The 64,003-nt window shown below is 40.6% G+C and overlaps 1 protein-coding gene across 1 annotated transcript; it reads right to left on the bottom strand.

The window, feature by feature from the left end:
- Positions 1 to 17,663: 17,663 nt before the first annotated feature.
- LOC122761318 (WD repeat-containing protein 7) lies at positions 17,664 to 63,579 on the bottom strand. Its single transcript, XM_044016510.1, has 11 exons — positions 62,984 to 63,579; positions 62,161 to 62,284; positions 56,770 to 56,883; positions 43,233 to 43,460; positions 33,452 to 33,638; positions 29,393 to 29,510; positions 28,661 to 28,810; positions 28,466 to 28,548; positions 28,159 to 28,258; positions 21,790 to 21,894; positions 17,664 to 19,776 (listed from the first exon to the last, which is right to left on the bottom strand). Exons 1-11 carry the CDS (start codon positions 63,080 to 63,082, stop codon positions 19,573 to 19,575), a joined length of 1,512 nt encoding a protein of 503 aa, XP_043872445.1. The 5' UTR covers positions 63,083 to 63,579; the 3' UTR covers positions 17,664 to 19,572.
- Positions 63,580 to 64,003: the final 424 nt, after the last annotated feature.

Here is a 64,003-nt window from a genome sequence, read left to right as displayed (position 1 = left end):
AGATGGAATCATTCTCTCAGATTTACCTCAGAGGCACAAATTGACCGAGCAAGGCAGCAGTGAACCAGCAGCTCCTGTGTCTGCACGTGCTTAAATGACCACTTTTCTCTATGGAGTTTGGTTAGCAGGCTACACATTCAGTTATAAACATGTTTTTAAGATATTGTAAAGGGGTTAGGGTTGACCCCGCCCCCTTTTCTGACCGGGATAAAAATGTAAACTATCCCTTTAACAGGTGAGCAGCATGTCAAAGGTCTTAGACTGCAGATGTTAAAATGGAGACGTGACGGAGGAGAAAAACAAACAAAAACCTGGAATAATAGTGTGTGCGTGTGCGCGTGTGTGTGTGTGTGCGCCGCAGCGCAGGCGGCAGCGCGGTGCGTGTGAGTGTGTAGATGATTGAAAACAACAATGAATCAATAAGCTTACTGTGGCCTCCCAGGCCAGTGGCTCTAACACTCTGCTCCTGTGTGTGTGTGTGTGTGTGTGTGTGTCTCACTCTCTCTCTCTCTCTCATCAATGCTTCCATATCTCGGGCCTGAGGCCCCCCTGCTCCTGGCCCCCCCACAGTGATCACATTTATTTATAGAGCGTTCCTCTGCAGGGTGTTTTCTGCTGCGTGTGTTTGTTGTTGTTGTTGTTGTTGTTGTTGTGTGCAGTCGCGGACAGACGTGCGCGTCCGTCTGTCCACAGGTTCACGGTCAGATGAACGACGACCTCACACAAACTCTAAATCCACCATCACTGTGTTTTCTTTTAAAGACATGGACTCAGTCTCTGAGGAACAACGGAAACGTCCCACTTGTTTCAGAAAAATAACAACCTTCGAGTACTAAACAAGCTTTTCTATGGATTAGAATAGAAATGTTAAATGCACAGATTAATGTAATTAATTATGAATCCAAAACAAAGTACTGAATAATAGAGATACAAAACAAAATCCATTTCAAATGACTGAAATAAAGCAAATGTTTAAACAGCAGGAGTTTACACTTTATTCAAACAAAAATGAACTCTCCCTCTCTTACACACACACACACACACACACACACACACAGTTTCACCCCAGTGGCTCAGGATATTACCTCTCAACTGGAGCTTGATTAATTAGTCCTAATTGGTTGTCATGTCACTGACCACTGGTGACAGAACCCCGGGCTGGGTGAGACAGAGGACACCAGAGAGGGAGAGAGGGAGAGAGGGAGGGAGAGGGAGAGAGAGAGAGAGAGAGGGTAAATGATCATTAACACATCACAGTAAAACACACACTCTGTTTTCATTAATTAACAGTGTCTTGACTCGGTGAATTATCCTCAGTCTCTTTAATGTGATTAATGTTCTCATCAGTGGTTTTCATTAGTGCCGGGTGTTCATGGTGTCATTCCATCAAAACTAAATCCACTATCAGGTCGGCTCATCATCTCATCCAAAGCTTTTATTGATTTATTTATTCATCAGATTTGAAATTGTTGTTAGTTTGAAATGACTTACTTTAATTTAATTTAAAGTTATAAAGCGGTAGATGATGACTGACTGACTGACTGACTGCCATGATCTTGCTATTTTTTTTTTTTTATTTGTTTTACAAAAAGTAAGACTGGTAGTAGTGATATGTGGTCTGAGTTCTGTATTGTGGCCCCTAGTGAATTGCTCTGTGACATGTGTCCGGGGCCGGCTCCTCACTTGGACAACAATCGAGAGTCTTACCTCCATGAAACAAGGTTTTTAAATAGATGAGGTAAAGGGAAAATTAAAGTGTTATAATAGTTGTATTTCTGCTCCTGGTCTCTCGCTTTTGTCTCTACCTCACCTCTCACCTCTCTTCTCTCCCCCATGTTTCCTTTCACCACAACCTGTCTTGGCAGATGTTGCCGCACATCTTCTGTCTGTCTGCTTCTCTCCACTGATGGTTTCTCTTCTCTCTGTAATATTGTAAAGGTTTCTGTCTGACTATGTACAGACTTGCATGTTGAATTTAATTGAAATGAATTGAATAATTATTGCAGTTAAAGTTTGCTGTTTCACGACGTTTCCCTCAAACTGTTTTTTAACAGATTTATTTAGGTCACATTATTAGACTGTTTTTTATTTATTTATTTATTTTTTTTAATATTGGTTATGATGAAAAGTTTTAGTTTTACAGTTAAAGTTAAACTTTAGTGTAGTCTGCTGGTGAGACGCCCAAGTTGAACAGGTTGAGCAATAGAGGCCTGACTCTGAAGAAGAAGAGTCTGGGGGGGAAACACTGTTAAAAAATGTGTGTGTCTGTAAATTTAAACTTGCAAGTGTGTGCAAATGTCCCTTGAGTTTCACTTGAACCAGAATAAATTGACTTGTCGAGGTGTCGACAGCTGTGTTAGCTCACAGAGACTCATCACAATGTCTGCACCTGCATAAAAAACATGTTAGAAAAGCTCCATGTGCACATTTTGAGCAGAAATATTACATTTTTGAATGTGAATCGGAAGAAAATAGCTGAAAACCACACACAGGCAGCTGGTTACAGCCTTGAAACACAGCGGTGTTTCCGGCAGCGCGTCTCTGAGCGCTCTATCCCCAAACTGCTCGTTCACATCCATATTATTGTGTAAATAAACACCACGCGGCTGAGAGCAGGCAGGTAAACCATGTTTGCCGTGCAGGCGGAATTCATGAGAGTCATGTCTATTTTTTGTCTTTAATCAGTGTTTTTATGCCTGTAATGAAAATGGCCCTTCAGGGAGACATAACGTCCACTGAACTGAATTGAATTGTTCTTCTCTGCGATCTCTGGCTACCAGACACAGACAGGCCGTTAATAAAAAGGCTATTTGTCAGTCTGTCAGTGCACACTCCTTCAATCAATGAAGACTCAGCGAGTCTGTAAACACGACTGTGGGAGAACACAACCAGGAGCCCACGACACAAAGGCCAGGGAGACGGAGAAAGGTCTGGAGCAAATCAGGTGACGGGGGCCAAGGTTAAGCCCCGCCCTCAAACACACATGGACCAGTTACAGCAAGATTCTGCTTCTATGTACTGTAGACCTTATTTTGGGCAGCATGAAGAAAGCAGGTGCCTGTTATTATTTTTGTGCCAGTCTTCAGGTTTCTGGTCAGTAGCTTCATGCAGGACAACAACTTTGAACCATAACATATAGAAAAACAGGTATTTTCTGTGCACTTTGTGTTTGATATAACAGTCTCACAGGCCGCATGAACTTCAAGTGTGGTCAAGAGGAGAAAGGTCATATGAAATAAAGTCGAGCTGTGTGCGGAAGAACCTTTGTTCAGATGGGTTTGGGCGTTTTTCAAATTAAATGTTTTTGTTTTGATACAGAATGACGTATAATTCAAAATAAAAGACATTTATGATGCAGAAGGAATCTATAATGATCAAAAACAGACGTTTAATTAATGTATCCCGCAGGCCACAAGTTTGAGACTTCTGCTTTAATGGAACAGGAGCATTTTGATCATCAGCCGGAAACAAGACAAGAATGTGGATTTCAAATGCCGTATAAACTTTATTCCCCTCCAAGGAACGAGGAAATGTTTCGATTGTGGCTAAAAGCCTTAAATTTAAGGGTAGTAATTGGCCAGATTGTACCTTTAGTGTCATAGGTAATTGCCTTTTTGTCTTAATTGTCTACTTGTCAATTAGTTTTCTTATGTATTCTATACTGTGTCATGTTCTTATGCTGTCCTGATTGTTATTTGCTTGTCCAGGGACTGCAGATGCTACTTAGCTATTAGCTTACTCTGGAACAATTGTTATAAAAGAGTTAAATAAACGTCACGTTCAGACCGCTACGTCCATGTCTGCTAAACACAACACAGCTATTACACCATGCTAACTGAGCACAAAGCCCACGCTAGCTTCATGCTAACAACATGATCTTAGCTCTAAATTGACTAAATGTCACAAACCAGCAGCTGAAGCAAAAACAGTGACTTCAAACACTGATGAACATAAATCATGATGTTTTATCACGTTTTCATCTAAAACTCACGCTAACGTAACTGTTTGATCAAATTAGCTAAGGGGGTGGGGCCTAAGCACAGGTCAATTGAAGCATAAAACCTTTTTATGGCAACGAACAAGAGATTTAGATGAATTTCATGTGAACCTGAAAAACAAACGTGCGATATCTGAGCTTTAAAATGGAGGGAAGAGCAGATGGACACAGGCAGCGGGGGGAGGTGAAGGGGTGAGGGTGGGGTGAGGGTGGGGTGAGGAGGGTGAGGTTGGTGTCGGGAGAACAAAATGAGAGCTAGCGAGGGATCCCGGGAAGACTTTCTCTCATAATTAATAAATGAAAGATGTTGTTAGTGCATCTGATCAATAGAGTTGTTAGGGAGAAGAAGCGATTGATTGGGCGACAGGATGAAGGATGGAGGGATGAGGGATGGAGGTGTGGGGCGAGGAGGGAGGGGAGGTTACGCTTTTCGCTCGTGTGGCTGTTTTGAATTTTCACCCTCATTGAGAACAAAGGAGTCTCCTGAGCCTCATCACCACTGATAGACACTTAGCACCATCCTGACCTTAATAGGAGGGAGGGAGGGAGGTAGAGAGAGAGAGGGAGGGAGGGAGAGGAGGAGAGGTGGAGAGGGAGGGTGAAGGTAGAGAGAGATAAAGTAAGAAAAGTAGAGGGAAACAAGAGAATAAAGGAGAGAAGGGGAAAATGAGAATATAAGAAAATAAGAAAGAGAAACGAAGGAAATGAGGAGAAGATAAAACATGTGGGGGAAAAGGTAGAATTATAGGAGGAGAAGAAGGGAAAGAAAGAGGGAAACATGAAAGAGAAGAGGAAAAGCTTTCTAAGGGAATGAAAAGATGAGGAGTTAGCAAGGAAGTAGTGAAGGAAGAAGGAAGATTATAGGAGGAATAGAAGAAATGAAGTGCAAACAAACGGAGGAGAGAGAGAGAGGAGACGAGGGAAGGAAGGAGGGAAAAGTGAGAGAAAGAAAGGAGAAGAAAATGAGAGAGAGACGAGGAAAAAGGAAGGGAGTGTGGGAGAGGAGTGAAGGAGAGGACGGAGGGAGAAAAAGTTAAGAGAAAGAAAGAAAGAAATGGAAAAGTCTTGGGAAGTGAGGAAAGAACCTTGAACCTTGAGACGGGTGAGGAAGAACGGAAAGATGAGGGAGCAGAATTATGGGAGGAGCAAGAGGAAAAGAGTGAAAGAAAACAAGGAGAAGGAGGTAAGGAAAGGTAAGGAGGACAGGTAAGTGAAAGGAAGGACGTGGAAGACAAGAGAGGGAGAAAGTGGACGAGAGTGAAGACAAAACAAGGAGATAAAGTGAAGGAGAAGAACGTTTTCTTCAAACACCAAGGAAAAGGCGGCCATTTTGTGTTTTGCTGCCAACATGTGTCGTCAAGTCATGTGATCGTTTGATTGACAGGTTTGATTTATAAAGATCGTCCGTATAAAAACAAGAATCCAGAGTAAATTTGGAACTGCGTAGAAAATGGCCGCCCTCATAGATAACGTGAAGAAGTTACTTTGGACACAAAATGGCCGCCATTTCCTGTGTTCTTCAACTGAATAATCAGACATGTGTTTTTACTAATGCTAATAAGTCGGATTCAAACGCACTCTGTGTGTGTGCGCGTGTGTGTGTGTGTGTATGTGTGTGTGTGTGCGCAGTGAGTAAGTGTGTGTGTGTGTGTGTGAGTAAGTGTGTGTGTGTGTGTGAGAGAGAGAAAGCCGACAATGCGTGTTTGTCCATTAACAGCTAATAGCAGCTCTGTTTCCCCATTATCACTAATGGATGGAACTCTCTGACACACACACACACACACATACACACACACACAGCACACATACACACACACACACACACACGCACACACACACAGAGCTCTCTAAACGTCTCAGTGGACAGGAAGTGAGGGCGTTAGGGCAAACGAGGAAGTGTTTCCGTGTCTGGTCCGTCTGTATCATGTCACCTTAAACATGTTTGTGTGTGTGTGTGCGTGCGTGTGTGTGTGTGTGTGCGGGTGTGTGTGTGTGTGTGTGTGTGTGTGTGTGCGTGTGTGTGTGTGTTGTAATGATGAGATGTAGTCAGGGGAATCCAAAGTGCCTGTTGACTGTTTTAATTGTCTTCTCACCTCCCCTTCCTCCCTCATTCCTCCATCATCCCTCCTTTCTCCCCCTGCCCCCACCCTCCCATTCTTCTACCACTCTATCTTACCTCCCTCATCTCTCCATCTACTCTCTCTCTCTTCAGGCCTCATGTCCCTTCCTTTTCTTCTTTCCTTGGCATCAATCCTAGCTTCTGTCCTCCCTTCCTCCCTCACATCCATCCTTTCTTTACTCTTCACAATATTTAAAAACCAAGTTGACCACTTTATCTCACTGTTACAGTCTTTTCACCACTTGGTAAACCGCTCACTCTGCCTGCACCAAAGTCCATTCAGATATTAACCCCACAGCACACAGGAGTCTCTGATCGTTAAGTGAGTTCAAATGTGCAGGTTTTGTGTTGTTTTTGTGACTTAAAAAAACCTTTGTTCAGATTCACCGCAGTGGCATAAACTTACCACACGAGGCAGCAGTAGACCGGCGGCTCCTGGGTTCCAGAGAGCGGCTCACAAACATCACTTTCCTGTTGGAGAAGAGCAGAAATAAAGCAACAAACACGTTAATATGAAACTGTACACCTGGCCTGCAGTACCTCATACAACCACACGTCAGAAAAAAAACAAAAACAAACATGAAAGATCATATTTCAGTTTAGTTTTTCTTAGGGTTTTTTCCCTCACTCTTCATTCCTCGCGTCACATGATCATGACCCGCCGATAAAAGCAGTTCCTGTTGCCTAGCAACAGCGTTGACGTTCTCGTGACCTTAACATTTGAACGTCAAACATGTCGTGTTCAAACTTCACAAGTGAGTTTACGACGAGTCACGTGTTTGACGGCAGCATTCTGTCACCGTCCAGACGTCCAGATGTCCAGATGTCCAGACGTCCAGATGTCCAGATGTCTGTCTTCTTCTTCTTCTCCTGTCTCTCCTCCTCTTTTCTGACCCTACACACACACACACACACAGAGAGAGAGAGAGAGAGAGAGAGAGTCATGGTTCTTCCAGTTCACTGCTTCTCTGTCCAATCAATGCAATATTAATGAGCCACAGCCCGACTGGCTACACTGGGCACTCTGTGTGTGTGTGTGTGTGTGTGTGTGTGTGTTCCCCCTTAGCTAAAGGACAGGCCTGAGGCTAAAGCTCTGTCAGTGTCAAGGTCACTCACTCACTCACTCACTCACACTGTGTGCACCTGCAGTGTATTTGCTTGATGGTGTTAAAGGGAAACTGAAGTTGGTGTCGCTTCGTAAACCGCTCCCTCACCTGCACCAAACCCCATAGAGAAAACCAGCGATTTTAACACCACGGCTCACAGCAGGTGTGGATCCACTGCCGCCTCCATCAGTGAAGTTCAAATGTGTTATTATGTGAGTTCGGTGTTTGAAATCCTTCATTCAGATTTAGCTCAGTGACACAAACTTACCAAACAAGGCAGAATTACAACAGCAGCTCCTGTGACCCAGTGGGCTTAAATCACTGATTTTCTCTGTGGAGTTTGGTGTGGGAGAGTGATTGATGGCTGAGGAAGCTTTTCTCTGACCTCAGACAGATGTGACGTGATGTCGTGACACAATCAGCCTCTGAACAACGTATATGTTATTTTATTGTATGATATTCTGACGTTTAGCTTGATTACGTTAACATTTAAAGACACAAACCGCAGATTTTGGCTCAAAATAAAAGCGTGTCAATCACCGAGCTCACGAAACACAACAATCGTAACAACCTGTGAACATATTGACAAACAATTAATGAGGAATCAATATTTCTTTCAGTGCATTCTGACTCTGGCATCAGTTCTTTAAAGTCACTTCTTCATGTTTACAGCTTAAAGGTGAAAAATAAAGATGAAAAACGTCCCGCTGTGTTTTTCTCTTGTCTCATTTTGTCCCCCCCTCGTCTTCCTCTCTGTGCTGTAATCATACCTCTCCCGTCTCTCTCTCTGTCTCTGAGTGTCCAGCGCTGCGTCCAGGCTCCGGGCGCATCGATCCGTCCGCTCTCACCAATCTTCAGCCTTAACCAGTCGATGCTGCTGCCGGTCACATCCTGGCTCGCCGCCGTCTCTGCTGCTCGGCTTCCGTCTTTAATGGAGCTGAGGAATCTGCCGTGGAGGCGATTTACTGCCGTCACTCCGCGGCCTCGCGTCTCCACGCTGTGTCTCTGCAGACGAGCGCTTTGTTATCTCCTGTTCTTTTCTTGTCTTTGTTGTTGTTGTTGCTGTTTTCTGAGTTTGTGTTCAGAGGCTTCACAGAATTGACATTTGCCATTTAGCAGAGGGGAGAAAATAAATCTCCCCTCTTCCGCCCGCGCGGCGCTTCACGTTTGTTTTTTGTCAGTTTGGAGATGGACTGCAGACGAGCGGCGACACGTTTTCAACTAAAGTTTATGTTATTAACCTGGAACAGAAGGAACTTTCACAGGTGACTGGATGAACCGCTTGTTAGCACGTCGCTCGTGGTCGTTTCCTTCAGTGTCAGATTTACTACAGAATATTGTACCATTTGTCTGTTGATGAACACTTTCATATTAACGTTGTCACACAGTTGGACATCAAAATGGAGTTGCAGTTGTATTTTAAAACTTTCTAAAACCCTTAAACTTTCATTCAAACTGACGTCTTTTTTCCAACCAGCAAAGTCGCCCCCTAGTGGCTGTTTAATACACTTACTTCCTGGTTAGCTTCAACCAACAAACTAGACGATTGTGTCCACTTTTCATTCAGGATTTGTGTGTTCACACAGATTGTTTGCGTTTAAAGCCTGCTGGAATTTGATTGGTTGTGAAGTAGACGTGACAACCAGATGAAACCAGCTTTGAAATCGAAAAAGACGTGACTTTATCTCACTGTGAGACCGACTTTAACAACACTTGTGTAAACGTGTCACCCTCCTGCACCAAATCCACAATTTAACATCACAGTGCACAGGAGTCGTTCATCCATCCAGGATGTTCTGTGTGGACTTTGGTGCAGACGAGTAAGCAGTTTACAAACTCAAGTGTCTTTTTGGAAAATAAAGTAGTATTTCTTTCCTTTTGTCTCTGGAAGTCTTGTTTTCTCTGCCTGTTTTCTTGACAACACACTCTGGGGTCACAAGCTAACGTTGTTCTGCTAAATCAAAGAATTCAAGTGGGTTCTTGTGTACGGGGGGCCCTCTCAGCTTCGGTGGGGCCCCCCTGTTGTGGCGCCCCTGCTCTGATGAATAAAAGCCTGTTTATGTGCCAGCTGTCAATCACCTGAGCCGTGATTATGAGCAGCGTCTCCGGAAGCTTCGCCACAAAAACCAATTCACCTCCGTCAGCCGCTCATAAACAGTCCGTCAATATCTGGCGTGTCCAGAACCCGATCACAACAACTCACGCCGCTGTTAGGGAGTCGCTTATCGACTGTAAATATGAAATATTTATCATCACGCAGCTCTCGCTTTGAAGACCTGATCAATGGCTTTAGCCTCCGGTGAACAAATCAGGGCGGTTAAGAGCGGAATTGTGCCGACGCCCTGTTCACACACATCAAACGCAACAAGGTATCGACCTCGTTTATTTTCAAACGCGGCGTAAAAACCGATGTGGACACGAGTTTCCTGCTGATTGAAGGAGGAGGGGGCGGGGCGGGGGTGGGTCAAGCGCGATTAGCAGGTCAGAGGTCAGGGGAGAAGAAGAGGGCGGTGGTGCTTTGCTCGTGAGCACTGGAGCGGGGGGGGCGGAGCCTAATCTCAGAGAGTAGAAAACAAAAATATGTTCTGATGTGAAGATTCAATCCTGAGCTCCTTCATCATCGTCTTCATTACTCTGTCAAAGATGAAGGTGAGAGATCATGTGACCAGAGGTCATGTGACCACCTGAAGGAGATTGTAGCAGAAATATTCACATTTAATGCATCACAAGCCTCAGTTTGACTTTCAAACGACGAGCAAACGTGTCGTGATTGAAAAGAAAGAAGAGAAAAGACGTTAATGTAATAAAGTTAAGTAATGAAAGATAAAAACAACATTTCAACACATAGTCATGTGGGGGGAATTTACCTGTTTGTGTATTTTTTATATTTATTCATTTACTCCGTTACATATATTTTATTTTTAACAAAAATTTCAAAAGTATGCATTCATACTTCTAGCAACACATAAAGAAATGCAGAATTGAGCACAAATAATTCTAATAATGTAATAGAAATGCAGGGATATCTGTCCTAATTGCAGAACTGTATATTATTTTAATTTATTAATGAAATTATTTGTTAATTTTTTTGGTTTTATTTATTCCAATATTTCAGTATTGATCGATTTATCAGCAGCAGTTAAATACATAAGTACAAATAAATGTATGAATATATTAATATATATACACTGTAAATGAATGGAGCATTATTTTCATTTATTCACATACTGATGTGTTCATGTATAAATTTGTTTGTCACGTTTGGTTTTCCGTACATTTACTTTTCCACTGAAACCTTTCAAAATAAAGGCATTAAGCAGTTTCTTTGGAGCCAGTGTGATCCTATTTCTTCCTCCCCCCGCCTCCCTCCTCCCCCGTCTCCCCCCTCCTCTCTAAGTTGAACAGTCTTGTCAGAGCTAAACACACACATTGTCCTGGTTTTGATCTCCACTTCTCTCAGCATTAACATCGACTTTCCTTCCTCTTCTGTCTTTAAGCGTGGACACTGGACGACTTTGTCCCACGTTTAAGTATGCGCACATACTGTGTGAGGATTAAAGCCACGAGAGCAGCTTCAAGGCTCTGATGATGCTGCTGACAGGAAGCTCTGAGAGAGAGAGACAGGGGGAGAGACAGAGACAGAGGGGGAAATAAAAGCCCGCGGATAAACGCATGACTTTAAACTGTTTGTAGAGGATAAAGATGAGAGTGAGTGCGAATCTGAATTCAGAGTGTGTGACGTTAATTAAAAACCACTGAAGGACGAGTTCAAAGTGAGATTAAAGGGCAATGCCACAGTTTTAAAGTCAAGTGGTGATGTTTGCTCAAGGTCAGCAGCAGAAAAAACGCATGTTCACATCTTTATCTCACTGTTTTCAGACTTTTCCAACAGTAAAACTGCAGTTTGTAAACCACTCGCTCTCCCACACCAAACTCCATAGAGAAAATCAGCGATTTAAGCGCACAGGGACACAGGAGCTGCTGTTTAACTGCTGCCTCGTGTGGTCACTTTGTGTCACTTTATGTCACTGAGGTAAATCTGAATGAAGGTTTTTAAACACCGAAGTCACAGAATGATAGATTTGAACTTTACTGACGGAGGCAGCAGTGGATCGACAACTCCTGCGCACTGTGATTGTAAAATTAACGATTTTCTCTATGGGGTTTGGTGTGGGAGAACAAGGGGTTTGAAAACTTGATTTAAAATGATGGCGTGTCTGGTGTCCCTCCTGTCCACCATCATCGGTTTGTCAGGACGGAGACAATACATATACACACACACACATACATATATATATATATATATACATATATATATATATATATAATTACTTGAAAAAAAACCCTAAAAAAACTAAAGTGGCCCTTTAATGTTGCTACAGTGTCACTTCAGGTCTCACGAGGACAGACGTGACACTCATGTCCTCAAAGGAACAGATGGGTGGTTTACACACACACACACACACACACACACACACAGATAGATAGATGTGGTAACACTGTGACGAGCAGCGCAGGGGTCAGAGGTCATAGTCCCAGAGGGTCGGCAGACACGTGTGGAGGCGGGACAGTCTAAATAGACAGCAGTGTGTGTGTGTGTGTGATCATGATCAATTCAAACTTGCTTGTTTTAAATGCTGTTGTTGTTTAAAATTATCATTTCCTACTTTCATCTGTACAGTTTTGTGTATTTTTTGTGTTTTTCTCTGGGACGAACTTTGATGCACTTTTATATTTTTATACTATCAAAAGCCTTAACGTATAAGAAACATTATTAAACTTAAATAACTGAAGAAATATCTGAAAAAGTTATAGTTTAGGGTTTGTGACGTGTACAGAGTTGACTGTACGTGGTGAACAATGACATGGTGAAAGAAGTGGTAAACATGTACATAAGATGTCATAGACTGAAGATGATGAAGATTGTATCAGGTGTTTTATTTTGTTAAGTAGATTAAATCTGTTTGTCTTGATGTCCCAGCCAAGTTCTACCTGACAGGAGAAATGAAAGAGTGAAGACAGTGACGTGGTGAAACATCTGCAGGAGAAATGAAAGAGTGAAGACAGTGACGTGGTGAAACATCTGCAGCAGAAATGAAAGAGTGAAGTGGTGAAACATCTGCAGGAGAAATGAAAGAGTGAAGAGAGTGAAGATGAACTGAAGAACGAGGTCAGTCGTCAGGAGGTTTGAGAGAAAAACGCTCGATGAAGAAAAAGCCTTCGCTGCTCCTGATGAAAGGAATTAAAGACAAGCAGCAGCAGGGAGAGTGAGCGAGTGAACGAGTGAACGAGTGAACGAGTGAAAGTGAAATCACTGCATAATTAATTATCAGTCAATACGTAACATTAGAATGTTCAGAGCCTCGGGGGAAGATCATCTGTGGAGATTTTCATATCAAGGTTTTAGGAGGAAAGTGAACGAGTCTGTGAGGAGTTAAGTTAAGTCAAGTCAAGTCAAGTCAAGTCAAGTCAAGTCAAGTTAAGTTAAGTTAAGTTAAGTTAAGTTAAGTTAAGTTAAGTTAAGTTAAGTTAAGTTAAGTTAAGTTAAGTTAAGTTGAGTCGAGTCGAGTCGAGTCAAGTTAAGTTACATTAAGTTAAGGGGGTTTCATTCAATTTACTTTGCAAAGAATGGACGGCCGATGGTGTAGTGGAGAGGGAACATGGCTTGGAGGGTTGCTGGTTCAAATCCAGACAGGTTAAGGGCCAGGGTTCCTACGGTGGCCTGGAAGTGCAAACTGTTTTACAAACTGTGAAACCAGGACTTAGAGGGAGTCTGGTTTGGAGGTTCACTGAGTGGTTCACGGCCGAGTGTTCATGTGCTCATGTCCTCATGTCTCTATATGTTCATGTGTCACGTTTATATCTTCATGTGTTCATGTCTCATGTCTTCATGTGTTCATGTGTTCATGTATTCATGTGCTCATGTACTCATGTGCTAAGGTCCTCATGTGCTCATGTCTCTATGTGTTCATGTCTTCATGTTTTCATGTCTTCATGTGTGTTCATGTGTCTTCGTGTCTTCGTATTTCATGTGTTGTTCATGTTTTCATGTGTTCATGTCTTTATGTTTTCATGTGTTCATGTGTTCACTTGTTCATGTGTTCATGTCTTTATGTGTTCATGTGTTCATGTCTTTATGTTTTCATGTGTTCATGTGTTCATGTGTGTTCACGTCTCTGATCTCTTGGCCTCGTTAATCTCAAACCTCGGCGTGTTAGTGAGCGTCAGTGACGTTAATCCAGCGCTGAGCTGCAGGAGGACCCTCGCTGACTAGATCATTGAAAATTAATTAATTTCTGGACGGCGTTGTGGAAGTTAAGGGGGCGGAGCCTCAGGAGCCTCAGACTCCCGCAGGTGGATGTGAGAAACGCGAGTGAATCTAAGCTCATGTTCTTTTTTTAAATCCCACCTGAGGGAGAAGCGGACGATTCTCTGACTCCATGTCGATACTTTCTCTCTCCAGCTGAGCGTGCGCGCACACACACACACACACACACACACGCACGCACGCACGCACACACACACACACACACTCCCCCACAATCCTGAACTGAATTATTTGTTTAAGTAATTTTGTCACGTTTGGTTTTCCGTACATTTACTTTTCCACTGAAACCTTTCAAAATAAAGGCATTAAAATGCAGTTTCTTTGGAGCCAGTGTGATCCTATTTCTTCCTCCCCCCGCTGCCCTCCTCCTCCCCCGTCTCCCCCCTCCTCTCTAAGTTGAACAGTCTTGTCAGAGCTAAACACACACATTGTCCTGGTTTTGATCTCCACTTCTCTCAGCATTAACATCGACTTTCCTTCCACTTCTGTCTTTAAGCGTGGACACTGGTCGACTTTGTCCCACGTTTAAGTATGCGCACATACTGTGTGAGGATTAAAGCCACGAGAGCAGCTTCAAGGCTCTGATGATGCTGCTGACAGGAAGCTCTGAGAGAGAGAGACAGAGAGAGAGAGACAGGGAGAGAGACAGAGACAGAGACAGAGAGAGAGAGAGAGAGAGAGAGGGGAAAACAAACGTCTGCAGATGACTTTAAACTGTTTGTAGAGGATAAAGATGAGAGTGAGCGTCAAGTTTAAACGATTTTAAGCGTAAGTGAGAACTAAGACGAGTGTTAGAGGAAATAGAGACAAAATATTACGAGAAAAAAGTCAGTTTTATAAGAAAAAAATCCAAATTTTACAAGAAAAAAGTTAAATTTTTAACGAGAAAAAGGTCATAATTTTTTACGAGAATAAAATCATAATTGTAAGACAATAAAGTCATAATTTTTTTGAGAAAAAAGTACATTTTATAAGAAAAAGTCATAATTTAACAAGAATAAAATTGTAATTTTAGGAGAAAAAGTCAAATTTATGAGAGAAAAATTCAATTTTATAAGAAAAAGTCATAATTTAAAAAGAATAAAATTGTAATCTTACAAGAAAAAGTCAATTAAATAAAAAATAATAATTTAACGGGAATAAAATTGTAAATTTTATGAGACAAAAGTTGTAATTTTACAAGAAAAAATCAAATAATTTTAGAGAACCCATTTTACCCATCAGGACCAGACAACAATCATTTCAGAATTCACGTATCGATGCTTTAGTGTAAACAGAAGAGTCTGCCCCCTGGTGGTGACGGATAATCCTGAATTAATAATCATTACTGGTCTCAGTAAAAAACAGTAAACATTCTTACCTTCAGGTATGAATGAATGGATGGATGAAGGAGTGAGCGTGAAACCATGAAGATCCTGATGACATCACAGTTTAAACAAAAACAAACAGAGCGTCCTCTTCCTGCTGACAGATGCAGATGCAGATGTTAACTTTCAGTCGTTTTCTCTCCTCAGACGAATGAAGATCTCATAGATCACACTCACATTCTGTGCGACACAGTTATTTATTCATTTACATCAAAACCACGCAACTCAAACGGAGGAAACAACACATTCAAATGAAACTTTTACACGTTTTTTATTTAAAGAGTTCAAATGAAATGATTTTTCATTAAAGTCTGAGGAGAAAACTACACCTGCTTTTAATCCCTGATGAAATGCTTTTTTATTTGGGTTTTTTTCCCCCTCAAACTTTCTCCCACTCCCACTGTGAGATCGTATCGATTAGAAACAAGCGCAGATCTTTTGATAATCTTTTTATCTTGTGGAGAGAAAAGGAAAAAAAAAAAAAAAGCCCTCGCAGCTGAAACACAAGAACTTTTGGGAACATCAATAACAAATAAATACACAAACACGACGGCGAGAGCTGCACAAAACTTTCACCAGAGAAACTTCACACACACACACTCACACACCTCAGATTCTGATTAATTTCACAATAAAAGCAGGAAAGAAGAAGAAAATGGGAAATGTTTGGTGATGGATGCAAACGAGTTCAGCTCAAAAAAACTGATAAATATGAAGAAAAACAGGGGGATTCGTGTCTTTTAGGGAGGAACGAACGGACGGAGGAGAAGACAAATGAGAGAGAAAGATGTGAGAGGACAGCAGCTATTGATCAGAGCTGGCATTAAAGGGACAGTTCAGCTGTTTTTGAAGTGTTACTCGCAGAGTGCTGAGCAACCCTAAAAAATACAAGCAAAACAAAAAGTAAACCGTTCGTCATCAGACGTCTACGATCATCATAAGAACGCCTTCACGTCCCTTTCTCCCTGTTCAACACACTTTTAATTAAAACCACTCACTCTCCCACACCAAACCCCATAGAGAAAAGGTGCGTTTTTGGCTCACGCGGCCACAGGAGCTGCTGGTTCGCTGCTGCCCCGTGTGGTCACTTTGTGTCACCGAGGTGAATCCGAAAAAGGATTTCAAACCCCCGAAATCACAAAATAACACATTTGAACTGAGTGGTGGAGGCAGCAGTGGATCAACAACTCGTGTGTCACTGTGATGGTAAATAGTTGATTTTCTCTATGGGGTTTGGTGTGAGAGAGCGAGGACATAAATAAAGACGTCTCACAGTGAAAATGAGGGTTTTTGTCAAAGGAGATAAAAATTATCTCTTAGCCTCAACAACTCGATTGATGTTCAGACAAACCAAAAAAATCCCAACTACCCCCCTCTTAATAATAGATGGACTCTTCCAAATCACCATGAGACGTTTGAACTTTTCTCATCAGAATCAACATCGATCTTTTTTTCTTTTCATCTCTTTAACCTGTTTTTTTTAATCGTGTGAACTGAACTTCTTCATGTTTCCAAAATTAAAGACATTAAAGGGAAAACTTTTATTATAATTATTATAATAATTATAACTCAGAGGTGAGCTGAGTTCACTCACTCATTCACTTTCAACTTCAGAGGGAAAATAATTAAAACTTTATCTAGCTTTAACTTTAACTAATCTCACTTAATCATTCTAAAATGTCCCGAAGACGCCGTCTACTTATGCTTAAGTGTATAGTTCATTAAACACAGTTTTCTTTTGTTTTAATCTAAAAAAACTCTGTTTTACTTTTTTTCTTTTTTTAAATTCCAGGTCTGACGACTAAAAGCAGGATTTTTTAAGTTTGCATCATATAAAAACAGCATTTAAACGTCCTCTTCTGTTAACTCCAAAAATATAAACTGAAAAAAAAGTCTCATGAGTAGAAGTCAACGTCCAAATTACATCTGTGGGACCAAGAATGAGGGAGAGACACAGAGGGACAAGGACTCTCGTTCAGGGCTAACAAGAGACATCAAATAAGCAGATTATATATAAAATACAATAAAATGATTTAAGAGTGTTAGGGCCAAACTGGAGATAAAAAAATATTTCAAAAAACTCAATTTTATAACAAAATTTTACGAAATCTTACAAATTTTACAAAAAAGTCCTAATTTTACGAAGTCTATAATTTTATGAAAAGTCTATAATTTTACAAGAAAATAGTTTCATTATTTTAAAAGAAAACGTTGTAATTTTACAAAAAGTCATAATTTTACGTGAAAGTCATAATTTCACGAGAAAATTCAATTTATGAGAAAAAGCCATCATTTTAAGAAAATCATGATTTTACTAGTGTCATAATTTTACGAAAAAGTACATTTTACAAAAAATCGTAATTTTACGGAAAAGTACATCATTACAAGAAAAAAGTCATAATTTCATGAGAAAAGTCATAATTTAACGAGAAAAGTCATAATTTTATGAGAATAAAGTCATAATTTTATGAGAAAAAGCTGTAATTCTAAAGAAAAAAGTCATCATTTTACGAGAAAAGTCATCATTTTATGAGAAAAAAGCTGGAATTCTAAAGAAAAAAGTCATAATTTTACGAGAAAAAAACTATTTTACGATATATAATTTATTTTGGATATAAAAAATAAATACATTATTTATGTGACTTTGACAATTTTATCCCAAACTTTCATCTTTAAGTATAAAATATTGTTTAGATTTTTCATTTAAGATGAAGAATAAAGAAAGACGTATGTTTGACACCCGACGTCTGTCTCATGTTTATCTTTATTGGACACAAACACCAACAACAACACATTTTCATGTTGTTTATGACACACAATAGATTTAATCTGCTCTGTTACACCAAGGGAAGCCTGTATACATGCACTACACACACACACACACACACACACACATACTTAAATATCATTGCCACTCTGTTTCTCTATACAATAAATATTTAATCACATCAAAGTCTAAATTAATATGAAAAAGAAAAAATAATCCGTTTACATTAAGAATGAATATTTCTGTTGTTTTTTCCTGTAGAAACACAGAATGAAATATATGAATAGATAAATGAGTGAATGATTAAACCTTTTTTAAAAGACCTAATTATGTTCATTCAGTCATTTATTTCTACATTTGTTGATGGTGGTGTTGTTTTTTTCCCTCTTTATTCATGTGTAATTGTGACACTGTTGGTTTTCCATACAACTCTGACTTTTAAAAGAGAAGTTAAACAAACGTTTAATAAATGGTAAAAACTAAATAAAAAATAAAGGAAGTCCATTTAAACTAAAGTTACATGAGGTTTGGTTCCGTAGGAATGAACTTTAATTTAGTTTTTACTGTTTGAAGACTTATTTAAACGTTTGTCAACTGTTTTTGTTTTACAGTGTTTTTAAAGTGTGAGAAACTAAAGGTGCTTCACGTCCAAGAAGAGAAAGAAAGAAGAGGAAGAAGAGAAAGAAAGAAGAGGGAAAAGATAAAACCTAAAATTCTTCTTTTTTGTTTGATTAAAAGCAGAAAAGCTACAATATTTTCTCTGTTTTCTGGCTGAACAAACTCATCTTCCTCTTCCTCACTGCTTATTTACTCCTCCTCCTCCCTCTCTTCTCACCCTCTCCTCCTCTCGTCTCCTGAGACTCGGCAAAAAAACACATTTTACCAAAACTGTGAAGAGCTGAAGAGAAAAATGTCAAACTAAGACGACAATGTGTGAAAAGCTGTGAAAGAGGAGAGTTTACAGGTGAGGAGAGGAGAGGAGAGGAGGAAGAGGAGAAGTAAAAGAGGAGAGAAAGAAGAGGAAAATACTGAGGTAAAGTAAGAAAAGTGAGTTTAAAAAAAATACTTACTTTATAAACTTTATCAATGATCGTCTGAAATGAAACTTTTAAATAAAGTTAAAGGTTCAGAGACACGTGTGTTTCTTCACATGATGACATCACAGAGACAAAGTCACATGACCTCATGCCTCTGTCCACATAAAGACACATCGTCAAACATGTGATCAAGTGTAGTTTTTCTGGAAATGTTTGAGCCGAGACAATTTACGATCTTTCCACTCATTAAAGAACTTTGAGGTTTGAAATGATCCGATTCTTTTAATTTTCACGTTAAAACTTTCACTAAAAAAAGTATACGACCTGCGAAAAATTATTTAGGTGTGTAACGATCACGTCAAACTTTCAACGTACGCGAGTCGGCAAAACCCCATATGACGTAAACATCTTCACCCACTTACAGTTTATGCTAACCCAAAAAATCGTAAACCCTCGGACTGCAAACTCTGACGCTAACCAAACTTTATGAAAGAACAGAACAGTGGGTGTGTTTACACAAGCATGCGTGCACTTTCCTGGAGACACGATTACGATTGTCGCGATGTTACCTTAAATTATTTTTGGTCAGGATAATCACGAACATCGCAATCACGTCGTCCAACAGCCGAACTGGGACTCAAAATGGCCGCCACTGCATAGGAGGAAACGGCAAATAAATAGGAATGACGACTAAAAAAACAAAGTTTAAAATGTAAACGAGCCTCTGATCGTACAAACATCGCAAAAAACCACTGTGAAACTACGAGACTGAAGAAGAAGAAGGTGCAGGTGTGTCACACGCACGAGGCCGGGTTTGAGGGGCAAAGGGGCGGAGCTACAGGGGATTCTTTTTAGACCATGAAGCGGTGCTCTTTGCCATCGTGTGCCATCAGGATGACGTTACGGTTGGACGTCCAGATGAGGCGAGCGAGCTTCAGATGGTTCTGGGAGCCCGGAGACGCCGGCTGCACCGGAGGAACCTGGTACGTCTTAATGCAGCGGAGCTGAGGAGCAGAGTTCAGCATCCCGATACTGCCGAGCAGACCGATGTTCATCTGAGGAGCACAAACACACACACACACACACACACGTGAGAGAAGCTCTCAAACCACAAGGTTTTCCCACTCTATACTCCGTTTGATATGGTTTTCCATGACGTCATAACTCCTCCTTAACGTGGGCGGGGTCATCGTAGCATGGCTGTGAAGAACATTCAATTCAAAAGAACTTTATTTGTGGGTACACAGGGCAGTTTATACATAACAAAGAGGAGTTAAAGATAAATATAAATATATAGTGCATCAAAGAGAGAAGCATAATAGTAGAAGCTAATATAGATGTTATATATGCTAATATATTTGCTAATGTAGATGCTGTAGATGCTAGTTCAGATGCTAGTGTAGATGTTTTTGATGCTAATGTAGATGTTATAGATGCTAGTGTAGATGTTTTAGAAGATATAAATGCTAGTGTAGATGTTATAGATGCTAGTGTAGATGTTATATATGCTATAGATACTAGTTTAGATGTTATAGATACTAGTGTATATGTTTTAGTTGTTATATATGCTAGTGTAGGTGTTATATATGCTATAGATACTAGTGTATGTGTTATATATGCTAGTGTAGGTGTTATATATGCTATAGATACTAGTGTAGGTGTTATATATGCTATAGATACTAGTGTGTTATATATGCTAGTGTAGGTGTTATATATGCTATAGATACTAGTGTAGGTGTTATATATGCTATAGATACTAGTGTACGTGTTATATATGCTAGTGTAGGTGTTATATATGCTAGAGTACATGCTGTAGAAGCTTATGTAGATGTTATAGATACTTGTGTAGATGTCATGGATGCTAGTGTACCTGTTATAGATGCTACAGTACATGCTGTAGAAGCTTATGGAGATGTTATATATGCTAGTGTATGCGTTATATATGCTAGTGTACGTGTTATATATGCTAGTGTAGGTGTTATATATGAAATAGATACTAGTGTACGTGTTATATATGCTAGTGTAGGTGTTATAGATGCTACAGATACTAGTGTAGGTGTTATATATGCTATAGATACTAGTGTACGTGTTATATATGCTAGTGTAGGTGTTATAGATGCTACAGATACTAGTGTAGGTGTTATATATGCTATAGATACTAGTGTACGTGTTATATATGCTAGTGCAGGTGTTATATATGCTATAGATACTAGTGTACGTGTTATATATGCTAGTGTAGCTGTTATAGATGCTACAGTACACACTGTAGAAGCTTATGTAGATGTTATAGATGCTAGTGTAGCTGTTATAGATGCTATGGATGCTAGTTTACAAACTTCACTTTTCTGTGCCGTTTTCTTGCCAACGTGGTTTTTGTGTATTTTCACTCCTTTAAAAAACAAAAACAACACTGACTCATGACGCTGGTTATGATACTTTATGATATTTGTTTCTCTCTCTCTCTGGAGATTTAACCTGTTTTCTTCAGTCTCCGTGACGACGACAGAGACTGAAACTGGACACAGCATTGTGTGTGTGTGTGTGTAGGAAAAACACAGCGAGTATCATCATTTCCTGAGACGACACTGCCCCTCCCTCACACTCACACACTGACCGACAGAGCGTCTGCCAGCTCATTACCACAGCAGCCGTCCTGCCGGCGTGCTCACAGTGGTTTATGCTTACAGTAATGCCATTAGTGTGTGTGTGTGTTTCTATATGTGTGTGTCTGCAGACAGTCGTGTCAGAGGTCGTCAAGACCTTTCATTCAAAATAACAGTCAGTCAGTCAGTGTCTCTGCACTCTGAACGTATGTATATGTACATACTTCACTCACTACCACAAATAAATAACTAATTAAAATTCAAAAGTATGTAAGAAAGCACCAAAAAAGAATAATATACTTCCTACATGGATTGATTTTTGTCAATTATCTGTAAAAACAGCGATATTTAAATAAAGCTTCAAAATTTCAATAAAATTTTTTATTTCTTTGCGTAATAATTTGTGTAAATAAATAAGAAGGTAAGATAAATTTCAAGGAGACAGATGAACTTGCTCATGTTTACCTGCCAGAAGGAGATGTGGCTGTCAGCGTTGGAGTACGTTGCTAGGTAACGACCGTCAGGGGCGAACGACACGGCGGTGATCGGACCCTTGTGACCGTGGATGTTCTGCAGAGAGAGAGAGAGAGAGAGAGAGAGAGAGAGAGAGAGAGAGAGAGGACACATTTAAAATGTGTAACCACTTGAGCGAAAACAGGGGAAGATAAAAAAGTCTCAGACACGGAAAATCGAGCTAAAAATAAAAAACTGTAGCTTGAAGCGCTTTTTTGTACCCAAATGTAGGAATGCACATATATTGTCAGTTGCTTTGAATAAAAGTGTCTGCTAACTGACATGTAATGAAAAAAGACGACAAAAACAAGTGATATTACAAGTGTTAGAACGAACTAATATTCCACATTCAACTAAAACCTTCTAATATCTGTGTTGAACTTGAAACATAATTACAAAATGAAACATGAAACATAATTACAAAATAACAAAAAAGTTATAAAAGAAAAACCTCAGCTGTTGATGTGACAACTGATTTGTGTTTATGTTTAAGACTTTCATATAGAAATATGTATAAATCAATAAAAAGAGGGAGAGAGGGAGCATCTATATTTTTGTATGTATATACAAAAATATATGTATAAATGTGTATGTATTTTATATATTATAAATATATATATAAAATGTATATATAATATACATAAATTATATAATATATAAATGTAAAATATTTTATATTTATATATATGTATATATAAATAAACAAACACCCATTACTGTGTGATGTTTGTGCAGATCTGTGAGAAACAGTATGTCAAGACAATTATTAATGTAAAATGCTCATTTTACATTAATAATTTAAGAAAGAGTTATCGCAGCAGGCCGTGTTGTGATTGTGATAATTGTTCAGCTCTCGTTAGCTCTAATGAAATTCTCTGTGCTCAGCGACACCTTTAACTTTGCAGAGCGTGAGAGGTAGAAATGGAGAGAATAAAGTGAATAGAAAGGACACTTTGGCCATTTTTCCAGAATAACTTTCAATATCTGGCAGTTATTTATAATTTACTCCATGTTAAATAATGCATTAACAATGTAAATGAAGAAAAAACACAGACAACCAGATTTTTGAAAGTTGAACAGTATAAAACATATTAAAACAAATCACATTTGTGTGAGTTCTTGTCTCAGTGAAACTTGTGTACAGGTGTTTTTCTCTCTCTGGTGACAAAGACGCTGATTCTCCAGCTTCTTCCTGCAACAGCGTGAGTGAAATTACCGTAAACAACCGCGCGACGTCTCTGATGTGCAACTTCTCAGCTTTCAGAAAACTGTCGGAAAGTTTCCGATTGCATATTTACAGTACTCTTAAGAGTATTTGAAGGAGAACAGACGCTAAACTGCGAGTTCATCTCCAAACTTCAAATCCTCGTCCTGGTTGAACGGCAGCTCTGCTCTGATTGAGCTCGACAGTAAGTGTTTGCTTGTGAGCGGATAATTCCATCAGACGCGAGGCCGGCTCCTGCTCTGACAGATGCTGCAGCTCCGCCTCCACAAACTCTGGGGACGGAATAAAGTGACGTGGGCGCCACATGTAACGCAATAAAGTGTCCCACCAGATGCAGGGTGTGTGTGAGGCAATAAATGCCCTCTCTTACACCCCCCCCCCGCACCTGGGTTTACAAACTCTCACCTCCAGATGAGATTAGGACGCGGCGCCTCTGGCGCTCACACACTGAAATAATAACACGTCTGCGGTGATTAAAGCAGGAAAAATGAAATAAAAATCGCATTTTTTTCCCGTTGCTGGTGAGAAGACGATTAGATTCCAGCAGTGTTGGCTGAGAGCGTCCAACCTTCGCCTCCTAATGAATGCCTTCATTTTGCTTTCCTTCACCTCCGTCAGTCGCTCTCTCTCTTTCTCTCACAGGTTATTTTCTTCTTCTTCTTCTTCTTTATAGCGAGATCCCAAATCACATTTTGCCGTCGCTGCTGCTCTTCAAGATAAAACGATCACACGGCAACAAAGAGTGGAGACAGATGTTCATCAAGGTTTGAGTCCAACGACCAACTCACGTCTTAGAAGATCTGAGAGAAACAAACGTGTTTCTACAGAAGACAAAAGTCCTGCATGGCGAAGTCTCACTGATGTCGTCGAGGAGACTACGCCTTTAACCTCTGAATTGTGCGAGGAACCCATCGTAATCCTTCAGATTATTATTCTATCCGTGACTTTATGGTTAACGTGCATAAAAAACTCTTGAAAACTTGCATGGAGGTCATGTTTGGGGAAACTGTGATATTGGCACAGTTCTTGGACCCGTGCATTGCTCAAAGACTCTATAGCGCCCCCCAAAGGTGAAAACTTAGGGGGTGGTAACAAAATTGAGTTCCACTGCATTTCCCGAAACTTGGTGGGAAGATGTTATAGACTAAGACAAACAAAAAAGTCCACCATTACCATAATGACCTCAACTCAACAGGAAGTCGCCCATGTGGGAATCTTGTGGGAATTTTTTCACAATAATAAATCATTGTAAAACCTTCATTACCTCAGTTCAATATAAATATTATTACTGTAATTTAACTATTAATTCAGAGTATGAGGAGGGTTGTATTTACAATATTTCAGAATATTAAAGATGCTTTTATAACTACAATGATGAGGTGTGTGTGTGTGTGTTCTTGTATTTGTGTCCTCTTTGGGACGTTCTTTATTTCTTTTTTTTTCCATTAAACACTGACCTTGTCAAGACCAGTCGTCCTCATGGAGACCAAAACCTGGTCCTAATGAGGCAGAACCTGATTTCTGAGGAACTGCTTAAAGTTTAGGACTAAGAATTGAGTTGTTTAGGTCAAAGTTAGGGTTAGAGACTGAGTGGTTTTGGTTTAGATTAGTGATAAGGCTTTGTTTAGACGACCGTCCAAACGAATGGAAGTCAATGCAGAGTCCTGGGGAGTGTGTGTGTGTGTGTGTGTGTGTGTGTGTCATGGTGGACTGCCTACTAAATCAATCAGCCTATCAGAGAGCAGTGAAGCACACTGAAACCATTTACAGCACTCTGTACTTCAATACACCTGACGCCTGGGGACTCCAGGGTGTGTGTGTGTGTGTGTGTGTGTGTGTGTGTAAGGGCTCATCCCAGCTCCTCCCCTCCCCCCATGACTGACAGCACATAAGCCCCGCCCTCCACTTCAAAAACAGTTTTCTTTTTTGGCATTATTCACAGTTTGTGTGTGCGGTTATTGGATGACGTCGCTGCAGTCTTTAATAAATACCGGCATCATGTGACACAAGCATGAGCCAATCCTGGAGCAGATCCTGGCTGTGTGTGTGTGTGTGTGTGTGTGTGTGTGTGTGTGTGTGTGTGTGTGGTGGTGTGTGTGTGTGAGCTGCGGAAGACCCACACACACATCATCAACAAACATGATGACCTTAGAAGCTTGGTCACCATGAGTCACTGTGACCTCATAGTGGCTTTGCAGGTGTTAGTATTGTAGCAGGCTCACTTTGCTGCTGTGAGACACACACACACACACACACACACACACACACACACCCACACACACACACACTCATCTAATAACGCTAATACACGCACACACACTCTGCCCAGACATGCTCCTGAAAACTGTCTCACGTTTCCCAGTGAGAAACCAAAGTCTAGATGACACAATGTACCAAACTCCATAGAGAAAATCAGCGATTTTAGCTGACTGGGACACAGGAGCTGCTGGTCCACTGCTGCCTCGTGTGGTCACTTTGTGTCACTCTAGTTGATTCAGATAAATGATTTCAAACACCAGAAATCCCCAAATCATACATTTGAACGAGTTAATGGAGTCAGCAGTGGGTCAAAAGCTTCTGTGCACTGTGATGTAAAAATGCTGATTTTCTGAATGGACTTTGGTGTGGGAGACTGAGCGACGTGTCATTTCTGAGCATAAAAAAGCTGTTTAACATTAAAATAAAGTGATGAACACATGTTCATCAGATATTAGAGTGTTAATGTGATTAAAGGTGTTTTTCCTCGTGTCCACACTGGCGGCCATGTTTTCACTGAGTAAGCTGGTTCTCAGCGCAGGGGTCAGTGACCCACTTAAACACACTTCATAAAAACTGAACTATCCCTTTAAGTGGAGGTGATTCTTCAGCAATGTGTCCGAGCTCTGCCTATTATGGGATGTGGAGAGGGAGGGTGAAGCTACACCTTCAGATACAGAGTGATGATGAAACAGATGCAGACGGGAGACAAAGATCACTCACATTGTTTCTTTGTGTTCAATTAGTGGATTCAGAGGAGTCTGAGCAGCTGGACACACACACACACACACACACACACCGCCACACACACACACACAGCTGACAAAGGACTGTTCACGGAGGCTGATCAAAGCTGTGGCAGATGGTCAAGCAGAGACAAGCGAGCTACAGTTGGACACACACACACACACACACACACACACTTTATACGCAAAAACTGTCACGTCATCTCCTTACTCTGATGTTGTTTTTGCTTCCTTCCTTCTTTGCTTACTCTCCTGCTGATGCTACCTTTCCTTCTTTCTTTCCTTCCTTCCTCTCATCTTGATGCTGTCTTTCCTTCCTTCCTCACTCTCCTCCTGATGCTGTCTTTCCTTCCTTCTTTCCTTACTCTCCTGCTGATGCTACCTTTCCTTCCTTCCTTACTCTCATCTTGATGCTGTCTTTCCTTCTTTCCTTATTCTCCTCCTGATGAGGATGTTTTAATATGTACGAAAAGTACTTTATAAATAAAGATTGAAACATGTTACAACATCCAAACTAATATAAAACCTAACAATCATTTAAATACACGTGGTTAAAAGGACACACTGTGAATGGTTACACATACATGAACACACACACACACACCCCACAAAGATATTATCTATTAAATGTTAATTACAGCAAATAAAACACAAAGGAAAAGCTCGTCCTGTCTTAACCCTGTGTCCAAACACACACACACACACACACACACACACACAGAATGTTGGGTGAACAGAGGCAATGCTGTTATCAGATAAATGACCCCCTCACCAGACTCGACTGCTCAGGTTACTCACAATCAATACACAGCAAATTACCAATACACACACACACACACACACACACACACACACACACACACTCACACACACACACACACATGACCAAACAAATACATGTACAAAGACAAAAACATGATTAAGAGACTCATCACTTCATCATTAATCAGCCTCTCCTCCTTCTCTTTGTCTGTGCTTCAAATGTTTGTCTCTCCTCAGTTCCTCTGTCCTATCTTCTCCTCTCTCTGTTCTTACTCTCTTCTTATTAGTGTTTGGATGGATGTTTGGATGGATGGAAGGATGGATGATGTTTGGATGGATGGATGATGTTTGGATGGATGGATTATGTTTGGATGGATGGATGATGTTTGGACGGATGATGATGTTTGGATAGGATGTTTGGGCCAATTAGAATATGTGGATGGATGGATGATGTTTGGACAGATGGATTATGTTTCAGATGGATGGATGATGTTTGGATATTTGGATATTTGGATGGATGTTTGGACCTTGGGTGTTTGGGCGGATGGATTATGTCTGGTTGATGTTTGGATAGATGTTTGGATGGATCGATGATGTTTGGATGGATCGATGATGTTTTGGATGGATGGATGTTTGGGCGGATGGATTATGTTTGGATGGATGATGTTTGGATGGATCGATGATGTTGGATGGATGTTGGGCGGATGTTTGGATGGGTATTTGGATGGATGTTTAGACGGATGGATTATGTTTGGATAGATGGATGGATGATGTTTGGATGGATGGATGATGTTGGATAGATGTTTGGATAGATGTATTTGGATAGATGGCTTAGATAGATATTTGAATAGATGATACTGAGCCGGAAATTATTGAATGAATTATATTTAGATAGATAGATAGATAGGCAATATTTAGATAGATAGATTATATTTAGATAGATAGATGATATTTAAAATAGATATTTAGACAAATATTTAGGCAGATATTTAGATAGATTATATTTAGGCAGATAGAAAATGTTTAGATATAAGAAAATATTTAGGCAGATAGACTATATTTGAATGAATAGATAATGTTTAGACAAGTATTTAGAATAGATATTTAGACAAGTGTTTGAATGAATGAATTATATCTAGATAATCTTGAATGATATTTAGGCAGATATTTAGGCAGATATTTAGATAGATGAATTATATTTAGAATGATAATTTAGGCAGATGAATGAAATGTTTGGGCCGGATGTTGGATGTTTGGACAGACAGAATATTGGAGCAGGTGAAATCTCTACATCAGTATGGACCACCGGTGGATCAGCGGTTCTGGACGCACCTGACATTTTCCGGTACGAACGTCGTAAAGTGCCACTGAACCCTGACGAGCTCCGACGGCGATACGATGACTGCGATCGCAGTAACCGACCATGTAGAACCTGGAACACACACACACACACACACACACACGTCAGGACAGGAATCACACACACACTGAGTCGCCCTCAGGCAGAAATCTGTCACATGTGAGTCGACCTCTGACCCTATGACATCAGTATAGACAGCCTGAGGTCAACTAGCATTAACTCCTCCCACAAATCTGCACCCACTGACCTCCGTGTGTGTGTGTGTGTGTGTGTGTGTACCTGCAGATGGCGGGGAAACACTCCTGCAGTCCTTTCTTCTTCACCAGAGAACCTTCGATACAGTACATGATGATGTCCATCACCTGGAGAAGAGCCACACACACACACACACACACAGACAGAGAAAAGATGAAATATTAACGTGTATGTGTGGAGGATCCTTCAGTGATGAGCGGCGCGTCATGAAAGTTTTACCTCGACCAGCAGGTCAACAACGTCTCCGGGCATCTTCTCAATGAGGATGTCAATCACTCGCAGGATCTCAGTCTTGGCTCGGGCCAGCGTGGTGGTGTGAACGTTCTGCTGCGACTGAGAGTTAGCCTGCGCCGCGTTGTACCGGTGAACCTGGAAATCAAATAAAAACAAGAAAGCGTATATTCACCACTTTATTAGGTACACCTGTATCAACCGCGTAGGATTAAGCAACATCTACACATGGAGTTATATGTTATAGCTGGATATCTCTCACTTCACTCTTCCTCTACACGTATGTAAACACAACAACGGGGCATTTATGCTTTATATTAAAAAAAGAAAGAAAACTACAGCAGCAGCATATAATAAAAGGCAAACAAAAACATTTAAACAAAGGCACATATCTGATTTATAACCTATTTACTGTCACATACAAATAAGCCTTGATATCTAACTGTATTCATGGGTCATATCTGATTTGTACCACACAGTGTAATCACAGCCTACGTGGCAAAAAGGTGTCAAATATGTCCAGTAAAACATGGTGAATCAGCTTTGAGGGATTCAACAAAGCCAACAATCCAAAAAAAGTGTAGAATTTGTCTCCAAACTCTCTAACATGTGTAAACCACAACCTTCAAGCTGGAAGACAACTCCCTTTACCACTGAGCCGCCACCGGTGTGCAGACACACCTCTCTGCATCACAGAGACTGTGCGTGGAAGAGTCTCACCTCTCTCGCGATAGTGGTGATGAAGGCGGGAGGGCGCGCCGTGGCGATGAGGGAGAGGGCGTGGCGAGCAGAGCGTGCCGAATCCGCTGGCGGGTTCAGAGGCAAACCCATGGTGACGCTGGAGAGAGAAAACAGACAGGAAAATGTTTGTCTCCACATCGTGTGCTGCAAAGTATGTATTTGTAGTTCTTTGTCGTTGTTCTTTCTGCTGCCTTTTTAAAGTAAAAGCACTTTCTGCAGCCTTTTCAAAGTAAAAGCACTTTCTGCTCCCTCTCTTTTAAAAATGAGGCTTTTATTGTGAAACACTTTGATGCACAGCAGCAGCAGAGGAGCTCAAGTGGGCCGGACCGGTCAAATATTTAAAAAAAAGACATTTTTTAAAAAAACAACAGATGGAGTAAAAAAAAAGTGTTTTTAACTGATGATTTTTGAAAGAGACGACAAAACTTAGATAAAAATGGGAAAATCCAAAGCAACTACCACTACGTTTAAATGCGACAATAAGTGCATTTAAACATGTCTATATGTATAAATAAATATACAATATAATTATACAGTACAAATATGTGTGTAAATACACACATATTTGTATCTATACATAGTGTAGTGTGTGTGTGTATCTATAATTGCACATTGCAGGGAGAGAGAGAGATGGAGCCTCACTAATATATGGAGTGAAGAGATTAGCAGGCAGCTTATAATGTCAAGGCCGAGTCAATGGGAGCCATTCACCAGACGACAGCATAATGGACTCCCACAATGCAACAAGAATTAGACACACACACCCCAACAGCTGGCCCCACACCCCTCTGTGTGTGTGTGTGTGTGTGTGTGTGTGTGTGTGAGAGAGAGAGGCGAGAGAGAGAGGATGAAGGCCGAGCAAGGCCACCTTGTTAACAAATGACTCTGGGGAGAGAGAGAGGGAGGGAAGGAGTGATGGGCGACCGGACGATTCATCTCCTCTGATTACAGATCACGCCGCCAGATCCTGTAATTAATACCGGTAATATATTGCCAATATATCAGCGCTATTGAAATGTTTAATTTCATTTAGAGAGGCGGCTGTAATTGGAAACAGTCAGCGTGTTGATATAAGGCAGCGGGGAGAGGAGGGAGCGAGGGAGAGCTAATTGTGCCGAGAAGCAGCGAGGTTAACAGCCGACATTTAGAACATGTAATGAAATCTGGAAGGGATTATTACACAGACGCATTTAATGGCCAAGCACACACACACAGCACACACACACACACACACACACAGCCACACACACACACACACACACACACACACACACACACACACACACACACACACACACACACACACACACACACACACACACACACACACACACACACACACACACACACACACACACACACACACGGGCCAGTGGCTCCATCAACGAAAAGCTACAAAAAAAAGTCTGATTTATTTGTGCTTTCTTTACATTGTATTAATTAAAGTGATAGTTTTTTCTGTAGTGCTGTTGTGTGATGTACTGATGTGCAGTCATTGTTGACAATGGTGTGAGCGCCCCCTGCCCCGAGAACCAGCGCCACAGCCAGACTACTGTATGAAGTGTACAATATAAAACACAATAAAAGTGTGTTTGCTGATTTATCTCACTGTTACACGGGCTTTTTTTAACAGGAAACTCAACTTTATGTTGATGTGTAAACCCGTCACTCTCCCACACCAAAGCCCATAGAGAAAATCAGAGATTTAAGCTTGCAGGGAAACAGGAGCTGCTGGTCTGCTGCTGCCGCGTTTGGTAAATTTATATCACTGAGGTAAATTAGAATGAAGGATTTCACAAACTGAACTAACAAAATAACACATTTTAACTTAGTCATGGAGGCAGCAGTGGATCAACAACTCCTGTGTGCTGTGACGTAAAATCGCTGATTTTCTCAATGGAGTTTGGTGCAGAAAGTGAGCTGCACACAAACGTCAGTTTCTAGTTGGAAAAGGCTCTAAATGTGAAATAAACCCGACCTATACCTTTATGTGTCCAAACTGAACGGTCCACATAATAATATTACACATTTTCTGTATTTCTGTATTTCATTTAATCCATAAAAATATGAATATATCTACAAATTTTAAATTGAATAGTGAATAATATTTCAGGACATCAGTACATCACACACACAGGGCGAATAAAAATAAAGTGCTTTAAAGTAACTAAACCTGAACACACACACACACACCGTTCAGTGTGTGTAAACCTGGCAACATGGCTGCATTCACAGCCAATATCACGCTGACATTATCCAGTCAATACTGAGACACACACACACACACACACACACACGTATTGATTTTCGTGTGTGAGGGAGGAGTGAAAACCCCGGGTCATGTGACGACGATTCACTGCTGCACAAAAACACGACACTGACTGTTTACAGACTGAGACGCTGACAGATGCAGTGACGGGCTGAGGCCAGCAGGGGTCACATGACCTGCCACAGTCACATGGCTGTAACTCGTATTCTCCCAAATATGATAATTTCTTGTGATTTTTTGGTAGGAAAAAAAATAAAATAATGGAACACTTTAAATAAAAAAATTATTTTTTTTGGAGAAATAAATAAATGAATAAAGTTTTTACCGCACTGGAAAAATGTCGTAAACGAGGACGAGGAGGATATTATTTTTTTATGTAACAAAACATAACAGTACACACACATTAAATGACCTGTGACGGTGACACTTGTGTAAATCTCCAGTCAAACATTAACCACAAGCTCATTGTGGTTGTATATAAAGGCGGCCATGACCTTTGACCTCCTCACTGCTGCCGCTGCCATCGTCTGTGGTGGAACATCTCCTCCACCGTAAACGTGAAGTCAATATCTGTGCTATGCTAATGTCTGCTGACTGACACTGTGGTCGGTCTGCAGGCTCCGCCCCCCTCTCTCACACGCACGCACACACACTGACATTAATCAGCAGATTCCTCTGGAGGAGGAGGACGATGTGTTTGCTTGGAGTTCTCCTTAAAGCAGCTAAAGCTGCTGCTAATGTAAACAGACCATAATACGACATTAACACACACACACACAGGGGACTCACATGTCAAAGCAACGCAGACATTGTTACATCATCATAATGTCCTGAAATCAGGTTACAGCTCGGCTGCTGTAACTCAGTGTGTCAGCTCTACAATACCTAAGTGTTTCTCTGTGAGTGTGTGAGTGAGTGTGTGTGTGTGTGTGTGTGTGTGTGTGTGTGTGTGTGTGTGTGTGTGTGTGTGTGTGTGTGTGTGTGTGTGTGTGTGTGTGTGTGTGTCTCAGAGTTCCTGAGCAGAAATGACAGTAACAGCCTCATCCTCCTGTCTTCACTCTCGGCAAAAGCTCCGCCCCCAAAAGCAGTGAAAGTCAAGGATTATTGTTCCTGTAATCTTAATAAAATATTCCTGTAACATAACCAGTCTTTTTTGTAACATAAGTTATGTTTTTTTTAACATAACCTGTATTATGTATCATATATTTTGTTACCTTTTATTTGTATCATGAGTAATGTTTTTGTAACATAAGTTATGTTTTTTGCAATTTCATGGTGACATGGTTTTTGTTACGCAAGTAAAAAGAAATTGTAATATTTTATTTTTGAAATGTTTTTTGAACAGAAGTCATTTTTTTGTAATGTTAGTAACATGGTTTTTGTAGGGAAAGCAATGTTTTTGCAAAAGCTATAAAACTTAAATTTTACTTATTTAAAACTTTATTCTGAGCACAAATGTGTCCTGACGAAGTTTATATAAATGCAGGTCGTGCACAGACACAAAGTTTCAGTTCATGAATCTAACTTGGATAAAAAATAAAGCTGCAGTCAGCTACATGTGACACATCCCGACACACACACACCTTGTCTTTAAAGCTCCTCCCCCATAACGCGGGAATTGGTTGAATTCTTATTTATTTATTTTCAGATAACTTCATTTATTGATGATTATCAACACGTAAGACAAAAGGTGAGACGTGAGCTTTAATTGACTCTTTTCAGGATGTGACATTCCGTGTGTGTGTGTGTGTGTGTGTGCGTGGACTCACTTGGCCAGCTGCTTCTCTGCGTCGGCACACAGCTCCAACAGTCCCATGAGCACGGCCGACACGTCCATGTACGGCTCCCACACGGTGAAGCCTCGGCCGATCAGATCGATGGCGGTGCGGCGGATGGTGCTGTGGGGGGGCAGCTTGGGGCTGGGGGGCTGCAGCAGCAGGAAGGTCAGGGCCTTACCTGGAAACAGTGACATGGAACTATCACAACCACAGGAGCTCAGTGTCACCTTTACAGCTTCTTAAATACTCCATCCTATGTCCATCCATAAAACTCAATATTTCTTGGACAAAACAAGACATTTGAGAATGTCATCCTTTCCAGGTTTGAGAAACACTGATCAGCAATCAACAGATTCGATTATGAAAATAATCTTTAGTTGCAGCCCTACAGTATGTGGTGCAAATGTCTTGTTTTGTCCAAAAAACATTCAGTTTTATGGACTTCTCTGTTATTATGGAGCAAAGAAACCAGACAATATTCACATTTTAAGGAGGAGAAAAATCAGGAAAACTCATTTTAATTCCTGAAAAACACTCAAAATACTTCATGAATGAATTTAGTAATTGATTAATAATCAATTAATCGAGGAATTGTTGAACCCCTAGGACCAAACAATTTATAGATTAATCGAGAAAGTAAATTAACTCTTTAACAAGCCTCAAAATGTCCGTCTGGACTTTCTTTTTTAATACTTATTTTAACCATAAAAGGGAAGCGGAAAAAATGATCCTGTGAGTTAACCGCTTTATTTAGCCAATTTTAAAGAATAACTTTCAATATCTGGCAGTCGTTCTGTCATGTTAAAACAGTGTTTTAACAATTTACAATGAAGAAAAAGAACTAAAAGGGTTCTTTTATGTGTGTTAAATTTGAAATATGAACACATTTCAAATCACATTTGTTTGAGTCGTTTGTCTCATTGAGTGTCTCCTCTCTGGTGACAAAGAAACACTGGTTCTCTGGGTTTTTACCAACAGCACAAACCGTCGCATAATTACGGTGACGCAGCGTATGCTCAGTGTGAAAGGGTTAAAAGATGATAGAGAGATGAAAATAAGCCACGCCCATTACAGCAACATGGCAGCCATTTTTTAACATAGACATTTCCAATGGAGAAAACTATTATCTGTTCTCCTATAAGGAAAAATACTGGACTATATATAGGTTTTTAAGATTAAGTTAAAAATTGTGAAATAATAAGATTTGACTTGCTGGAAACACACACACACACACAAAGGATGTAGAGAGTCATATAGGGGGAGGGAAGGAGGCAGGGAGGTCACCTCAGAGCTGACCTGACATTTGAGCCAGTCTCTGTGGGGACGCACTGACCATCAAATCTCCAGAAAATGTCCCCCATTTCTCGATAACTCCTCCTCCTCCGTTCAAACATATGAACCCACCCCCTCTCACTGGGTCTCTGCAGCTTTTAGCAGATTCTTCACACACACACACACAGACACACACAGACACACACACACACACACACACACACACACACACACACACACACACACACACACGGAGCAAAGCAACCAGGAAATATTCACATTTAAGAAGCTGAAAAACAAACCTCTTAAACTGAATCCTTAATTAATATTAATATTAAATGAATAATGGACTCAGGTTAGTTTTGGGCTGTAATTGTGAAAATGTTCCGATGTGACTCTGACTTGGCCGTTTCTCTTCCTGGACTCATAAGTAACTTGATCCATACATTACACACTGTATGTTACATGTCTGCTTTTATTGTTAACAGACTAATAATGTATAATGTAGGTACTGACAAAGTACGGCGGCCTGGAAGTAAAAACCATTGTTACAAAACTTTTATTACAAATCCCAAAACAAATGAACTAAAGCCACACATCTTAAGGAAACCTGGCTTTCTAAATAAGAGCCACTGACTTTGTCTTTTTAACGACGTCTTATATCAAACTTTTACCATAACCTTCACTGTATGAGTTAATTCTATAAATAAAGATAAACGTTTTAATGTCATTCTTGGTGGTTTGTTTGTTAAATATTATGTGTGTTACTGTCAAAAAAAAAGAGAAAGAAGAATTGAGCCAAAAAGAACTGAGTGCCATTTCCTGTCCTATCCTGTGGGATTTGTAAAAGTATTTCATGTTTTGTAATAATGGTTTGCACTTCCAGGCCACCGTAGACATGCCGGCTCAACTGCCAACGACGAGTGAAGCTCAAACATTATTACGTACTGCGCCTTTAAAGTTAAACCCATTTACAGAAGCAGATTTATATCATCGTTGATCTTACACACACACACACACACGGATCAATAAGGACGTTCAATTGACTTTAAATCTAAATGTTAAAGAGTCATTACATGACATGAAACATGTAATTTAATAAAATAAAAAATATAAATGCGCTGAAGTATTTATGATCTTGTGGTGGCTCTGAAGGTCCTCGTGTCTCCACAGACACACACACACACACAGATAATCTCATCATCATCTGGATCTGCTGCTATTTTATCATCAGCTGGATTTAAACCCCCCTTCCTGATTGGTTTATATCTACACACACACACTTATATGAACGATATTGAGATGGAATCTCTGAGATGCTTAGCTGTTAGCATATTGGCGGAGTGAAGCCAGTGACAAGCTGGTGACCTTTGACCCTCAGCCCATGATCAGTGTGGTGAGGGTATGTAAACATGGGCACCAGTCAGATCAATCATAGTTTTGTTTGTTACATGCATCAATATATGTATGTGTATGTATATATGTACATGTACACATGCAAACAGTGGAGGGTAAATATCAGCAGTGACGTGACCTTTAACCCCTGACTAATCGTTATTACAAATCAAGGACAAATCGTAAAAAAAAAAACACTGCACACACGATCAATGATCAATTATACTGTTTGATTTTTCTCACTAAAATATTCACTAACACAGTGTAGCATTAGTACATCTTGTATAATTATTTATAACCCAAATAAAAGGCTTTTTTCTCCTTAAATAAATTCTCTTATTGTAGTCGTTCGTCATTTTTGTTGTTTTTCAAAAAATCCTCCCAAAAAAATGTATAAAATCACACCTTTTGTTTCCAATAATCAACAATTTTAAGAAGCATTTAAAAAGCTCTGCACACAACATGACTTCACATCACTTATTAATTACTAATATATCAATGTTCTTCTTAGAAAAGCTGCATAAAAAAGCCAAAAATGATTTAGATTTATCTTTTACAATCGTCTGTTTACATACAAATAGTTGGTATATTATACATATTATCAAACTTTTATTCATTCCGTGTCATTTTTTACATGTGTAATGTATTAAAGGCACTTTGAAGTGTATTTTTCCTATAAAAAGCACAATTATAACTACTATATAGTTTTCTATCATATTATTTAAAAACTTTTATTCATTCTGTGTCATTAATGCGTGTTATGTATTAAAGGCACTGAACTGTATGAAAAGTACAAAATGACCATGTAATTAATGATAATAGTTATCAAAATGAATTAATATCAAAACATTTTCTTATTTACACATTTAAACTATAGAGTTGGGACTCTCCAGGTCCCTCGTGAGTTAATTAAATAACCATCGGTGGGCGGTGACATTGATTTTGAATTTTAAAGTTATCAAATTTATTTGATCAAATCCATAATTTCACAAAAATTTGCCTCAGAAATCCAGAACTCTATTTAAGCTTCATGCATCTATGGAAACATTCAAAACAACTGAAAACAATTGGATTATTATTATTAGTTTGGACACAAGTGATCAATTTATAATAAAGGGAATTATGACGCAAGTAATAATCAATAAAACAGTGTTTCAGTCATTTTAAAATAACTGCTATGTTTGAGATGGGAGTCAAAGGTCACTTAAATCAGAATTAACGCATGCAAAAATATAAACTGAGCTTTAGAAACGGGGGGGGCACAAGGTTAAAGGTCAACACCGTTGATTGACAGTGACTCTGACTGTGGGCGGACAGGAGAGTGTGCACATGTAACGAAACCTTCATCGTCATAAATTTCTCCCCGGACAATTAACGCCGGCCGTTAACAAGCCGCGCTGTAATTGGCTGGATCGAGATACAAATTTACAGCCCCTCCCCCCCCGTCCTGTGTGTGTGTGTGTGTGTGTGGACTTTGGTCCATTTCTCAGTGGCGGACATCTTTATTTAAAGGCCCGACGGAGCCCAAATGAACCAACAAGCTATTGACAAAGCATCAGTCGGCGATAATGAGCTGTTAGTTAGAGCAGTAAACACGTCACATTAACACACACACACAGAGTGATTAAGGCTGGACGAGGAGGAGGAGGAGGAGGAGGAGGAGGAAGACCAGAGGAGAAGCCGAGGCTGTGAAACAATGACAGATTGGTGACGTCTAATTTTTTACCAGGCTAGGTCGACCACTAACAGGCTCACTACTTCCTCTACTCCTTCCCTTCCTACTCTGTGTGTGTGTGTGTGTGTGTGAGAGAGCTTAAATGAATGTTGAAGGTAAATCAATATTGGGGACTTGGTTAGTGGATGAGAGCTGGATCAGACTGGCTGCAAAGAAAGAAGGAAATTACAAAAACAGGGAGAGTGAGAGCCAGTATGTGAGCAGAGGACGCTAGGTTTTCTGTGTTTACACGATAAAAAAATGTTCTTAAATGTTATATAGTCATGTTTTTTTGAGAGTAAGAACAAAGTATTTGGTGAATAATCACAGTATCCAATGAGATATTCTGTCAAAGGCTAACTGGCAACCAGCTATTATACCATTTAGCCTGTTTTTGGCTAAGTATCTTAAGATTAGATTTTAATTTATTGATCGCACACTGGGGGAAATTCACAAGTACTACACTATGATATAAAATAATCAATATACAAAAAATAAACTATGACTGCACACAGTCATGATAGGGCCCTCGCCCCAAAAAGCTAGACCCAAACATTTAAGTCTAAGATGTGGCTAAATGATGCTAACGCTCGCTTGTCTCATTCCAGTTTCCCCAGAAACTCTTCACAAGTCAGGTTATAACAGTGGTTGATGTTAGCGTTATAGCTAGCGTTTGCATAGACAGTTTGCTAGTTGGTAGTTGATGGACATTTTCAAAGGAATGTTGTGATTTTTGACCAAAATATATTTATTTTTATCATGGAAACATAGCAGCTTAGCTTCTGAAGGACAACACTGTGTGCACGACTTATTTAAGTGGACACAAAAAAGATGGAACTACACAAAAACCCAGTAAGAGTTGCAATCTTGATTTGCAAACTCGGCATGAAACTTCCTACTCGTAACTGGGAAATTAGGGACTTGGTGATCATTTGCAAATGATTAACTTTATAATGTAAGCTAACAAGCACAGCTAACTACCTCAAAGATAAAAGGTCCACTCCTCTTGTCAACACTACAAAAATCTGCTCCCTTGAATGTTTTTAAAACACCAGTGTGGATTGAACAGGCCTTGACAGTTTCCTGTCCCGTGACAGTGTCCTGTCCATCCACATCCTCTGGTCCCTCTGTCATCACCCGTCCCTCCGTCCTTAGGCTCAATCTCCGTCTCCCCTACATTTCCCTCCTCGCGATATGAAAACATCAATCTATACTCTGCTGTATAGACTACTGTACACCCCCCCCTCTCCCTGGGTGGACAGCTCTCATTCATCACACGCTGCTGCTGTATGCCAACAACACCGATCCATCTTTCAATTTCATAATAGCAAGAGGAGAGGAGGGGGAGGGGGGGAGAAAAACAACAAACTGTATGGGAGTAGACAAAAGACCACAACAAAAAAGCCAAAGAAGTGAGGAACAGTAGAAGATAAGTGAAGTTCTGCACCACAGGCAGTTTGAGGCTCAGTAATAAAACCACTTAAAGGTTCACTCACTTTTGGTCTGGTGAAGTCCTGGGTCAGGCTTGAGCTTCAACTCAGAACAGAACCTTTACTTGGTAGGTGACGAGGTGCGGGCCGTGCCCTATCGACAGGTACCGTGACGATGCGACGACAATGAATGACGTCATGGAACGCGATACAGTAGACAACAAAGGAGGACATCCAGCAGCTCTTTTTTTTGTCCTGCTCCGTTTGTCTCAACAACAACAACAACAACACGTCAAGATCTGAACGAGAACAGACTGCGATGACTGAGATGAAGTACCACCAAGGGACCCTGATCGTACTCTGGTATCCCAAGGGAAGGGTGCCAAAGAATGGAACGGTTCAATCCACCCCAACGCACCTTAAAAGTTCCTCAACACGGTTCACAGTTCCTCCTGGATTCTTCCTCTCATCTCCTCTGAGGTAGGAACTCCAACAAGAATCACTGCCAGGTGGTTGTTTGCCTGCTGTTTGATCGACAGCTCCACACGCTTCAAAATATTTGAACCTTTGACCACAATCTAAATCGGAAAATTTCAAAGGATTCACACTAGACGTTCTTGAGGCATCATGTTCAGAAGAATGGTACGAAGACCAAATGTCTTTGCTCACAAGCAGAGGTAGAAAAACACTTGTTTCACTCCGGAATATTCAAAAATATACACCGTGTACTACATTTCTCTGATACTACTCAGTGCATCATGATGTGGGGGGTGGAGTGGCTTAGTGGTTAAGACCGGAACCCTGTGTGTGTGAAAGACATCATGTTCGCAAGTTCGACTCCACCCTTGGCTGATTGTACTCAATTCCATTGTAAGTCGCTTTGGATAAAAACATTACATGACATGTAATGTCATGTAATCATGATGTTTCTGCTGGGGAATCGTACTCGTTAACTCTGTCTCTGCAATAAAAACGTCTTCACTTAGCAGGGCTTCAAGGTCCAAAGTAATCAAAGCCAACACACACCAAGTTAAGAAGCTGTGAAAATTAAGAGGTAAATTAAGAGGTAATAAACGACAACATTTTCGACGCTACTCAAATGCAACGGGGGAGAGTGGCTACCAAAATAAAGGCTTGATGAAAACAGTCATCTTTACTTGAATACTTGACTTTTAAAGATAAGAAAAGAAGCAAAGTTTAAGGAGATCAATTAAATCTTGAGTTTGAGTTTTTCATCTGATGACACAGGGGTTGGGTTGTTTGTGTGTGTGTGTGTGTGTGTGTGTGTGTGTGTGTGCGGTGAGTCCACACAGGTGAGCTGGACCACTGTGTACCGGCCCAGCTAAGCAGTAACATGCTCCACGGCCTATCAGTGAGTGCACAGGCTCTGTCACCGGGCGGATGCCCCCAGAGGCGGCCAATCAGAGCTCGGGAGCAGCAGGACGGAAGAACAGCTCTGCTTAGTGCAGGTTTGATGCCCACCAAGGTCCAACGCTGCAGGCACACTGTGGCACCGCCTGTGTGTGTGTCTGTGTGTGTGTGTGTGCGTGTGTGTGTGAGTGTGAGTGTGTCTGTGTGTGTGTCTGTGTGTGTGTGTCAGGGCCAAGCTCCTTAAGGTGTCAAGCTTGGCGGACGAAAATCAATTCCATCTCTACCCCTCAGCTCAAATCCAGCGCTGAACTTTATACTTTTGTCTGACTTATAGTTGTAGAATGTTGAAGGAGCAAGGTTCAGGTTCCGAGCGTCTATTTATAATTTCATTTTTTACAAAAACAGGTTTGTAATAAAGTAAGTGAATGAAACTGGGAGTTAAAGAAGGAAAAGAGTGAATATTAAACCATTATCTTTTAGATTTCAGGCACAATAATTGTGACACGTTTTGAGTATTCCTGGTTTTAGGTTTCATCACACACACACGTACACGTACACACTCGATCATGTTATTAATGATGTAAAATGTTACATTCTTTTCATCATTGTCTTTCTTCGGACACTTAACTTCCATTTATGCTGCAGAAGCTCCTGCGATAAAGTGCACAAATACACAATTTCATCGCGCATCGCGATACATTAGAGTGAAAATTGTGAATTTCCATTATCGCGATAACAATAAATGGTAAAAGGGGGAAATTGTTAGTATGTGTGAAAATCACAACATTCCCTGACTCTGACCTAACACACATATTCTCTAAACACAGTGATTCCAAACACTGGGTCGGGACCCACAGATGGGTCGCGGGAGATTGTTTTTGGGTCCCCAAACTAATTTGCACACATTTTTCCTAACTTTTACTTAAGATTTATGTGTATATGTTTAAAATGACATGCCCAAAATAAAATGTTTCTTACTTAATTACCAAAAAATAATGGGTTTACTACTTAAAAACTATATTAGCTTAACTAATCACAAATTATATTGATTTTGGGTGACAACTGTTTGCCGTCTTTATCCCTTCTGTTAACATATTTTTGTTGCCAAAAGGATTTGGCATGCGTACTTCTCATTACCATAACTCCTATCACCATTTGCGATACCTAGAAAATCCAAAAACGACCAGAAAGCAGAGAAATAGAGCTTTGTGTGCATATACTTGTCATAATGGCAGCCCTCAGGAAGTCTGCAGAACGACTGTCCAATCACAGACGAGATTCACCAGCGCGTCAGCGTCTCAGTACCGTAATTCCCAAACAGTTGTATAACAATTGTACAGCAAATAAATCCAGGTGGATGAGCAGGTTCTTTAAATGTATAGAAAGTTTGGGAAACTCGAATAAACATGCACTTTTTGTGCAATAGATTTTTTTTAGCGGCGACTTATCCGACGTAATGAACGAGGCCAGTCACGGGGTCAGAGATCATCAACGTTATGAGGGACCTTAAAATGTCAATAACAATCTGTCCGAAACAAAAGGTAACGATTCAAAGCTAAGCTTGGAGAGTCCGACCGTCAGAACCCAAAAGCAGCAGCGCAGGCGGGGGTTTTCCTGAAGAGTGTGGAAGAATGGCGGCGCAGTGCGGAGCCGAGCATTGGAGCAGGAAAATTAAAAGGTGAAACAAGATTATAGAAAAATAAAAGGGGGGCACAAAGAGAGGGAAAAATCAATAACAATATCAGCTCCACTCCGGCTACTGCCGTGTGTTCCACAACCAGCGACTTTCACCAGGCTCCTCCAAAGAGCACAGTGTCGACGCTTTAATGACATATAACCAAAATGTCAAATATGTTTGTAAGAATATAGAAATAGAAAACACAAGGAACTCAAGGTGCTGAAGGGTCTCAGAGGGTTGAGCTGCTGTCCAGAATGTGAAGATACTGCACAAGTGCCTGACACCTGGATTCTCTTAAATGTCCATCAGGGGGCGACGTCATTGGTTTGTATGTAAATTCACGAAAAAATTACCCCCTACTTTTCACGATTTAAACACTTTCCAGAAGGATTCATGATCTCGGTCACCAACGCTACCTTCAACTCAGTCGTGAGACAAGTCGTGAGAACACTGTTACTAAGCGACTGCTAGTTATCTGCGAGTCAAGTGAACATAAAGCAAGGAATGACATAATCATCTTCAGTAGTTCAGTAGTAGCTGTGGGCGACTGGACTTTCTCGAATTGATTTGAAGACATTTCACACTCTCGTCCAAGAGGCTTCTTCAGTTCAACTAGTGGGAAGAACCAGGTATTTAACCAGGTGTTTAACCAGGTGTTTAACCAGGTGTTTAACCAGGTGTTTAACCAGGTGTTTAACAAGGTGTTTAACCAGGTTCTAGGCTGATACCAGTCAAGAGAGTTGTGAAATTGAACCGTGCAGATCGTTCACCCCTCCCAGTTTCAGGTTGCCCAGAAGGTTTATTCCCCAACTTTTCTCCACTTTAATCTTCAGTTTTATGAGGAAAATGATATTTTCCAACCCAGATAATAGTGTTTCAGCCTCTCCAGACAAATCTCCAATCTACACTTACATGTGTGCCTGGCCAGTGAGTAGTTGGACGACCCTCCGCTCGTCAGGCCGAAGCCCTCGGGAGCCTGTCCACCGGTGCGCGCCCGCGTCAGACCCTTGGGCGGCTCGATCTCAGCCCCGAACTCGGCCCCGATGACGCCCAGCAGCACGATGGCGGTGGCCTGTTTGCGGCGCTCCTCGTAGGAGTTGGAGATCTTCTTGGCGTTCGGCGGAAGGTTGGACAGACAACCTGGTGTAGAGACAGAGACAGAGACGAGTAAATGAGTAGATTTTTAACACAACGTCTGACTCTACCACCTGCAGAGAATTTTTATGTCTTTGACAAATGTGTCGTTAACAGCTTCATACGTTCATAAATAGTCTAAAATGACTGTATCAGACGTAATATCGGTATCGTCCCATCCTGAGATTAAAGTGTGCACGTGTGTGTGTGTTGGACACGCCCCCAGAATCTCAAAAGATTACAAACCTCATTTTAAAACAATTAACAAATTAACTTTGGATGGAAAAGTGTCCAGAGAGACATTTTCCTTGTGTCTGAGTCAGACACTTTTATTTTGAAAGGACATGAAGATACTACACATCTGTGTGTGTGTGTGTGTTTTCTTTCATCAGACACTGAACAAGGAGTGTGTGTGGATCTTTTTTTTATATCTTTTTCTTGTCTTTTCACAGTGAAAGGTGGTTAACAGGAAACAGCAGGCGTGAGTCTCCAGTGAGCTGATAACAACTGAACAGGCACACGTCCATTGTCCTGGTATTAACCATCACACACACACACACACACACACACACCGACTGCGCTGTGACTACACACTCTGGCACATGTCTTATTGTCCAGCTTAAGGCCTTTAGTCACAGCGCAGTCCGTGTGTGTGTGTGTTTGTGTGTGTGTGTGTGTGTCCCTTCATTCAACCCCAAAATAACCTCTTTTGAGTGTGTGTGTGTGTGTGTGTACAAGAGTGAACACAGTGGGGAGGTACAGCAGCTCAGAGGGGGATACACACACACACGTGTGCGGGTGTGTGTGTGTAAATGCAGAAAGAGGGCGGAGCTCTGTCCTCACCTTGGATCAAAGCAGTGTGTTCCTGTATTTGTTGCCTCTTTAGGACCCTTTATTTTTTCTGTCATAAACAGGGACCTTGTCAGGACCAGTGAGTCCTCGGAGAACAATTTATAATTTTCCAACATAAAACAAATTGCAAAAGCTGTAATATAATATTTTTATTGCAAATAATGAGATTTATATGAATTAATACATGTAATATATAAAATTGTTATATTTGCATTATAAAAAAACACAATAGTTCATATTTCGACGTATTCTATGGTAAATTTCTCTTGTTTTTTTAATCTATGACTCAAAAAATACTGACAGTGCTTACACTGTAAATATCAACCTCATACTTTTATTTTATATAATTTTTAGTTATTACTTAATGTCAATATAAGGGCTGAATGATTTTTTATACAAATAATTGCGATTACTTTGACTGAGATTGATATGAGAATGGTCATTTTTACAATATTATTCTCATTTGAATGAATCATTTAAAATGATCAGTGTGTGATATTTTGTGCAGATCTGTGACAAACAAAGATGTTTTCTTTCAGTTTATAGAACATGATCAAGTGAATAGATCAAGAAAATGATTATAAATATATAATGTATAAATTCTATTGTATTTACTTGTTACCTGACTGTCTTTGCTGCTGTAACAATGTAAATCCCCGAATAAAAGGTTTATGTTATCAAAACTCTGTGTAATTATAACTCTGTGAAGTCTGGATACAGGTTCACATAAATCTCTGTGCAAAAGCCTTTAGGGATGAGTTTTACAGTACGAGAAAATTGTAATATTTCTGAAGATTCTTCCTCAGTCCATTCCTAGACCCCCTCCTCCTGCTCCTCCTGCACCTCCTGCACCTCCTGCCCTCCATATTTCCATACTATATCCTGGTGCTCTTTATAATGAGATTGCTAAAGGCCAGCTGTCATTTGGAAGAAGGCCCGGCGGCCAGCTCTGATAAATGGATTACAGACAGGCATCCATACCTCGGGCCAGACTGGGCCAGTAGATAACAGCATTAGAGATAGAGACTCCCGAGAAGAATGACTAAAAAGTTGGGATTTACAGAGAGTGGAGGGGGGAGGAGAGGAGACGGGGACAGTGGAGAGGAAGACGGACGGATGGACGGAGAGATCTGCAGGTCTCAGAGACAACATCGCAAATAAAACTGGTTCAACAGAATCAATAGTCAGTGATGGGACTCTCCTCCCCGCACTTGATTAGGTCTTGCTGCTTGCGTGTGGACACCCAGAAAAACAGGGTTCAACCACTCAACAAGAAGATTAACTCATAAAATCTACATTAGCTCGAGTCAACGATGTCTTAAGACGACATTCCCCACTTAATCTTTCCCGGTTGCGAGTGGAAACTTAAGTTTACGTTGGTTTGTACATCATTTTCTCTCCCACACCAAATTCCATAGAGAAAATAGGTGTTTTTAGCAGGAAGTGACACAGGAGCTGTTGGTCTACAATTCCATTGTAAGTCGCTTTGGATAAAATTTCACGTCTGCTAAATGACATGTATTATTGTCATGTATTGCTCGTTTAACAAGTTTGTGTCACTCAGGCAAATGTGAATGAGGGATTCAAACACACAAACGTCACTAAATAACACTATTTAAGTCACTGACGGAGGCGGCAGTGGATCGACAACTGCTGTGAGCTGTGACGTCAAAAACGCCGATTTTCTCTGTGGACTTTGGTGTGGGAGAGGGAGTGACTTGGCAAAGAGACTGTGTGGCGTGAGTGTGTCAATGCTTTTGTGTGCGTGCGTGTGTGTGTGTGTGTGTGTGTTCACTGCACAGAATCAATAACAGAGACTATTTTGATGATGGGTGATTGAGTGGCCTTTGCTTCAGGCTTCACCAAAAAAAAAAAAGAGAGAGAGACTTCAGCCACTTAACAAAAGACTTGACTAATAAAGTCTTCATCAGCTTAAGTCAACGATATCTTAAGACAAGATTTTCTACTTTATCTTTTCTTTATCTCTTCCTTGGTTTCCTGCTGATCATTTGATACTTTTTTGCCAATAAGGTGAATCACAATGAAGGACTTTAAATGCCGAATTGACAACACATCGTATTTAAAGTCACTGATGGAGACGGGGGTGGATCATTAACTCCTTAATAAAAGCCACTTAATAAAAGACTTGACTAGTAATGTCTACATCAGCTAAGTCAACATTTGTCACTTTATCTTTTCTTTATCTCTCCCCTTTTGCGACAGGAAAATTAAGTTTGTCTTTCTTTATAAAACCGTTCACTCTCCCACACCAAACTCCATAGAGAAAATGAGTGTTTTTAGCAGGCAGTGACACAGGAGCCGCTGCTCTACCGCTGCTTATTTGATAAGTTTATGTCACGGAGGTCAATTTAACTGAACGACTCTTTAACACCAAAGTGAAAAAAGAACACATTTAAACATATAGAATGAGGCAGCAGTGGACTAACACCAACTGTGTGCTGTGATGTCTAATTGATGATTTTCTCTATGGAGTTTGGTGTGAGGGAGTGAAACGTCAGAAACGTCCGTCCTGCAGCGAAATGAAGCTGTGAACATATTCTTCAGGTGTCGCAGACTTAAGCTGACATTGATCATTTCATTTAACAGTGGGTGTCTTCTGTATAGAGTCCAGCGCCCCCTGCTGGCTGCTCATTTGCTTCCAAAAAACGTCAAAAAAAAAAACATGGTTTATAATACTTTCCTGTGTTTTAACTGCTGAATATTTCCTTTGAGAAGAAAGTGAACGTCCTGAAGGTTTGAGTCAGGATGAATCGAGGTCGATTAAAAATGATGCACAGGTTTCTTAATAAATAAATAAAGAAGAATCCTTCACATGATGAAGGACCTCCATGAAGTTTCATGAGTCGTCAGCAGCAGCAGGTAGCATCACTTCCTGTGTGTGTGTGTGTGTGTGTGTGTGTGTGTGTGTGTGTGTGTGGACAGGACTGATTGATTTTTGAAGCGTATTGATCGGCTTCCTTCACGCGGCAGATCTATTGTAATAACATTGTATCTAAATCCTATTTGTTGGCCAACCTGCTCCCAAACATAACCCAATAAACTAAAGTTGGGGAGGGAGGAGCAGCGTGTGTGTGTGTGTGTGTGTGTGTGTGTGTGTGTGTGTGTGTGTGTGCTCTGCTAAATCTTCATCCCAAAAAAAAAAAACCCATAGAAATGGATTGGGATAAAAAGGCTTTCTGGCTGAAATGACATTATCTATAAAGGAAGGAATCTATTTAAAAGAAGAAGAGGACAGAGTGGTGTAATGCAACGACCTGTGGAGTCCACACAATTATGAAATCTAAAATATCGCGTTGTCATTTAAACAGAAACAAAAGGAGAAATACAGAAACAGAAATTTTAGCACAAAATATTATATTATTATATTATTATATAAATATGGTATATTATAAAATATCATATTTGACATATTTCTGAAGAGTCGTGGCTTCGTTTGATGATAATGAGTTGGAGATTTTAGTTTTCAAGGTATTTCAAGCCACTCACGAGAAATAATAATGATTTGTTTTTTTCATTTACACATTTCCCTCGTTTAATAACGTAGATTTACCAATAAAACTGGATGTTGTTGCTGGGATTTTTCTAAAAATAATTATATAAATGATACAAAACCAACTCTTTCCCCCCTTCCTTTACTCTAAATGCATAATTTAAATGTATCTTTTGCAAATAAAAATACACAAATACATTTATGTTAAATGTTTTTAACATAAAAATCATATAAATATATATAGAGAGAGCATGTTCAGTTTTTATATTAAAGTTGTCCATATGTTATTTCATTTTGGAATTTGTTCATTTTCAAAGTTGAAAATGTGAATTGTTTTGTTTTTAATCATTGTGAACTGTGTAGTCTGTAACTCTTTTACTTTGAAATTCTGTCAAATATCATCATGAATAATAGTTATTGTTTTATCTTCATGGAACATTGTGCTAACATTTGAAGATAATTAACCACATTGTTTGTAACACTGATCTGTTTTTATGGTTCTGTGTGATTTGGACAACTTCAAGTCCCACCCTCTATTTAAAGTCCCGCCCTCTTTTAGGCCGTCCCACCCCCCCTTTGATTAAAAAAAATAAAAAAAAGTGGATTAAGACTCCACTGCTCTGTTGGGCCAACAGTAACGTGTTCAGATGGTCTGATTGTGCTTCTAGGCTGTGTTTTTAAGTTCAAGCTGGTGCTGAATGATTTTGAATCTAATTTGCGATTATTTTTGACAGGGGTTGACAGCAACATGTTCACGATATCAGAGGGCAAACGGTCATTTTAACGTCATTAATCTCATTTTGATATGAAAGAAAGATGTTCTCTTCAGTCTGTAGAAGATGTTAAATAAAGTTTAAGACATTAATTCATCTGAAAATGATATTGTGACTCACATTTTGGGCTTTAACAAATTGTAAATTGCAGTACGCCGTGTTCTGATTTCCATAAAATCTCGATTAAAGTCGTTCAAGTTTGAACTTTTCCCTCAACAAAAGAACTGTAAGGGAAAAAGAGAGCAGAGCGATGATGGAGCAGTGACAGCAGAAGGTCACTGTCCTCTCTGCTGCTTCTTCTTCTACAAACTTCTCCTCAGTTTGTTTGTGGCCTCTCATGCCGCCGCCCCTCTGACCCCTCCTCCTCCTCCTCCTCCTCCTCCTCGTCTACAGTCTAATTGAGCGGTGTGTGTGTGTGTGTGTGTGTGCACAGATAGCTCTTCTGTCTGTGTCTTAAGAAGGTAAAATACACTTAACCTTCACGTGGACTCGCTCGTGTCTCTCTCTGGAAGGACGGATGGACGGACGGCGAGCGGGTTTTTTCGGGACTGGAATCTTTTCCCTCTATCAACTTAATTGTGTTTTCAATTATTTTCCCCCGCAGATTTTCTGTCTCGTGACATTTGCAGTAAGGACAGAGCTCACTCTGCTGCTCGTCCTCTCGTCTTCTGTCTCGTAGAGTCTTTTTAAACCTCTCCCCTTCTCTCTCACACGTCTTAAGCGTCCATCCTTCTCTCTCTCTCTCTCTCTCTTCCCTCCATCGTTCTCACATAAGCTTCCCGCTGATATTGATCCCCACGCTCGGTCCCCGGTGAACGGGTTTTACCAGTCGTCTCCCATTGATTACCAATGGAGGCGGAGCTGGGGTGCATGATGGGAAGCTGGCGAGGCTGCGGTCCTTGAGGGGAAACATGGGAACGTTGTTGGGCTTCATTTATTATTTATTTATGTTTGTTTACAACTTCAGTTCATTTGCATCGCTGCAAAAATATAATTACTTTTGATTATTGGCTTTTTTTTTTAGCTTGTTTACAGATCTTACAATTACCGTTAATTAGAGGGAGTCGTAATTACCTACTTTTTTTACTACAGTAAAATGTTGATTTACCATTCACTCATCTATTTTCATAAATCTATTAATCTGTCATTGATTGGTCTGTAAAATGTCCCAGAACTGATTATAACGATGTTCTTAAACGTCCACAAATCAAAATTTAATCAGTTTTAATGATTTATTTTTGTCTTCTTGGGGCAAAGATACCAGAAAATATTCAAATTTAAGCCTCAAAATGTCTTTTTTGCTTATTTTAACCATAAAAGAGCCAGAAAGTGTTCTTTTTGTCCATTTTTCCAGAATAACTTTCAGTATCTGGAAGTTATTTACAATTTACCACTCGTTAAAACAGTGTATTAAGAGTTTGAAATGAAGAAAAACACTGTAGTTGTACACGAACACCAGATTTTCGCGTGTTAAATTTGAAATGTGAACACTATGAAAGTGGAGTGGAAACTGTAAACACGGTGTTTTGGTTCATAAGGACACTCTTTAATATTAATAATAATAACATCGATAACGATGGAAAACCCCGGTGTAAATAAAGTTTCTTCTGTATAAACGCGCTGAATGAGTGACTTCCTGTTGTTGAGTGAATGAAGAGCGACAGCAGGTTGTTTTCAACGTGAGGTTAATTGGTCAAGAGCTGACCCCAATCACACACTCTGTGTGTGTGTGTGTGTGTGTGATATTGATTACTGCTCCTCAAACAAAGAAATCAGCTCTGCTCCTCTCTCTCTCCTCTCACTCCCTCCCTTTGTTCAGCGTCCTTTCATCCTCACCTCCTTCACTTCCCTTTTCATCCTTAATCTACTTTTTCCTTCTTCTTCTTCCTTCCACTTTTCCCTCCGTCCTAAACCTCTCCCCACTTCTCACCTCCCTCTCTCCCTCCCTCATTATTTCCTTCCTCTCTTGGACTTAGAATAAAGGATCAGATCATTAAGGTACAGTATCATTCTGTACTTTACGTTCAGTGTAATAACGAACATGTAGATTGGGACGGACGTTTTGAGCAAAAATCCTCGTTGAAAATCACTCATTTCATCCTACGAATGATCCTCTTTCCCCTCGATCCTAGCCCTTCCTCACTTTCCACCTTTAGCCCTTCATTATTTCCTTCCTCTCTTGGATTTATTAAGGTTGGGTATCATTAGCGGTTGAATCAACACCATATGTGCGGTACTTTACGTTCTCTGTAAGAACAAAAACGTAGTTTAAGACGTGAGAAAAACCAGAGCTGAGTCTTTCAGTTCTCACTTCAGAGGTGGAGTAATTCACGATTCATGATTCTCTGAGGTCAGGAACGGACATTTCAAGCAAAAATCCTCGATTTTATCTGACGATCATCAGCAGTCGTCTTAGCTCACGCTCACTCTTTTCCACCAGCATTTAGCACCAGTTGATTTAACGTTCACTGAAAAAAAAGTACCATCAAAAGTACAAGTGACAAATTGCGATAAATCACTTTCCATAATTGGGTTAAACAATGAATGAGATAAAAACAAGAAACCAAAAATTAATTATCTCTTGTGAGAAATTAAAAAAAAGTGTGATTCCTGGAAACCCATAATTTACAGTTCATGATTTTATTCACTTAAAAATGTTAAATATAACGTACGTATCCTGTCTGTGACGTAAAAAACAAACAAGTTTTTTTAGAGATATTTTAATCTTTTTAAGTTTTAAACCGATATTTACAATTATCGTGATAATGACGTGGAACTGTCTTGGTCAGAGTAATGCTACATACAATTTTAATATGTTGCTATGATCATTATTGACGTTCAACGCTTTTTAAAATCAGTTTATCTATTTTCCCATTTTTAAGTGAGAAAAACAAGAGTCGTAAAAATAAGAGCACAATAAATCCTGTGGTCCAGCAATGACAGAAAAGATGCAGGCGCCCCCTTGTGGCAAAAGTTACGCTATATTTGTTGCGATTAATGACGTATTATTGGATATCAACAAACACGCCTAGATCCCCCGATATACGACTAAAACCGAAGACACAAACTGAACAAGCTGCTGCCTCCTCGACTTCTATGCTAGCGCCCCCTACAGCTATTATTTATACTGCACACAAATGTGAGAGACTGGCCAACATCGTTGCCTCACTGGTTCATAACGGAGGATAAAGTGAGAGAGAAATGACTGAATGAAGTTAAGTCTGTCATTTTAATCCGACGACTTCCTCTCTCATAATTCAGTGACTCAAACCCTGAGGTGTGTTTCATATTTTCACGTCATCCGTGATCAATTATGCGTTTGTTTCACAGTTTAATTCAGTAATCTGACAGCTCTCTCTCCTTTTTAATCCCGCCGTGTTCTCGTCACTGTCACGTTCTCTGGACGTTTCATTTTTCCCTCTTCTCTCGTGGACGTGGCTCCATCACGACGCGTTTCTTCATAAAGAAGGGATTAGTTTTTATTAAAGGCTCCGCGGCTCAGACTCTGTGACGCGATTCGATTTCTGCTCCGACAAATTAAACGAGAGAAAAGAAAATGGTCTTTCCATCACAGAGAGAGAGAAAGAACAAAAATCCTGATGAATAATTAAAACATTACAAGTTAATTTCTTCATTATATTCTTAGGTGTTGGATTGATGATAAAAGCTGCAGAATGTAAAATATAAAGACATCTATTTCATTGAAATCATTGTCAAACGTGTTTCTCAGTGGGGTTTTTTACTAATTAAATTCACTTTCTCTGATTTCTGGTTTCTTTTTTCCTTTTTTGGGTTGTGGACAAAAACAAGACGCTGAGCAACAATATTTTTATATTTTTTAGGACATTTTATGGACCAAACAACAATAAATAATCCAAATCAGGTGAAAATGAAACAATGATGTCATAGGCTGCTGGAATGGATTTCCATCTCTCTTAATTCAAGGATGGTATTTTTCCGTCATAATTATTATGAATAAAAAGACATAAATAGCTTCATTTATGATGAAAGGTAGGTACAGAGATAATCCCGTTATTCTTCTCAAACCTCAGCCTCAGAGACAGAGAGATATTATTATAATATACTGATCCTCCACTGTCTCCGCATACAGCTGCTTAAATACTTTTTAAAATGTAATATTTATGTTTTTTCATGTATTCAGATTCAGCCCAGACACTAAAACTACAGTGAAAAGTGTCAGGTTTGTGTTTTATTGCTGGTTAAATGTTAATATCAACAATAACACACACGTCACGCGTGTAAAACATAGGTGAGACGTCGCGTGAGAGCCAGACCTGATGATAATAACAATAATAATAATAATAATAACAATAATAATAATAACAGTATGAATCAGCAGCAGGATGATACTGAGGAGAGAGAGAGAGGCTGCAGACGCACAAACACACTGTTGATTTGTCTGCAGACAGAATTCCCCGCGTCTCCCGTCTCTGTCCCCATTATCTCATTTCCATTTAAGCCGATTACACAAGTGTGTGTATTCTGTTTTTACGACTGTGTGTCTGTGTGTGTGTGTGTGTGTGTGTGTGTGTGTGGCGAGTGGAGGATCCACGTCTCTGAGGTGAAAACCGAGCTCGGCCCTGATCAATGTGACCAAGTATTAACATCTGAATCTGCCCACAGGCCTAAACATCCCTCACTCACCCACTCACCCGCCGTCTGCCTGCCTGATTATCTGCTGGATATGAATTTGAGACTTTCACAGGTTGTTTATTATTCATAGTACAAAAACAGTCACTGTCTCTACATGAGAGGACAAGGACGAGGACTTTTTAAACGACAACAATCTCAGAATCTGCGTAGATTGTTGTGTAGACTTCGCAAAAACTGACGAAACTCGCACTGAAACTTCCACAGATTTCCTGGAATGTGCAGCAGAAGGAATTCAATGTCACTTCACGACCACTAGTGGGCCTACGTGATCACATGACCTCTGACTGGCATCCTCCCTGTCACACAGGTTAGCCGAGCGTGGTTGTGCAAATTGAGAGAAAACATCTTTGTCTTTGCGTCTATAAGCAATAATTAATATCACATTTTTAAAGGAGATTGATTTAACGAGCGTTATCTGTTGTTGTTTTTTGCCCATATCGCCCACCGTGTAAAATATTGACATTTTTCTGCGATCACAATTATTCCACACAAAAAAATAGATGTTTTGTATTTTGGACTAATTGTTCACAACTTGAACTATATTTTTGTACGTGAGTGAAGTACCGATAAATAGTTCTACAATTTTGTACCAAACCCTATTTTAAAGGTAGAGCTTCTAGTACTGGTTTCAGTTTAAACTAGATCGTTTGATTCTGTACCGATATCAGTCCAACATAACTTATTCATGCTAATGTGCCGCTAACACATTAGCACAAATATGCTAACATGCTCCAATCGTGCGACAAATATTCCGCTTCCATAAAGAAGACATTCAAATTGTAATTTTTAACAGTCTGTGCTGAGTGAAGTATTAAAGCGATATTTAGCATTTTGGGAATCGTATCAGATTTCACCTTTTTTATTTTTTTACCCCCGATATCCGACCAGTAACTAACCGATATTGAGTACTGATATCATAATCAATACACAACCATATGCAGTAGAGCCGAGTACTGTTGAGGAATTGGCGATATGATACACATCGCGATTAAAGGAGTGAGATTGCGATATTTGCAATGTATGAGGATAATATAAATATGGTGACATATTACAACATATTTATATATACAGTATATTACAAAAACAACTTGTATGAACTCTGTACAGTTTTGTCTAGTGAGCGAGTGGAAGGAGGAGAGATTCAAAAACATTACAGCTACAAAAAAGAACAACTTATTAAATAAAAACATTAAAATATAACGGCATAAAATATTGCGATGTTTCCCTACAACACATCTTCTGTACTGAACCGCAGACTCCAATAAAGACACGATAAAAACCATTCCTGCACATTTATAACATTCATACAATAACATCACTGCCTCACAGTGTGTGTGTGTGTGTAATAAAATAATATAAGCACACACCAGCTGGGACACACACACACACACACACACACACACACACACACACACAATGACCAGAAAACAATGGCAGAATCCGCTGTGATCATTCATCTCTCCATAAGTTCAATCTGTTGTGAGCAGAAACGCGATCCTGACCCAAACGACCTCCACGCTCCGCCATTAGATTAACGGGGGAGGCTAGCGTTTCAGCTAACCAAATCACAGCGGGGCTAATGACACAAGAGAGGTGAGGGTCAGCGTGACCTTTCACCTCTGACCTTTATCTGTGCCGCTGTGGACCCCCCTCGCAACTGATGGACGAGGTGAGGCGAGGGGAGGGGAGGGGGAGTTTGTTCGTTTGCTGCCGATGAGGCGACTCTTCTTCATTCAGAACAACACAAAACAATAGAGAACCTTATCCGACGTTAAACCCAAATTATAATCCGAGTCTGGATTATGTTAGTTTATCTGTTACACAGAGATCAGCTTTATTTATGAGTTCCATCACAACCACAGCAACGTTAACACAACTTCCAATATTGGGAGGCGGGGCCTGTGTCCAGCAGTGACCTTTGACCAGAGGCAGATGAGACCCCGCCCCCCCCCCTCAGTTATTGAGCTCAGTCTTCCCTCTAGTGTAGAAACACGTTACTGACGCTCACTCTGTCATTTTCATGTGAGAAACTGGAAACAGATTATTTACCTGAATCACTGATCGATTAGAAAATATGTTATCACAGATTTTACATCTGATTAAGTCTTCAAACACACACATCATTTTTAAACTCATACTATCAAAATGAACACACTGCAATTCATTTCAAATATTTAACATTGTCAAGGGTTTACTGGCAGAAACTGAATAAACTTTTGATAAATCTGCTTTTATAAGTGTTTTATCGCTTTAAAGGAAAACTAATTTCGTTTTTCAAAAGCCGCCATCTTGTGTCCCCGTGTTTCTACAGAAGCCCGAGTGGACAAAACAAGCCAGAGCACGCGTTTCACGCTTTGAGGCAAAAACTAACAAAGAAGAGATGACATTCTTTTTGGTACGCGAAGGCCACCGCAGCTCCCGTAGTAGATAAAAAAGGGGGAGAAGTGGGCGGAGCAATGTGCAGTGTCACCACTAGATGTCACTAATTCTTACACACGAGACCTTTAAGGCAACTAACGCAGCTGCTTTTGGATTTACTAGGAGGAGGGAGCAAAAAGATGGAAAACATTGTCTGATCGACTCAGTTCGAAATAAAAAAAAAAAAACGTAGCGTAATGTTCGTTCATTTCTAAATTCTCCTTATTCTACATGAAGTCATTTTATGTTTAAATGCGGGATATCACGAGCTTTTGAAATAAAACATGCGATTAATCACAGCTAATTCTTTAATTTTTGGGGGGGGGTTTAATCAATTGACAGCTGTAATATTTATATTCATGGGCATCAGTAAATATTGCCAAACTTTTTTAACCACTGCAGAAGTTGGAGGTTGTGTTATCCTTCCGTCTGTCACACTTAAAGGTAAATGGACCAGAAAGGTGTTTTTCTCTGCGCGCGTGTGTGTGTGTGTGTGTGTGTGTGTGTGTGTTTCTACCTGTACTGCAGGTGAGGAGAATAACTTCTCACTTCATGAGCATGTGTGACACACTAAACACCAAACTGCTTTTAACACCATGCGGGTCAAAGTACACACACACACACACACACTTAACGTTTAGAGTCACTGGAGCAACACCCTTAAAGCCAGCAGCACATGAAAGATAAATGACTTCTGAATGTTTCTTAAAAACAAAAACCAGACCAGATAAAGGCTCATACTCTCCTGCACCAAACCCCATAGAGAAAACCATTGATTTTAGGTCACAGGGACACAGGAGCCGCTGGTCTACTGCTGCCTCTTACGTTTTTGTCACTCGGTTAAATCTGAAAAAAGGTTTTCAAACACCAAAGTCACACAATAATAACATTAGAACTCAGTAACGTAGGCGGCAGTGGATCAACACCTCCTGTGTGCCGCGATGCTAAAATCGCTGATTTTCTCTATGGAGAACACTTTGGTGTGGGAAACATCAACCTGTGTTTCCTACTGATAAAAACACCTCAACTATCCCTTTAACAGTAAATGTATAGAACGTACTCAAACCACAGTCTTTCTCTCTCCTACCTGCTGTGATGTCATCATCAGTGACGTCCATTTCCTCCTCAGGAGCCTTGGTTTCCACTGGTTGGGCATCAGGAGGGGGCGGAGCTTGAGGAGAGGACTCTGTGGTTGTCCCAGCTGTGGAGAAAGAGAGAGATTTGAGTTAATGTTATATATTATATATATGTGTGTGTGTGTGTGTGTGTGGTCACAGGAGACAGAGTGAGCAGGAGGCTAATGATTATAGCGCCTTATAATCAGGCTAACTGTCCTGGTTAAGCAGCTAATAAGGGTTTATTGGCGCCTGCTCGTTATCTAAGGGATTAATTGAAACACACACACTATATTTAGTGTTTTCATTTAGCCTTTATCTCCCCTTTGCCAATTAAGTGTGGCTTTTCATTAGCGGGCCTGCGCTAATGAATGAAGCGACGGAGGGAAACGGAGCTGATGCTGCGCTAATCTCCGAGAAAACAGCCTCATTAATGAAACGCACGCACGCACACACACACACACACACACACACACACACACACACACGGACACACACGCACACACAGAAACACACAGACACACACACACAAGTTTCCATAACTTCAGAGGACATTGCGTTGACTTTCATTCATTTTCTGGAGACTTACTCTAACCTTAACCATAACCATAACTTGTACTGACCTTAACCCTGAACCCTGACCTCAGTCTAACTGTAAAACACGTCTTAACCTTAAAATGTAGTCATTTACGTTATGGGTGAGTTTTGATTTTTGTCCCCATAATGTGACAACATAAGGAATATCAGGTGTACACACACACACACGAGTTAATGACAAGCTATTATAACAGTTAGTTTAATTACATTGATTAATCCTCGTTACCACTGAGCTCCATGTTCCAATTAACCTGCTCTCTCTCTCTCTCTCTCTCACACACACACACACCTGATAGTATAACTTTTATATTACACACACACACACACCTGATAGTATAATGACTTTATATTACACACACACACACACACACACACACACACACACACACACACACACACACACACACACACACACACACACACACACACACACACACACACACACACACACACACACACACACACACACACACGAACAGCAGAGCATCCGTCTCGCATGTTTACGTGATAAAAACTTAATTGGACTTGAATGAGTGATGCTTCTGTGTGTGTGTGTGTGTGTGTGTGTGTGTGTGTGAGTCTCAGTTCAGCCGCAGTTCATGAACCACGGAACATCAGCCATCAGGGAGCCAATCAGCACGCAGCAAGCGTGCTGATTGGCTGTGATTGGCTGTCAAGAAGATGTAAACAAAAAAAACTGGAATATGCAGGAGACTAATGACGCTTTTCCACTATTCAGTTCCAGCACGGCACGGCTCGACTATACTCGGTCACGTTGTTTTTCCATGACATCATAGCTCCTCCTCAGCGTGGGAGGAGTCGTCATAGCAACGGCAGTATGAAACTGCGGTGACGCGGTTTTAAACGCGACACAAACATACAAACAATTGGCTTGTAAAACGGTTGTTTTGGATGTAACTGAATCATTAGAATCAGATGATTTAAAAAGAATCGTTCAGTACTTCCTGCGTGAACTGAAATACCGCTGAACGTTGGGACGTGATTCGGCTCACAATCGATAGCTTCTGTTCAATATTGTAGATTAACGCATGTTTTTTAAAGTCTTTATAACTGATCGACAGATCGACATCGTTCGCTTTGATTCTCATGTCGGAAGTCGCGCTCATGACTCTTCCAGTGACGACGCTCTCAGTCTGTCGACGTCCCATTTTATAGAAACTTTCCCACTTCTGAGCAAAAATGTATGTTAGTGTGTCCATGAGACGACATCAGGATTCTGCTGCATTCCATTTACATCGGAAGTCGGCAAGTTGAAAAGTCGGGAAAAAAACATGGAAACTAACGTATCTCAGGCTAGACATTGTTAGCAACACCAGTCGATCACAACCAAGGTCGATGAGGTTGATCCCAGTTTCCGAGTTCCGACTACAAATGGAACACACCATTATGTACATGTAACTTTAAAAGTACCAGGTACGAAATCTAAATGAAATGAATCGTAATGTGTGATAGAGTTTTGGTTAAAACCGGACTCAATAAAACCGATATCAAACAAGAATCGGTCATCGGAAACGCTGTCGAAAACCAGATATTGATCCAGATATTGATCCTCCACGTGATTCTACAGAAAATCCTGCTTATAGCACCTTTAAAAGACGAGACTGTGAGGAAGTTATTATGATGTTGTGCAGGTTTATATCACACACGCACGCACAGGCCTATAACTCAGCTGTCCTGGCCAAGGGGAGGAGAAGGAGAGAGAGGAGATACGGGAGATGGGGAAGAAAAAGAAGAGGGGGAGGATGACAGGGAGGCAGAGACGAGAGAGGAGGGAGGGGAGGAGACACTCTGCCCTGCTCCAAGGTCAAGCTTGTCATGTCAGCCATGACACATAGCTCCCAGCATGCCTTGTTAACCTCCAGGACCTCCTCCTCTCCTCAGTCTGTTGCTGGATCTCCTCTTCCCTCTTTAATTCCTCATTTCCACTGGTCAAAATGACACGGTCTTAATCCCGAGTCTGAACAGGTTTTTAATCAGCGTTCAGTCACATGACACAAGATTTTACCATTTTATTATTGTTTTGTTACATTTTTACTGATTTTATGTTTTAGACCTTTTATAACTCAGCCAATCAAAGTTTTATATTTAGATTTAAGACGTGTACCCAGTATTTCAGGGGCAAAAAGGACAAGGTCTCATTTATGACTTTTGTCTTTACTCAATTTCTACGGCATAAATAAACAGTATCTTCATTTATGTAGTTTTTAACTTTAACTTTCATCCACACAGACAAGGGAAAACTAGAAGGAAGTCAGGAAGGAGGAAAGGATGAAAATGAAGGCAGGATAGAGCACAAGGGAAGGGAAGGTGACGAGGGAAATAAGATCATTACACCTGAAATGATTTGCTTTAAAGAATCATTGAATGTAACTCTATATATATATATATATATATATATATATATATATAGTATATCAAAAGGAAGGCAGGGCAAAAAGGGAAGGAGAGAAAGGAAGGAAAAAAGAGAAGAGAAGAGGAAAAGATGGTAAAGGAGAGGTGATGAGGGACTGATGCAACAATGACAAAGGTAACGAGGAGAAAAGAGGAGGAAAGGTCACATCTCCTACAACAGCAGCTTGACGTGGGGTGCATCAAAGCATGGAGGGAAACAATAAAGTTTAAAAAAAAAAGGAGAAGAGGAAGTGATCACTGCCGCTGAGTGATCAAAGAAACAGCTGCTTCTCTCACACTGTTTGACCCTGAGAGCGTGTGTGTGTGTGTTCATGCGAGCGCACGCCGCACAATACTGGAGACTTTGTTTAATCGAGTGTGTGTGAACACGAGTGTGTTAAGTGTGTGTGTGTGTGTGTGTGTGTGTGTGTCCCTGGGTGGACTCTCCTCGTCGCTGCCTCGTCGTCTCCCTGCTGCTCAGAGATTAAAGCCTCTGGTTGTATCGTGCGTGTGCATGGGCGTGTGCGTGGCTGGTAGTTTTGTCACACCTGCTGTGAACTTCCTCAAGTGTTCAGCTTGTGTGAATCCAAAGTGTCACGTCACCCGTGTGTCGTTTAGTGAACCGCTCACTCGCCCGCACCAAAGCCCATAGAGAAAAATCAGCGTTTTTAAGCTCACGGGGGACACAGGGGCTGCTGGTCTGCTGCTGCCTCCTGTGGTCACTTTGTGTCACTGTGGCGAATCAACAACAAATTGTTGAAACACAGAAGTCGTAAAATAACACTTTTTCTCTATGGAGTTTGGTGCGGGAGAGTGAACGGTTTATAAACTCCAGCTTCCAGGTGGAAAAGTTTGTCACACACTGAGATAACAGGGCAGAATGTTGCAGACTTAAGCTGACATGGATTTTATAACCTTTGACCTTTTTTTAAATGAGATAAAATCAGTTTTTCCTTGAGTAAACAATGTTTAAATGTATCTGGTTTATTATGTGGCTACGATAATGACAGTTCTTCTGTGCAGGTTTCCCTCACTCCGGGGATAAGCGCCATCACCAGGTGTCATGAAGTAGTGACACTAGTGAGTCACACGAGCGGGAATCCTATTCAAATCACTGGATTTGTCTTCTTTTATTTAAAAATGGGATCATTTGTCCTGCAGGGTGACCTGCAGGGTTTATGTGACGTTAAGATGAGGCGTTCAGGAGAATTTGTGAACAAACACAACAAAAGGTCAACAGGATAAAAGTAGAGTTTGAAGGAAACATGTGGCTGAGGTTCAGGATCAAGAGGGAGACTTCCCTCGGGGACCCACACACATTCCCTGACTCTCCCCATGATGTTCCAGGATTTCCAGGACTAGCAGGAGTCATCTTACTGTCTGTTTCAGTCCTGCTGTGCAGCACGCAGATCAAATTCAATGACCCTTTAACCTCTCTCTCGCTCTCTCTCTCTGTGTTCCCTCCCCTCCCTCCCCCCAGCTCTCCATCCTTCCTCATCCCCCGAGGTCACCGCTCCATCACTCCCACCATCTCCCCTGCCTGCGGTACTGCTGTGGTAACACAACACGGACTGGTGCCCGTTTCTATGGTAACAGTTCCCCTGAGAAACCCCCTCAGCATCCTCAGCAACCATGACTCCTACACACACACACACACACAGCATTTTAGAGGGCTGTTTCTAGTAAAAGAAGGTGGAGATTCACCTTTCTTCCCATCAGCAGGTCTAACTATAGACAGAGAGACACAGAGGGAGAGAGAGAGGGACTAGGAAATACATAGAGCTACAGACAGATAGATGAAATTTAAAAACACACACACACAAAACACACACACACACACACACACACACACACACACATATTTTTTCAAATTGGGTTTGTTTGATAGACATTCGGGGGAAAAAAAGACGATTTTAGCTGCTTAACAAAAGGCTGGCTTAATAAAATGTACACCAACAACACATTCACCATTTCATTTCACTATTACACAATCATTTCTGAGTGGAAAATCAAGTTAGTGTGACTTCCAAAGTTGTTCACACTCCCTGCACCAAAGTCCATTGAGAAAACGAGCGTTTTAAGGCTCACAGGGACACAGGGACACGGGGAACCAACAATTTCCAAACACCAAGGTTACCCAGTGGCACATCTGAAGTGACTGATGGAGGCTGCAGTGGATCAACATCCACCCCGTGTGCTGTAATGAAAAATCATTCATTTTCTCTATGGGGTTTGGTGCAGGGCAGCAAGCGCTGCTTTACAAAGTGACCCGAACCTCATTTAGCTGGTGAGAAAAGGCTGTTTAACAGCAGTGAACACAGTCTGAAGACAGCGTGGAATTAAAAATGACTCACGTGAGCTGACCATGTCCACATACTGAGGCAGGTACAGAGCCCACGCGTCGATGGTGTCCTTGCGTCCTGATTGGCCGATTCGTCTCAACTCGGCCAACAGGAGAGCTTGTGCTGCCTCTCGTACCTGAGAGAGAGAGGGAGGGAGGGAGGGAGGGAGAGGGAGAGAGAGAGGAGAAGAGGTCTTTAGAAACATTTTTATCATTAATAAGACGTAAACAGCAGGTGAGGACATTTTGTCAGGATGTTTCAGCATTAGGACTTGGTTTGAGTGACAGGGTTGGAACCAGGTTTATGTTAGGGTTAGAGATTTAGTTGTGTACAAGAACATTCTTGTATTTGTTGCCTCTTTAGGACCTTTTTTCTGGCATAAACACTGACCCTTTTATCCAAGACCAGTTGTCCTCTTGAGGGCCAACATCTGGTTCTAATGAGGTACAACTTAAATTTCTGAAGCTTGGTTCAGATTAAGATTAGCACTAGGGATTAACAGTGAGAGGTAGGTATTTGTTGCCTCTTTAGGACCTTTATCAGGACCAGTAGTCCTCATGGAGGGCAAAACGTGGTTCCAATGAGCAAGAACTTCATTTCTGAGGAACTGGATAAGTTTAAGACTAAGATTTAAAATTGTGGTTGGGTTAAGGTTAGGGTTAGGGTTAGTCATTCACTGGTTATGGTTAAAGTTAAGGGTAATGCTTTCTTTAGGTTGTCCTCAGAGCTTTAATGAGACTTTTTCAGGCTTAAGACCTGGTTTTATGGTGAAGGTTGGACATTGAATTGTGATGGATAAGGTTAAGGGGCATGTCTATGTGTGAGAGAATGTTACCTCCAAACAGCGGTCCTGCCATCTCCTCGCCAACATCTCCAGCAGAGGAGGTCTGTACTTGTCCAGGCCGAGGAGGTCGGGGAGCATCACACAGTGCATGGCTGCCAGCTGGCTCCAACCTGAACACACACACACACACACACACAGACTCAGAGTTAGAGGAGACTGTAGTGAAGGTCATGCTCATACACAAACCTCACCGCTGTCACATTCAACTCTAAATTCAACCGATTTTTTGTACAAATGTGCAGAGAAACGTTGACAGACGACAAACATCAGGGATTAGCCGTGTGTTCCAGTTGCCCCTGAATGAGTTCACAATCTGGAATTGCAACTTCAGGGGGCGCTCCGTTTAAAACTGTCTACTGAGAAAATGACGACCTGCGAACACAACTGGAAGGTTCTCCAAGTGATATGACAGCAACTTGTCAACAGACATTCCTATCAACCATCTTAGGAAGGTTGAGATGATGCTAAAAGCTAACTGACGACAGTTTGCATTGTTAAATGTTTCAATATAGTTAAATTCATTATGATTTCATGATTTGGGGGTGGAGTGGCTCAGTGGTTAAGACCGGTACCCTGTGTGCGAAAGACATCATGGTCACAATGGTCACAAGTTCGACTCCACCCCTGGCTGATTGTGCTCAATTCCATTGTAAGTCGCTTTAGATAAAAGCGTCTGCAAAATAACATGTAATGTAACGTAATTTCCGTCCGTTTTGCTTAAATAAGCTGTTAAAAAAAAACATGTTTCTATATGACAGCAGTGGGTTTTTCGGTCACATTCACAGTAACTTCATACTTACACAATCCTCATGAACACACACACACTAACAAGAGTTCAACAACATGATGGGAAAAGTACTGACATGGTTACTTCCAGTCTTGGTTAGAGTTCCGTTGTTATTTCTGCTAACCAGAGCTGAGGGGCAGATGTACCAACGTGTTGTAGACGGCATTCTGTCGCAACGAGGCCCGGTTTTAACGTAGAAGAAAACCACAGACAAATCTGGTTTT

Source organism: Solea senegalensis, unplaced genomic scaffold (assembly GCF_019176455.1).
Source record: "Solea senegalensis isolate Sse05_10M unplaced genomic scaffold, IFAPA_SoseM_1 scf7180000014563, whole genome shotgun sequence".
In the NCBI taxonomy this organism is placed as follows: domain Eukaryota; kingdom Metazoa; phylum Chordata; class Actinopteri; order Pleuronectiformes; family Soleidae; genus Solea; species Solea senegalensis.
Note: the sequence above shows the minus strand (reverse complement) of the source record. Positions and strands in the feature narration are given on the sequence as shown.

Coding starts and splice junctions, on each gene's coding strand:
- LOC122761318 (XM_044016510.1), bottom strand. CDS start 63,082: ATGCACTGTGTGATGCTCCCCGACCTCCTCGGCCTGGACAAGTACAGA. Junction 62,285..62,983: donor GGCAGGACCGCTGTTTGGAG/GTAACATTCTCT, acceptor TCTCTCTCTCAG/GTACGAGAGGCAGCACAAGC. Junction 28,259..28,465: donor TGTTTCCCCGCCATCTGCAG/GTACACACACAC, acceptor TGTGTGTTCCAG/GTTCTACATGGTCGGTTACT.